General features: G+C 36.0%; 4 protein-coding genes across 4 annotated transcripts in view; 3 read left to right on the plus strand and 1 right to left on the minus strand.

The window, feature by feature from the left end:
* vamp2 (vesicle-associated membrane protein 2) overlaps positions 1 to 6,979 on the plus strand; it is a 10,945-nt gene extending 3,966 nt beyond the window's left edge. Inside the window, exon 5 of the mRNA XM_073829788.1 lies at positions 3,423 to 6,979. Within this exon, the coding sequence (XP_073685889.1) occupies positions 3,423 to 3,439 (17 nt within the window). The 3' untranslated portion in view covers positions 3,440 to 6,979. The remainder of the gene's footprint in view (positions 1 to 3,422) is intronic.
* A 6,079-nt stretch (positions 6,980 to 13,058) lies between these two features.
* Positions 13,059 to 28,026, plus strand: per1a (period circadian clock 1a). The gene is made up of 20 exons (XM_073830236.1): positions 13,059 to 13,191; positions 14,601 to 15,099; positions 16,579 to 16,802; positions 16,890 to 17,011; positions 17,332 to 17,533; positions 18,605 to 18,796; positions 19,277 to 19,355; positions 19,448 to 19,554; positions 19,647 to 19,800; positions 19,884 to 20,127; positions 21,077 to 21,185; positions 21,294 to 21,435; positions 21,972 to 22,090; positions 22,173 to 22,349; positions 22,473 to 22,790; positions 22,874 to 23,817; positions 23,898 to 24,087; positions 25,005 to 25,188; positions 25,492 to 25,642; positions 26,264 to 28,026. The coding sequence occupies exons 2-20, from the start codon at positions 14,795 to 14,797 to the stop codon at positions 26,465 to 26,467; spliced, it is 4,167 nt and encodes a 1,388-aa protein (XP_073686337.1). The 5' UTR covers positions 13,059 to 13,191; positions 14,601 to 14,794; the 3' UTR covers positions 26,468 to 28,026.
* Positions 28,027 to 42,463: 14,437 nt separating this feature from the next.
* Positions 42,464 to 60,480, plus strand: pcolcea (procollagen C-endopeptidase enhancer a). Its single transcript, XM_073829760.1, has 9 exons — positions 42,464 to 42,619; positions 53,303 to 53,411; positions 56,045 to 56,303; positions 56,422 to 56,546; positions 56,883 to 57,019; positions 57,110 to 57,459; positions 57,538 to 57,618; positions 59,755 to 59,925; positions 60,041 to 60,480. Exons 1-9 carry the CDS (start codon positions 42,507 to 42,509, stop codon positions 60,169 to 60,171), a joined length of 1,476 nt encoding a protein of 491 aa, XP_073685861.1. The 5' UTR covers positions 42,464 to 42,506; the 3' UTR covers positions 60,172 to 60,480.
* Positions 60,481 to 66,098: 5,618 nt separating this feature from the next.
* Positions 66,099 to 68,272, minus strand: part of LOC141299562 (uncharacterized) — a 3,854-nt gene continuing 1,680 nt past the window's right edge. The window contains 2 exon segments of the mRNA XM_073829929.1: positions 66,099 to 66,811; positions 66,914 to 67,009. Coding sequence (XP_073686030.1) covers positions 66,657 to 66,811; positions 66,914 to 67,009 — 251 coding nt within the window. The 3' untranslated portion in view covers positions 66,099 to 66,656.

Here is a 68,272-nt window from a genome sequence, read left to right on the forward strand (position 1 = left end):
CTTTGGCCGCTACAATGAACGAGTTAGACTTGGCTTTTCATATAAAAGAGGAACAGAAAACTACGCTTGAATCGTTCCTTTGTAAGAAGGACTTTTTTGCTGTTTTGCCGACTGGATACGGCAAGAGTTTAATCCATCAGTTAGCTCCGCTGGTAGCTTATGCTGCGTTCCAGGCAGGTTTTTATACTGGTAAATCACCACTTCAAACCACGACTTACGACTTTGTAGCGTTCCAGGCAAGTCACGCCAAATTGCCTGGGCACATTTATGAATTACTATTATTTTTATATTATTATTAATTTGATTGCAACGTTATATTGTCCTAAGCTCTGTTTTTCCACCGTGTGCCACTTGCATAAACACCGCACGCATTAGGGCTGACTTTGTAGTTTCGCGGGCTATGTTACGTCAGAACTCGTAACTGGGAGTCCATCGATCTAGTACGAGTTCACAAGTGGGAAGTCACGGGTTTGACTGCCCTTCCAGTGCACTTTCACGGGTAGAAGGTCGGAAAAACACGAGTTACGGGTTGTCTGGAACGCGTATGGGGCTTAGTGAAAACTTAGTGATTGGTCGTGCGTTATCCAATTGCGTGCAGTGAGAGTTTAAAATGCATGCTTGGTGCCGCCCCTCGAGTTAGACCCTTTTCATTGCTCGATGCCAGACCCTTAATCTTAATAGATTAGGGTCTGGATTTTTCCAGGCTAGTAGAAAGACATTTTAAGAAGAAAAAATCAGTGCAACATGACTAGAAAAAGCATAGAAAGACGGCTGCTGCATTCATTTGTGCCAAAAAGGTAGGAAACTTCAACACCCATACTGCACTGGGCTCAATTTGACTGTCTGTAGGTAGGGATATCCATCTTATTTTTCAACGCGGAAGTAAGCCATTTTCTGTGAATGTGCGAGACTTCCAGTTCATTAGCCGCTGTAGGGAAATAACAAGAAGAATAACAACATGCAGTAAACGGTAAAACTGTTTGCACTACAAATTAAGATAATACATTAAAATAAAATGGTTAGACACATCAACTAAAAATAGCTGGAAGCGAATGACACTGGAAGCCAGACATATTAAACATACAAGAGCACCTGGTCTTGCGTGAAAAATAAGGTGGAAATAAATGCATAACTCCAATCTGTAGTTTTAAAAAAGCCCTGGAGCTGTCAAAAGATTTTGCATTTTGCGTTATCCGACCGACTTTAGCTGACCAATAAACTGGGAGATCTAAGCACTGGTAACATGAAGAACATGTACACATTGTTTATTTGCATATACTACTGACAATGTAAAAATACAAAGTGGGTTGTGAATCAGCGAACTTGTCGTTTAATCACTTTGCAGTCAACTCGAGATTTGTGTTTGATTTCACAAACTGAGGTACAAAATTTTGAGCGAAATTTGTAAAATTGTCCACTATCGCCAACATTCTTATACGATCATCACATTTTGCCCCCCTAGTGGAAGTCCCTTGGAACATTCAAAAAAGCCTCAGTTATACTCATATTATTTAACACTATAAAATGAATAAATAATTCAAATATATCCACACAAAACAAATGACAGCCAATATGCTTGAAAGAAAAGTAGGTTTTTCTGGGGCTAATCAATGTAAATATACAATTATAAATTAATTTCTCACATAATTATTAATAACCGGCCATTTTACAAGTTGGAAAAATATTGGTAAATTTCACTTCTTCACCAATCTGGTGGTTGCTATGCAAGCCCGTTTCTGCCACTGAATAAAAATTGTGAGTTATAAAGACAGAATTGCAAGTTTATTTTTTTAGAATTGCGACTTTATTTCTCAGAATTGCAAATATATATTTTTTAGAATTGCAAGTTCTCGGAATTGTGAGATATAAACTCGCAATTCTGAGAAATTAAGTCAGAATTGCAAGATAAAAACTCACAATTCTACCATTTTCTCACAAATGCGAGCTTGTATCTCACAATTCTTTTTTTTTTCTCGCAATTGCAAGTTTATAGCAATTCGGACTTTTTTCTCAGAACTGTGAGATATAAACTCGTAAATGCGAGTTATAAAGTCAGAATTGTGAGATAAAAGCTCGCAATTCAGACTTTTCTCAGAAATGCTAGCTTGTATCTCACAATTCTGACTTTTTTCCTTGCAGTTGCGAGTTTATATCTCGCAATTCTGACTTTTTTTCTTAGAATTGTGAGATAAAATCCAGAATTTACATCTCAATTCTGACTAAATAACTTGCACCTGTGTGATATAAAGTCAGAATTGCAACTCTGACTTTATTTCTCAGAATTGCACGTTTATTTTTCAGAATTAAGAATTTATTTATCAGAATTACAACTTTATTTCATAGAGTTGCGAGTTTGTATTTCATAATTGCAAGTTTATTTCTCAAAATTGCGAGTTTCTATCTCGCTATTCTGACTTCATTTCTCAGAATTGCAAATTTATGTCATAATTGCAAGTTTAATTTTCAGAATTGCAAGTTTATGTCATGCTATTCTGACTTCATTTCTCAGAATTGCGAGTTTATATCACGCTGTTCTGACTTCATATCTTATAATTGCGAGTTTATGTCATAATTGCAAGTTTATTTCTCAGAATTGCGAGTTTATATCACACTATTCTGACTGCCCCACTAAACATTAGATGTCTGACGGACGTACAGAGTATGTCTATATTCAAAAACGTACAAAAGACGTTGTTTGGACGTGTCTTTGCGCAGTGGGTCATTTTTCAGAATTACAAGTTTATATGTCCTAATTGCAAGTTTATTTCTCAGAATTGCGAGTTTATATCACGCTATTCTGACTTAATTTCTCAAAATTGCGAGTTTATATGTCATAATTGCAAGTTTATTTTTCAGAATTGCGAGTTTATATGTCATAATTGCAAATTTATATCTCAGAATTGCGAGTTTATGTCATAATTGCAAGTTTATATCTCAGAATTGCGAGTTTATGTCATAATTGCAAATTTATATCTCAGAATTGCGAGTTTATGTCATAATTGCAAGTTTATTTCTCAGAATTGCTAGTTTCTATCTCGCTATTCTGACTTCATTTCTCAGAATTGCGAGTTTATGTCATAATTGCAAGTTTATTTCTCAGAATTGCGAGTTTATATTACGCTATTCTGCAATTATCTTTTTTTAACTTCATTCAGTGGCGGAAACAGGCTTCCATAGGTTACATACGGTCTAGCTGCCAAACTTCAAATATTCCACCGCTTCCCAAACCGAAAATTCAGCATACGCATATGATCGAACTCCACTCCACTAAATGAATCAAACTCAGTCTGTCGTTGGCCTTGGATAGTGAAAAGGCAGCTTAAGTAGAAAATACTTAAGAGTGACTCGTTATACAATTCTGTTTCTTATTACGTACTGTTTCCCAAGTGTTGATGATACATCTGCTCTGCTTCTCTTCACAGTGTACTTCAGCACCTAAAGCGTGATGTTCCTACCCCACTCTGAGCTCATGAACGCCCAATTCCAAGCCACAGAAAAATCCCTCCCAAAAAAGATGAGAAAAACGACTTCGATTTGCCCATAAAGAATCTAAATCCGCCCCTTCCCTTGCCCCCTTGCCCCCTGCCTCCACTGCCTCACAGCTGGGCCCCTGTCACTCCTCGTTCGTCCCGTCCGTGAGTGTGTGGCCATGTCTCCTCTGTAAATACCTCCGGCTTTTCTGAAATACTGTTCATACTCGGAAAAAAAACCTCTGATTACTTGTGACGACAACCGATAAAAAAGAAATCACAACCCTTAGAATACGATGATACCGTATATATTCCAAATGTTCTTTGTAGAGTTTTATTCTGATATAATGGGTTTTTGTAGTTTGTGTGTGAGTGTGCATTTGTATATTTTTTTAAGTTTTTGTAAGACTTGTTTTTGCTTCAGGTTTAAACTACTGCCTCTTAATCTGGGTGTTTGTATCTTGCACGCTCTATTTCACTCTTTCTCGCTCACTGAGTATTGGTGTAGTTTTGCACAAGCGATAGCCTCCCTTAACCGAAATACTAACATTTGCCCCCCTCAACCCCCTTCTTTCTTTCTTTCTTTCTTTCTTTCTTTCTTTCTTTCTTTCTTTCTTTCTTTCTCACCAACAGTACTTACTCTCTTAGTGAACTGCCAACACAGACTGGACCAATGACTGTAGATGTTTATTTTTATTTAACGTCTTTAGTGTCTTATCTCTTAAACATTCCTTAATAGCAGTGTAGAATTATGCTGTCTATCAATCAAAGCAAGTGTATTTATCTTAAACTTAAAGTACGCAGGTTCTGAAATGATCTGACAGTGCAAATCAGCACCAAAATTCATTCTGCTGGTAAAGATTTTGAAGCCCAGAGAGATTCAAGGCCTGACCGAAAAGGGGAAATAGTATCATGCACAAAAGCTTGTTTTCGATGGCGCTTTTTAACTGGTTAGACTACAGGTGCGAACCAAAAGAGAGAAGAGAACCACACGCTGTGTTACGTCCTTGCAGCAGAACTACTGCCAATCCGAAACACGAGTTCATCCGTCTGAAAGCACACAGGTTGATCGTAATACTTCAACAAGCTGTGGTTCTCTCTTTCTTAAATCTAGATACTGCCTTTAATTTAGCCTTTCTTTTGATTTTAGATATAGATGTTTATATTTTTATGTGCGAAGCAGGCAGGGAGGGACCACGTCGTTTCAGGACTCGATGCTGCTGCCATGTGCACAGCGAGCACCTTTGTGTCCCTCGCTATTATCCACCTCTCTGTGTGCCTGTTTGTTGAGTTCAGCTGTAGTTTACACACTGCCAAGCACCTGAGGGGACGTTTTTTTCATTCGTCTTTTGTTTTTTCCATCATGCATATATATATACGCCTCCATCAGCATCACCCTTCAGTCTCATCCGCCCAATCTGTCGACACGAAGCGAGCCAGGCGTGAAGTGTGCGTCTGCACGTGAACACCCCCTCCCCTTCCTCTCCACGTTTCCAAGTTAGCGCCATTAGCGTTTCTTCTTGCACACATGAGTATTTCGGCTTCATCCTGACAGATTAGGCTGCTTAGAGTTTTGCAGGTAAAGAAAGGCTGTTCCCAAGGCAACCCGCTCGCATAAACAGGGGGGGAGGGCATAGATTAGCTGATTGATTGTGACAGGAGGCGGGGCTAGAGAAATGATTCCACTGGTGTGTTTTCACACATTCACATTCTGTATTATTCTGTAATATTTAGTATTTTCATTTCATTCATTGTTTTCTTCTTTTCAAAGGAGATAGCCTTAGTTCATTTCTTTTTTTCTTTTAATCCGTGCATGCTCATTCACTCCTTTGCCCCACTCGCTTTGAGCTATTTTAATAAAAATGACCAAAGACCATATAATATCTCGCTTATACTGCCAACAGCCATCAAAAACAGGTTAAGGGACGACATTTCCCCAGATCTCTGGTATTTAAAAGCATCGTCCAGCAAAAGCAAACAAGAAATCGCCCAGGTCTATGTTTATTTTACTTGAATATTTGAAATTACATCCGACGGATGTATCCCAAGGACAATATCAGAACAATGATAGCACAACTTCTCCTTTAGGTCTGTATCTGTAATGCTGAATATAAAACATGGGACTATTTCTTTGTAGCTGTTTAATGATGAAAAAAAGACAAAAAAATCTGTATTGTTTGGTGTTGTAGTGTGGGCTTCATCTGGGGGAAGGGGGACTTTTTATTGTACATTTAAGGCATAAACAATCTGGAATTAGAGTAAGATGTAGATTAAGAACTATATATATATTATATTAGGCAAATGTAAGAATTTTCTCCCAGGGGTTGTCAACATTTTAAGCGTTGGGGTAGGACTCAAACGTGACAAATGAGTTCACAAATTGAAAGCATTCCAATAGGGGACGACTACAAATAATGTATGTGCTTTTCTGTTTTTCTTTGTGTGAGTGTACGAAGACATTTTCTTCATGTTTTGTTCAAAACCGTGTGGGTTGAGAGGGACGGTGGGAGTAGTTTTGTCAGGCCGGCCTGTTAAAGATGCTGCGTCTTCTTTATTGGGAGGGAACCAGTGAAGACGCAGAACTTTAGCGGCTCGAAGCCACTGTGATTTCTCCATTGCTCACATCACACAGTTGTTAAGTCTTCTGTTGTTTACTTTATTTTAAGCAGAATTAGTTAAGGCTTCACAGTGGTGCTCTGTGGCACAGCTTCATTGTGCTTAGTCAGGAGAGGGTGATTTTTTCTATTATTTGAGTTAAATATAAGAAGGTTGACCTATCAAAGTAATACTGGAAAATGAACCCTGCCTTATTAAAGGTTAGTGTGTCAAGAGTGTTTTTCACAAAGCTTGTACAGACTAGGATATCGATCGGTACTTCAATTGGTTTCTGTTAGTTCAGAAATGCTTTGAATGAAAAGTTACAGCGTTTTACGGTTTTTGGGACTGAATAAAGAAGCTGGAATTAAGGAAGCTGATCCCATAGAGCTTCATAGAGGTCTAAAAATGTATTGAACCAAGAGCCAAGTTGGTTTATTAATAACAGTTTGTGTTTCATTTGTTTATTTATTTGATTTACGGAGGTTCATTTAGGGAGGAAAGGTTGATTAGCATTACTTCTGTTCGTCTGGCCTCTTTGGAGGGACTAGGCTGGAGGATCATGGGTAATGCGGTCTTCGCAGTTTTATTTTATGTTGTTGTTATTTTATTTTTTTTATTTATTTGTTTCAAGTTATAGTGGACTACATATTAAACAGAACGAAGTACATTGTAACAAGGAAACTTTTGGCAAGCAGACATACATGAAATCAATTGTAAAGTAAATCTGTCAATGTCTATTATATGGATGAACATCTTGGGAAAAATATATATATATAAATATACATATATATATTGCAAAAAAATGACAGTTATGATGACCTGTGTTTATCGTTCCGAGTTAGAAATTAAAATGTGTGTGTGTGTGTTTGAAAACAATGACAACATAAAAAAATAAATATATAATAAAAATGGGTCTGTGTTGATTTTTTAAAGAAACTATTTTTTTAATTGTATGGGTTAAGATTATGTATTTAGCAACATATGTGACCCTGAGGGTGCAAAAAAAATCTAAATATTGAGAAAATCGCCTATAAAGTTGTCCAAATTAAGTTCTTAGAAATGCATATTACTAATCAAAAATTACATTTTGATATATTTACGGTTGGAAATTTACAAATATCCTTATGGAAAATGATCTTTACTTTACATCCTAATGATTTTTTAACAGAAAAATGTATCATTTTGACCAATGCAATGTATTTTGGGTATTGCTACAAATATTCCTGTGCTACTTAAGACTGGTTTGTGGTCCAGTGCAGGGGTGTAGCAGCCAATTTAAAAGTGGGGGGACAGTATGGTGATGTTCATACAGTATAATAAATTCTAAATAGAAGAACAATGGGCATTTTACAGCACCAGAGTGGCAATTTGAGGACACCCAAGAGATTTGCGCTGTGATTGGCTAAATGTTAGTTCACTCATATCTAAGTAACAAATCAGAGAACAATGGCGGAAATATTGGTGCTAGGTCAAAAAAAGTGCGGGGGACATGTCCCCCCCGGTTGCTACGCCCCTGGTCCAGTGTCACATATACAGTAAGCTGTTTTTTGTAATTTCTTATAAAACAAGGGCAGCTCCATTATTTGGAGAGGAATTTTACACTACCACAGAATGAATCACGAGGTAAACTGTTTATACTGTAAAAATAAGTAACTAAGTAACTATTCACCGCTGCATCACTATTGCAGAAACTGTTAACTCAAAAGGTTACCATTGAGTACCAAGGTACCTTGCGGATATGGAATGACTGAAATACAATGGCTGCCTGGACATGTTCTATGGAGGAAGTATATTAATTTACATGAGAAAATGCATTCCGAACAGCATTACTGTATGATATTGCTTATATAAAACAGTTAACTGAACATTAACTTACCTCTTGGATACAATATTAACATTAATTTTGTATGCCTATTAGGCAAATCATAATTATGGTACAACTTTTTCTTCTATGCAGAAGTAAGCTTATGGGTTTATTAGCTGCTATAGTAGGTTTGCACTTACGTCACGGTTTGGTCAGTTACCCAGATGAGCAGCCATATTGGATCCTCAGATATAAACAACAGCATGGATTGCACAGTTAATGTACTACTGAATATGTTGTTCTGCTAATTTATGCTGTCTAAACCATGGAGAAAAAAATGTGTGGAAGCTGCTAAATCATATAGAGAAGGACTTAGTAAGCAGAAAAGGGAGCAATATTTTGACAAACTAAAGTAAATAGGTGGTAAAGATACCTACAAGCAGTATTAATTAAGATATTAGCCTAATATTTCACCTACCTGACTGGAAATGATAAGAACAAACACAAATGTTGTCAAGATTCTTGTCCTTGAAATCCTGGTTCAGTTTGGCCAACCACAAACACCTATTGTTCCTCAGACACAAACATGAGTACAGCCCAAAACATGACAATAATTGACCATTTTCAGCAGCAATAATTAGCTAAATATGCGAGTTTTGTTTGGTTCGGTGGCGTTGTTTGCGTTCAGTGCTGCCAATATGGCCGATTGATGATGGGTTGTGAAAACACTCTATGGACGTTTGACACATTTCCAGGTTTCCCGCTCACTCAGCTGTCAAAAGAGAGAATGTCAAATTTACCGTCCCTTCCATAGACGCGGCATTAGAAACACCCTCGCATTAGCGTTAACTCGTTTTTTTTTTTGTAACTTAAAGAAAAGTTGATACAATACAAATATAGTGTTATAAATGTATATACATTTAAAAAAATCTGGACGTGGATGAGACCGGAAGCCAAACCTATAAAATGTACAAAATGGCCGCGCCCACTCTTATGTGGAAAAAAAAAGGTGGATAGGAACGAAAACTCAAAATTCTGACAAAAAATCATAATTACGACTAGGGGTGTGCGATATGACGATTTTTGATCATGGATGAGTAAATGTCACCACTATCTGCTTTTGAAAAAATATCGTAGTAGCGCTACAGCGTGCCTCCGTCTCAATATAGGCCTACTGTACAACACGACATATATTCACTCACGGGACACTGCACTTATTCACAATCACAAAAGTAAATTTTTTTTGCATGTGATTTAAAGCCTTGCCGGTAAATAATGTTATTTAGTCTGTGCGCTATTCTGGCTTGCGCTTTATAAGCACGTACACCTGAAGCGCGCACGCTAAAAGCCTGTCAAACAGCGCCTGATTACTGGACTAAGCTATCTTTCGCATCTGATTTGCTAATACTGTCCCAAAAACACTGTCATAAATACTGTAAAAAAAACACACAATGGTTACATATAAACACAGTGGGTTATGTCTAAAGTTAAAGTAAACAGTTGAGAGAAAAACGGGTGCGCGCCTGTATAAATGCGTGCAACAAGCGACAGATTGTCATTAAAGGGATAGTTCACCGAAAAAATACTCACATGTTGACCCAAATCTCTATTGTTGTTGTTTTTTTTCTTGTGCTAAACACAAAAGAATATATTTCGAAGAATGTGGATCACAGTAGCTGCTTCCCACTGACTGGAGACCATGCAGCAACTCTTTGGTTACTCTTTTTAAAAAATGAAAGTTTTATGTTCAACATGTTTTATGTTTTTTTTTTTAACTTGAGAGTGAGTAAATAATGACAGAATTGTAATTTTTGGGAAATGGTATGCAAATAAAAAACAAAACAAATTTCATACAGTTGCTTTGATAAGAGTCAATGTATAATTTATGTATAGTGTTTTATTTTTATATTTGTTAATTAAATTTCTTGAATGCTACTGCACTGTAAAAAACAACCTATAGAATCTACTCAATAAAATGAGGTAAACTGATGTAACAATTTGCACTCAGTTTGTTTGGGTAGATTCTATCCTATATATCTGAGTAAAGAATACCTGAATTTAAGAATCTACTCAATAAAATGGGGTAAACTGGTGTAACAATTTGCACTCAGTTTGTTTGGGTAGATTCTATCCTATATATCTGAGTAAAGAATACCTGAATTTAAGAATCTACTCAATAAAATGGGGTAAACTGGTGTAACAATTTGCACTCAGTTTGTTTGGGTAGATTCTATCCTATATATCTGAGTAAAGAATACCTGAATTTAAGAATCTACTCAATAAAATGGGGTAAACTGATGTAACAATTTACACAGTTTGTTTGGGTAGATTCTATCCTATATATCTGAGTAAAGAATACCTGAATTTATCAGCTAAGAAAAACAAAAAAAAAAGTAGGTAAAGTCTACACAGCAAAAAGCGCAGTATTAAATGAACTCTCCCGGGAGTTTATTTGAGTCCATACTCAGAGTGTTAAAATCAACACTGAAGCAGTGTCAAAGCTAATCAGGTAATTAAGTGATTCATTGAGTGGTGATTGAAAATGATTGAAGACTTTAATGGTGACAAAATTTTTATGTCACCATTATAGTGATCAGTGTTAGCATTAGTTGGGCTCTTGACCTATAGATTTTAAGCATTAAGTTTTGTTTAGCTGTTTAGCTAAACCAGCCAGACAAGCTAAAGAGCAAAAGTCATGCAGTGGTGATAATTCTGGTTTAAAATAAGCTTAATTTGAGCCACTGGAATCTTTTAGAGTCTAGTTTTTCAGTTCTATATTCTTTGTTTATTACAACTGCATTGGGGTTTCACAGCAGCAAAAAATAATAATAAAGCTTTTTTTTAATTGCCATTTTTACAAGCTCCTCTGATCAAAAAAATTTGAAAAGTTGCTCTTTTAGGCACACACTGACATCAGGAATCAGCATATGAATCTCAACAATGGTGACAAACAGCATATTCAGAAACAGATCAACTCTAAACATCACGGAAATCATCAGCTCATAATTTATTCATGCCGCAATGCATGATGGGAGACACGGATGAGTTTTGATTGGCTACAACATACGTTTTTGATGGTCACCATTGTTGTGATTCTCATGCTGATTGTTGATGTCTGTGTGTCTATATCTAAAATATGTGTATATTTTTGTCAAAATAAGCTTCAAAAACACCTCTCTGATTAACCCAGCGTAATTAACAAATAAAATATAACTCAGTTATTCAGGTCATTACATTATGACTTTGTCAAAGCATGTTCAACACCACATAACCTAATTTCTCCTGGTTTGTCTGACCGTTATAACTCAATTAGAGCACCCAAACAAAACCTAATGTTAAGAAGTTAATGGTAAAGAGCTAAACTACTGCTAACACTGACCTCTATAATGGTGACTTACAAAATTAGATTTTCTCCTTTTGGCGATTCTGCTTTTTAACATCAGGTCTTTAATAATGGTCAATCACCACTCAATGAGTAACTTAATTACCTCAATAACTCTAACACTGCTTCAGTGTTCATTTTAATACTCTTGAGTATGGACTCAAACTATTGGGAGAGTTCATTTAATACTGGGCTTTTTGCTGTGTAGACTTTACCTACTTTTTTTAGTTTGTCTTAGCTGATCAATTCAGGTATTCTTTACTCAGATATATAGGATAGAATCTACCCAAACAAACTGTGCAAATTGTTACATCAGTTTACCCCATTTTATTGAGTAGATTCTATAGGTTGTTTTTTACAGTGTGCTAAATACATCTGTACTTGAAAATTGTGTTTTATTTGTATATTATGTGTATTTGTAACTAGCCTATCTTTGTTCTTATTTTTTAATAACAATTAAAGATTAAAAAATGACAAAGATTTTTTATCTTGGCCTACTTTGACCTAAACATTCGTTTTATTTTATATTTTGTTCCTTTGTAAAGCTTTGAAACAGGGGAAACAGTTTGGCTGTACTGCTCAGACAACTTGCAAAATAGTAAAACTAACATGACAAAGAATCGTGGTATTTCTGAAAAAAAGTGGTATATTTTTGCCATATCCCTTACCCCTAATTACGACATAAAAAGTTGTGACAGAAGTCCTACAAAGTAAAAAAAAAAAGGTTGAAATAAGACAGAGAGTATGACAGAAGTCAAAAGTATGTTTTAATATGTTTCTTTCAATATTTATCTCTGGCGCAATTACATAACCTGCAGAACAAGAAAATCCCCGCTTTTTTGATAAGGGATATGTCATCTGTTTATTATCATAAAATACAATCTTCAAGGTTATTTAAAAAAAAAAAAAACTTATCACTCGGTCAAGGTTTATGACCAGCTGACTCTATAATCCTGATGCCAGTATAAAAGTATGGCACCGCCCTACATTTTTAAAAGTTACGCCAAAACCTAAACAAGTCTGTCTAAACACTGGCCAAAAGTGAAATTAATCATTAAAAATAATAATTTACATAACATCCTGTCCTACACTTGCTGTGTTCAAAGCACTCAACGTTAAACACATCCTCCACAAATGTGTCCAGCTGTGAGCTGTGAGCTGTGATCTACTTACACGGTGTATCTGAGTAGCAAACGAAGGGAGCAGTAGTCATGAGACAGAGATTCTGCACAGTAATATCTGCCGTGGCCCTCACACGCCCTCATGTGTCAGCGACAGGTGGACGGAGTCTCTCAGTACGCACAAACACGAGGAACAACGCATATTCGACTTCTAGAGAGTGCGCTGAAGCGGTAACCACCAAAAAGACGTGCACCTACAAAAGGTAGCATTTTAACGTTTCCTGCGTATTTGCTCACAGAATCATAACATTACCTATTTGCCTTTCACAAAAAGTCAAATAAACGATAAGAAAAAGTCAGTGAATTAGTCTTATGCGCTAAAAGCAAAAAGCGTGCACGCGCTTCTACTGGAGTTAATACGGTTTGGAGAAGGGCAAATTAGGTCTCAATGTTCTTTCACGTCCACACAGTTCAGACGAAGGCTTTGCTACAACGTGACAGAGGAGCGCCGAGCATTCAAAGCCCTGCCCATGTGTCCAATAGCAGCGGGAGTTTCTCGTTGACAGGCGGGGTTTATTCCTTGTAGGCGTGGTAGCAGAAAGTTAGGAGCCAATGAGAGAGGGTTTCGAGAGTTGCTGGTTACACGTGAAATTTGTTCCCAAAGCAAGAATGATGGTGGTGTCCGTACACGGGTTAACATCAGACAAAACCGGAGTTACAGTACTGAAGACCAGTGTTGCACATGCGTCTATACGTATACCAGCTCTGAAAAGCAGCTTAAACTTCACTTCGCAGCAGCTAAAATACTTTTATGAGGTAAGAAAGCCTACATTTTGTTATAATATTTGATCCATCGCTATCATAATATTGCATCCTATGTATGAATGGCATTTGAGTCTGTATTTGTCAAAGGAAATTTGTTAAGCCGTTGAACTTTTAGCTCTTAGTCTTTTTCGTTTAGCCTTTTTTCGTAAAAAGCACTACTGATAAAATCTCTGGTAACATATTTGACAGTAATTTTTGGGAAGTGCTGTTGGGACGACCATTGTGTATAAGTTCATTTGTATGGTCCTTTAAAGGAATTATATTCCGGAAATATATTTTTGACAATACCTTAACTGTTTGTTTCAACATGTAATATGCATGAATGTATATCAAAATACATGTCATTGTCAATAATTGTGTGACGTCAGTAATTCCACAGGTCCACAGATAGAGGGCTCGCATTCATTTAGAACTCAATATGCACTGCCATTTAAATCTATTACAGTCACTAGGGCTGGACTAGGGAGCCTAGTGAACCATTTAACACAATACAAAGGATTTATAACTTTATATATTTATATATATATATATATATATATATATATATATATATATATATATATATATATATATGTATGTATGTGTATATATATATATGTATATGTATGTATATATATGTATGTATATATATATATATATATATATATATATATATATATAAAGTTATAAATCATTTGTATTGTGTTAAATGGTTCACTGCTAAAAGATTACTGCTAAATGCATGATGCACAGAAGTGCTTGAATTGAAATTTTTTGACAGTAATGTTTACATAATACCATGGCATTGGTAAAAAAAATGTGCCCTGAGCCTGATGTGCAGGCCTCTAGAGGGCATTGTTTTTGTTGTCCCTCCCATTATTATGAGTGTGAAAACAACTATATTTCATTTTTACTTGAAACATATTAAATTAAACAGTAAGGTTTCCCTTGTTCAATGCATAAAAGTATGGCAAAGACAAAAAGATGATTATTGTAAGAATGTGCAATTAGGTAGTTCAGTGTTTTCTTTGCTCTTATTATGGAAAGATGTGCTATTTTCTTTCTGGAATCTAATATTTATCTATATGCTAAATGTAGCATAAGACATTTTAAACTTTTACATTTAGGATACACAGTGTGGTCAAGAAAATGTTTAATGTTTTTTTAAATAATTATCTTATTCCCATCAAGGCTGCATTTGCTTGATCAAAATTACAGGAAAAAACTGTAATATTGTGAAATTTCTATATAATAAAATTCACTTGAATATATTATTGACCCTCCCACTTTAAAATTTGTTAAGCACATGGTTCTGAACATCAATCATAATTATTTTATGGACAATATGTGAAAGAATATTCAAATCTTTCTGCAATTCTGCAATTGTTGCTTATCCTGTTCTTATCATTATTTTCCACCAGATGGTTTGCAACTTTAACAACTTAAAGTAAGCAGATACATCCAGGACAAGCGGACGAAGAAAGGTTCTCAGTCGCACCATATTTTAGTGCAGCCGATATTTAGGATAACCAAGGAGTTCCCATGCCCTGCTCTGTCAGAAGCTCTCTTACAGATGCACACGACAGTGATATATATATAGTTATTCTGCTTCATTATGAGTAATGACAACTTCCAAACACCAGAGACATATGACACCCGTACAGGGAGGGGAACAGCACATAAGGATGAAGGGGAAACCCACAGAAATGCTTCTCCTGGAATGACTGACAGCCAGACAGTTTGTCCCGGGCTGGACATCTCGACAGCGCCCCAGACCACGCATTCAGATGACACCGATGCCCACTCCAGTGGGAATGACTCGGCCGAGAGGGAGAGCGATGGACACATGGGACGAGAAGCATCCACCTGCAGCTCTCACAACGGAAAGGGTTCAACCACAGAGACTACAGAAAGCAAGAGGTATGTGATTTTTAAACTGAAATCTGTTTAACATGACTTTTATTTGGTAGAAAGATGGTTAAAGATACATACAGTTGAAGTCAAACGTTTACATACACCTTGCAGAATCTGCAAAATGTTAATTATTTTACTGCTGTTTCCTTCAGGTCCCACAAATTCTTTGGTTTTTCAGCATTTTTGTGTGTTTGAACCCTTTCCAACAATGACTGTATGAGTATGAGATCCATCTTTCCACACTGAGGACAACTGAGGGACTCATATGCAACTATTACAGAAGGTTCAAATGCTCTGGAAAAATTATGGATTAAGAGCCGGGGGTGGGAAAAAAAAAGGTCCCCCCCCCCCCCAGCTCTTAATGCATCGTGTTTCCTTCTGGAGCATCAGTGAGCGTTTGATCCTTCTGTAATTCTTAAAATCATACAGTCATTGTTGGAAAGGGTTCAAATACACAAAATGCTGAAAAACCAACGAATCTGTGGGACCTGAAGGACAAAAAAAAACCACAACTGTGGATCATTCAGGTAACAACACAGTATTAAGAATCAAGTGTATGTAAACTTTTGAACGGGGTCATTTTTATAAATTCAACTATTATTTCTCTTGTCTCTTGTGGACTATATTTAAACATCTTAAATGGGAAATATCTTATTCAGGTCAATACTAAATAAACAACAACATGCATTTTGTTTTAACCCTTTAGCAAAGACACATTCAATTGATTTCTTTTTAGAATAAATGCTGTTTTTAAAACTTTCTATTTATCAAAGAATCCTGAAATAATATAATGATATAATGTTTCACAGTTTCTGAATTTGATAATAATTAAAAATGCTTCTTAAGCACCAATCAGCATATTAGAATGATTTCTAAAAGATCATGTGACCCTGAAAACAAGTAATGACTCGAATAATTCAGCTTTGGATCGCAGGAATAGATTTTAATGTTAAAATAGAAAAAAGTTATTGAAGTGTGATAAAAACATTTGAAAAATCTTGCCAAACTTTTGAACAGTGGGTGTACATACAGTATATGCAGATAAAATAGCTTAAATGCCACTGCGGAGTAATTTTGGATACAAATCTTAGCCAAATGTATGGGTGTAAACCTATTTAACTTCTCTTTAAAACGCTTTAGTCAGCAAATAGATTAAAAAACAGAGTGTGACAGAGGAGTTTTGACCTATAAATAGCTTACACATTCAGTTTAATAAACCATTTGCAGTAATTTTGTTTAGCTTGGAACATTTTGTTCCCGGAAAATCTTTTCTTTGTGAACTGGTTGAGGCGTTGTCATGATGATGCTTCACTTGGTGCAGATTAAGATTGCACATAATTGTACATGCAATAATTGGCAGTAACTGGTTCTTGCTCAAGCTCATTTTGAGACTATTGGCCAACAAATGTGACAGAAGTGATCAGAACTAGTATCATAGACATTTTAAAAATGGCTAATTTCACTAATTAAAATGTCTCCCCTCAGCTCAAACGGAAACAGTCCATCTCCTCCTAGCAGCTCGGTTTCATACAGTCTTTTGAGTGGCAGCTCGGAGGATCACTCGACGTCCCAAAAACACACCAGGAGAGAGCTCCTGAAGTCCCTGCGTGAACTAAAGATCCGCATGCCGACGGATTGGCGCAGGAAGGGCCGATCAAGCACCCTAGCCTCCTTGCAGTACGCCCTTAGCTGTGTTAAACAAGTCCGTGGTGAGTAGCAAACCTCAAGTTAAATTGCATTTCCCTGTACCAGCATGTGTGTGCAAATGAAAAAAAATGTTTTGTGTTCTTTTGTAGCCAATCAAGAGTACTATCACCAGTGGAGTGTGGAAGAGAGTCATGGGTGTTGTCTGGACTTGTCGTCGTTTACCATCGAAGAGCTAGACAATGTAACATCAGAGTACACGCTTCAAAACACGGTAAAACCAGTCATAAGGGTCTTTATTTTTTATTAAACAAGCTTTCCATTGATGTATGGTTTGTTAGGATATGACAATATTTGGCTGAGAAACAAATGTTTGAAAATCTGTAATCTGAGGGTGTCTAAAAAATCAAAATACTGAGAAAATCGCCTTTAAAGTTGTCCAAATGAAGTTCTTAGGAATGCATATTACTAATAAAAACTTAGCTTTTGATATATTTATGGTAGGAAATGTACAAAATACCAATACAATGTATTTGTGGCTATTTCAGGTTATGAGACTTCAGAAGAATCTAACGCATTAATTCTTTCTTATAGGACACATTCTCTGTGGCAGTGTCGTTCCTTTCTGGTAAAGTGGTGTACATCTCATCCCAGGCAGCCTCTCTGCTCCGCTGTAAACCTGAGAGGCTACAGGGAGCAGTTTTTTCGGAGCTGCTTGCACCTCAGGACGTCAGCACATTTTATAGCGGCACTGCTCCATGTCGTCTCCCGCCATGGTCCTCCTGCGCAGGCACTAGTATGTGGAAGTTTTTTGATTGTTTTGATTGTAAAACAGTTATAGTTTTATTTGCCATAGACAGTTGTAAAGCTGCCATGCACATGTCCTGAGCTGTGTATATTGGCACACTTAAGACATTTTGATGGGTGTGTATTTTTAACTAAGACTGTTTAGTTGTGCTATCTAACAATCAATATGTAGTAAATGTAAGTTAAAGTGTTACCTATGTAACCAGTTAAAACTTGAAGTGGCGATGAGGTCTTAAAATGTATGAAAAGAGTCTTAAAAAGGTCTTAATAAGGTATTAAATTTAACGCCATGATTTCTGTATATATCCTGGAGTAACAGCTCACTATAAGTTAGAAAGGACACTGTCTGTCTAGTTGCATTTTCAATTTCAACTTACTTGCCGACCCCTGTCTTAGTGTTTTATGGGTATAGTACTGAAATTTCATTGGTTGAAAGTATATTCTACTCTCCATATAGTGAACTTACAGTTAGGGTATCTCCTCCAACTTTAACATTTTTACCTTTATTGTAAAGGGTGTTTGTTCTTTGCATATTCACTACTTCTGCAGCAATATAGGACTATTTTGAGTATGCAAGCGTATTTCAGGGATGGACAAGATGAGGTTAAAAGTATATAAATTGTGAATTTTTTTTAGAATTCGTTTCGCTAGATAAAACCTTTATTCCTCAGCTGGGATCGTTTAGAGCCCTTTGAAGCTGCATTAAAAATGCTTTTTTAACCTTCAATCCATTGAGCACCAATGAAGTCCACTATATGGAGATAAACCCCGGAATGTTTTCCTCCAAAAACTTAATTTCTTTGCGACTGAAGAAAGAAAGACATAAACATCCTGGATGACATAGGGGTAAATTATCAGGAAATATTTTTTATTTATTTATTTTAAGATCTTTTTAAGCATTAATCATTTTAAACAGCAAGTTTTGGCTGGCTGTGCTTTTAGGGACAACTGAAAAATGATTGAATCTATAAGAAAGTTACAAAATTTAGTTTTTTTTTTAAAGGGTTTCCAAATGTACGCTGGAAAATTGAGTATTTATTAATGCCTCATTTGTGTACAGCCTCACAGGTGGACTGTGCCGAGGAAAAGTCGATGTTTTGTCGAATCAGCAGAGGTAGAGACACCGATGGAGAAGTGAAATATCACCCTTTCCGTCTCACGCCATATCAGCTGACCCTGAGAGACTCTGACACGTCTCAGCCTGAGCCCTGCTGCCTCCTTATCGCTGAGAGAGTTCACTCCGGCTACGAAGGTAAAACAAGACAGTGTCCATGTCAAATTCTCCACAATTCAAAATTTAGGGGTCAGTAGGATTTGTAATGTTTTCGACTAGTTTAAACATGTATAAATGGTGTTTTCACAAAAACATTTAACAGCCATGGTGAGCAAAAGATGTCTTACGAAAGCAAAAAAATATCCTACCAATCCCAAACTTTTGAATGATAGTTTACTAATTGTGTTATATATATATATAAAACGGTCTCACTGTTATGAAAGCATAATCTGAACACTTAATATGCACGTTGACAAGAAACTGGTCCTGTTTTACTGTTTCATCTAATAAGAATAGAATATAATTGCTTTAATGTGTAATCATTGAAAGTACCTTTGTAATTACTAGTCAAACGTGCATGAAATATCACCCTTATGTAAGTGTAATATTGAGACTTAATTAAGCACACTTAGTTATTTTCTGTTTCTTCTAACATGCTTCCGTATTTTTACATAACAGCACCTCGTATCCCAGCGGACAAGAGAATTTTTACAACAAGTCACACCCCGAACTGTCTGTTCCAGGAGATTGATGAAAGGTTCGCTTTTTTGCCTAGAGCTATCCTACACATTTACCGTCCTTATGTCTATTTTGAACAGTTGCATAAACCTTTTTTTCTCTCAATTGCAGGGCAGTGCCTTTATTAGGTTACTTGCCTCAGGACTTGGTTGGGAAGCCAGTGCTTCTTTACCTGCATCCAGAAGACAGACTTCTTATGGTGGCCATCCACAAAAAAAGTGAGTCCCTCATTCTGGATGCAAGCATAATTCAGTAGGGAATATTTGTACAGGAGAATTTATTGATCTAGTTTCCATCCTCTCTTCATCAGTTTTCCAGTTTGCTGGGCAACCGTTTGACCACTCGCCCCTGCGTATGCGAGCACGGAGTGGGGAGTACTTGACTCTTGACACCAGCTGGTCATCCTTCATCAACCCCTGGAGCAGGAAGGTGGCCTTCATAGTGGGACGCCACAAAGTTCGAACGTAAGTGACTTCATATAGCAAACATACAAGCATTCAAATATCCACATCTCGGCAAACACATAACAACGGCTCTCTTTCTGTAGGAGTCCACTGAATGAGGATGTGTTCACTGCCCTGGAGGGTGGGGATGTGAAGATCATGTCTCCAGATGTGCCACAGCTGAATGAGCTCATCCACAGGTTCCTGGTGCAACCTGTTCATGCCGGCAGCTCGCAGGGGTACGGCAGTCTGGGCAGCAGTGGCTCACATGAGCACCAGCAAAGCGCTGCTTCCTCCTCTGAGAGTAACGGACATGCTTCTGAGGACCAAATCAAACCTAGAAAACCAGTAAGGAAGTTTTCTATATTTTCAGTCCAGAAACATACACAAACTTGCAATGTCAACCTTTATTTTCTCGTTTATTTCTAAACATAAATTCTTTACTTCAAAAAAAATTTAAAATTTAAATTATGGGATTAAAGTAATTTTTTTAAGAAAAAGGGAGAAATATTTTGAGAATACAGTCATAATTACGAGAATAAAGTAAAAATATTTTGAGAATAAAGTCGAAATTACTAGAATAAAGACTAAATGTTTTGAGAATAAAGTTGAAAATTATGAGAATAAAGTCTAAATGTTTTAAGAATGTTTTCAAAATGTTTCGAGAAGTCAAATTGATAAAAAAGGTCGAAATTACAAGAATAAAGTTGAAATTTCGAGATTAAAATTTAAATGTTTTGAGAATAAAGTCTAAATGTTTTAAGAATAAAGTGGAATTTCTGAGAATAAAGTTGATATTTCGAGATTAAAATTTGAATGTTTTGAGAATAAAGTCAAAATGTTTTGAGAATAAAGTCAAAATGTTTTGAGAATAAAGTCGAAATTACGAGAATAAAGTCGAAATGTTTTGAGAATAAATTTGAAATTACGAGAATAAAGTCGAAATGTTTTGAGAATAAAGTCAAAATTACGAGAATAAAGTCGAAATTACAAGAATAAAGTTTAAATGTTTTAAGAATAAAGTCGAAATTACGAGAATAAAGTTTAAATGTTTTGAGAATAAAGTCAAAATGTTTTAAGAATAAAGTCGAAATTACGAGAATAAAGTTTAAATGTTTTGAGAATAAAGTTGAAATTATGAGGATAAAGTCAAAATGTTTTGAGAATAAAGTTGAAATTACGAGAATAAAGTTGAAAAGTTTTAAGAATAAAGTCGAAATGTTCTCTATTTTCAGTCCAGAAACATACACTAACTTGCAATGTGTTAACTTTTATTTTCTCATTAACCTCTTCCTAGATGACGTTTGAGCAGATTTGTCAAGACATGCACATGGTGAAGGCCAGCGGGCAGCAGATCTTCATTGATTCCCGAAACCGGCCACCAGCTCTCAAACAGAGTAGCTTAGGTAAACATTGTTAATATGTCAATTGTAATGATCTGAGTTTATCTATTTAGCCTGTGGTCTCAGGCTTATTAGCATGTTTTAAATGACATGATTGTTGTTATGTATTAGAAGCACTGGCAAATGTAGCAGACACAGCGGAGGTCTCTGCTAGAGAACGTCTGGCAAATTTAGCGCTTTCCAGTCCACCCAGAAAGGAGCTGCCCACCACATACTCATACCAGCAGATCAACTGTCTGGATAGCATCATACGGTAAGTGTCTTGTCTATGTGTCTGCAATGTAAATTAATGTCCCAGTCACATTTTCTTGGTTGAATAAACATTACTTACACTATCAGAACATTACCAATGTAATCAATAGTCTGTTTTATGAAGTATGAATCACATCAAGTTATTATTTCTAAGCATTTTACATTCATCTCAAAATAAAAACTCAAGGCCATAACAAATGAAACAATATACTTTATTTGTGAACTTATGTTCTGCTATTCTTTGTAATAGTTAACTTTGAACTACTATTGCATTTTTCAGATCATTAGTTATCAAAGCTCAGTCAATATTGGTCACTACAACGGAATTTTAGTGCCATGTAAAAAAAAAAAAAAAAGAGATTAAAGTTGTAATATTTTGAGAATAATTTTGAAAATAAAAATGAGTGATTTATACATTTTTACACTTTTTTCTCTTACATATTTTTAGGAGGCACTGCCTCCTTTGCCTCCTCTGGGGAATTGCCCCTTGTTGTATTTAATGTATGTGTATTTAATATGTGTTCTCATATCTTTCAGATATCTGGAGAGCTTTAATGTCCCTGGCACAGTGAAGAGGAAGTGTGGCTCATCTTCCTGTACAACCTCTTCTACCTCTGATGATGATAAACAAAGGGAAGTTTCTGGAGCAACCAAAGGTCAGTAAGATGCACAGTATCAGCAGATAACTGTATGTTCTGTGTGCAAATATATAGTATTGAAGTTCACTCTTTCGTTTAGACATAGCAGAGAATCTTATGGTCACCGAGGAATCAAAGGTTGTCCCTGCAGCACCAGCGCACCCCCTAACCCCTCTGGCTCTGCACTGCAAGGCAGAAAGCGTTGTCTCTGCCACTTCCCAGTGCAGTTTCAGCAGCACCATTGTTCACGTTGGAGACAAGAAGCCACCTGAATCAGGTATGAACACTTTTTCCAGGATAATCTGGTTATTGACCTATGTACATGGTTTGTCTTATACTCCATTAAACAAGAGACTTTGTAAACTCAAAGTGAGTAATCTCCTGTTTGATCTACATCCAGACATTGTCACAATGGAGGAGGCGCCAACCACCCCAACACCTTCCACATCAGCCCCACCTACTTCCGTTGCCTTTCCCATGGCGATGAACCCCCAGCAGGCCACGTCCACCACTGCTGCTGTTCCTGAGAAAGAAAAGGAGAAGGAGAGAAGAGGTGCAGGTACTCCGGGGAAGGGCCTCACAAAAGCAGTGTTATCTGCACATACCCAGCAAGAAGAGCAAGCCTTCCTCAACCGTTTTAAAGACATCAGCCATCTGCGCATGGTCCAACCTAGTGAGCCACCACAGCGCAGACATACATCAACACCTGGGACAAAAGGTAACAGCATTGTATACATAGGTCGTTTTTGTCTGTGTGACTTCTTTTACCGTCGCCTTTAACATTTGGCTTGTGCCGTCTAGGAGTGAACAGCTCCCAGAACTATCCTTCTGTGGGTAACAGCAGCAGTCGTCGACATGGTAGAGGTGGGAAAAGACGGAAACACCAAGTCGACGTCAACACACCAGACAGTCCCTCCGCCCCTGGATCTAGCCCCTACGAAGGATCCAATCCTGCACCACTAAGACCCAACCTCCCCTCAGTCCAGCAATCTTCCACTTCTTGGCCACCATCTGTGGCATCCCAAACAAGCGGTACTCCCATGATGACTTCGATTCCCCCAGGCTATATGCCCATGTTCCCCATTTCATCACCTTTCTCGATGCCCCAGATGGGAGCAGATCCGTCCTTGCAAGCAGGAGTCCCTAGATTCCCCATGCAAGGCTTTCCTCCAGTGATGCCACCAGTCATGACCTTCATGATGCCTAACTATATGTTTCCACAACTTGGTAATCAAGGACCACAGTTGAACCCAGCCAACCTGCAGCTTGGTGGGCAACTACCTGCCCAAATGAACTTGGGCCAGTTCCCTTCCTCTATTGTTGGTTTACCGTCGTTCAATCCTACAATGGGACAGTTCAACCCATTGGGCTCCCAATTGAATCCTGCCATGCCTACAATGATTCCCCAGCAATTCTATAACCCAAATCCCATGTACACTTTCCCAAACTCTCCATCAATGCCAGCAGGAAATACCAATGCTACGCCTCATGGACAGTCTCGCTCCAGCACACCCCAGTCCACCGGGCATCAAGTTGGCGAGAGGGAAGGGGCCGGATCTCCTCTGTTTCAATCCCGATGCTCCTCCCCACTCAATCTTTTACAACTTGAAGAATTGCAAAGCAACAGAACGGACACTATGCAACAGACTCCACCCCCAGGTAGTGGAGGAACACAAGGGGGCGGGTCTGTAGTCCAGACTTCCAGCAATCGCAGCAACACCAAAGAAGGGAAACTCAATGACAATGTAAGTATAAAGAACCTTTTAAAACTCATTTATTTTCCATTACCTTGCTTCTTGGCTAACTTTGAGTTCACTTCCTTCAGTCTGAAGTCAACGAGTCCAACCAGGATGCAATGTCTACCTCCAGTGACATGCTGGACCTATTGTTGCAAGAGGACTCCCGCTCAGGAACTGGTTCTGCTGCCTCAGGCTCTGGGTCAACTGGGTCAGGGTCATTTGGATCTGGATCTGGATCTGGCTCGAATGGGTGTAGCACATCTGGAAGTGGCACTAGTGAGTAATTTCCTCATGTATGCTTTATTCTTAAAGGGATAGTGCACTCAAAAATGAAAATTTACCCATGATTCACTGAGCCTCAAGCCATCCTAGGTCATCCTGAGTTATATTAAAAATGTCCTGTGTTTTTTCTTGGCTGTTGAGATTTTGAAGTGCATCCATCCATCATATAAAAAAGTACTCAACACGGCTCCATGGTGTGAATAAAGGCGTTTGTAAAAGAAAAATATCCATATATAAAACTTTAAAAACCACAATCTCTAGCTTTCAGGACGCATATAGGACGTAAGCATAGTTTAAGCTCCGGTGAAAATATTTTCTTTTGTTTACAGCAAAGAAAAACCAGTCCTTTTGGCTTATAGCGAAATCCTCCAACATTTTTGTTTAAAAATTCTTTATTTTTCTAATTTGTTACTGTATTTTGTTTTGCACTCTTCACCGTGCTTCCGCATTCGCCTACGTCATCCGCTGGAATGTCACTTTCTAGTGTACACATGTACAACAGCTGGCAGAAGCTAGAGATTATGGTTCATAAAGTTTTAAATATGAATATTTTTACACTAATTCATCGATTCACTTCAAAAGGCCTTTACTGACCCCTAGGACTTTTATAAGGGATTGAAACACTTTATTGGACTTCAAAATCTGAACTACTATTCACTGCCATTATAAAGCTAGGAAGAGCCAAGACATATTTAATATAATTCTAATGGTATTCGTCCGAAAGAGAAAGTACTTGAGGCTTGAGGGTGAGTAAATCATAGGGCAATTTTAATTTTTGAGTAAACCGTCCCTTTAAAGTCACTCATACTCTTCCTTATATCATTATAAAACTGGAACATAAATTAAGAAATTCTATACAATTGTATTAGTTGCTTTTTTTCATGCATTTTTTCTTTTCTTTTTGATCTCAGGAAGCAGCAATACTAGCAAGTATTTTGGAAGCATCGACTCATCAGAGAATGATCACAATCATAAACCAGCATCTAAAGATCTGGGAGGGGAACAGTTCATAAAGTTTGTCCTGCAGGACCCCATCTGGCTCCTCATGGCGAACACAGATGAAAAAGTCATGATGACATACCAGATTCCCGTCAAGTAAGGCCATTTTACCAAATTGCTTTGCAGCTATTTTACATTCTTGCATTCAATTTACAAATAGCAAAAACCTTGTCCAAAGGCTTTGATTAGTTGATTTTGGTGTATTTTATTGAGGTGAAACTAATTCTGAGTTAATTAATAACTAATTATGAGTCATAAGTGAATAATTGCAATGTGATGGTGGGAATAAAACTAAATCATACATAAATTTTATGTAACTAATACAAGTACACTTAAGTGTAGCACAAACTTTGCCAGATGAGTACATTCATTAATATTTATATGTGTGTGTTTGTACAGAGACAGAGAATCAGTACTGAAAGAAGACAGAGATGCCCTAAAAGCTATGCAGAAGCATCAACCTCACTTCACTGAAGAGCAGAAGAAAGAGTTATCTCAGGTTCACCCTTGGTTTCAAACCGGCTGCCTACCAAAGGCCATCAATATCACAGTAAGTAGCTCTTAACAAAAAAGACATGTCACTGCTTTCTAGTTCTGCCAACATTCAGTTACAGACAAATTGGAAACAGTTGAAGTCAAAAGTTTACATACACCTTGCAGAATCTACAAAATGTTCATTATTTTACCAAAATAAGAGGGATCATACAAAATGCATGTTATTTTTTTGTTTAGTACTTACCTGGATAAGATATTTCACATAAAGGACATTTACATAAAGGCCACAAAGAGAAAATAATACGTTACCTTTTTTAGTGATCGTTGTTCACGAGTCCCTTGTTTGTTCTGAACAGTTAAACTGCATGCTGTTCTTCAGAAAAATCATTCAGGTTGCACAAATTCTTTGGTTTTTCAGCATTTTTGTGTATTTTAACCCTTTACAATAATGACTGTATGATTTTGAGATTTTTCTGAATAACAGCGGGAAGTTTAATTGTTCAGGACAAACAATGGACTCACGAACAACTAAACAAGTATTCACTAAACAACTGAACACTATTGATAAAGTTCAATCTACTTAAAAATGACTATTTTACTAAATTTTTTGTCGTTTAGAGTATTGCTACCTTACGTATCTTTCCTGCAAGTTCTAAGAGATTTCTTTTCTTCACAGTCTTGCACAGGATGTGAATCTCCCCCAGACTCCTCAATCCCTACTCCACTCGATTTGGACTTTCATGAGCTGGATCTCAGCATGGTTTTGAGAGAAGAGGCCAAACAACAAGAAAAACTTACCAGTCCTGAAACAGCCTTTCCTTTGAGCCCACCTTCATCTGATAATGAACAAAGAGACAATCAAGTCAGAACAAGCACGTAGAAAAGGGCCATGAAGGAGGTGGAAGTGAATCATCAGTAAAGGTGAAGTGGGACGGCAGACAGCTGGACGCCGGTTGGTTTTGTTCCTGCCTCGAACTCTTAGGACCAATTTGAATTTGGACCAAGTTGAAAGGGTGGAAGATTTATAATCAGTATCAGTGGCTTTGAAATTATGAACCATTTGTAGCTTCACAGCCAGGGCCCTGATAAAAGAAAGAAGGGAACAAAAATCTTCCTTTAATTTTCGTAGCTCAAAGGAGCATGTGTTGAATGTCAACCTATTGCACTTGGTGGATGTTGTAGTGGTTGTTGTTGCACTATGTTCTGCTTCCAGGTTATTCACGAGTCTGCGTGGCATTATCTATCCTATGACGTGCACTTTTTCATAACTATTCGTGACACCGTGTGACTTTTTCCTATTAAAGGTTTATAGAATTCCGGACAAATGGAAACGGAATTTACTTTCACATAATCCAGTCTGTGTCAGTTCTCGAACCATTCCACGTGGTTCCCGCAAATTGTGGATGGGAAAAATAGGTTCCAGTCTGACCCTTAAAGGAAATGGGAAATGTTGACGTCTTTGACAATCTCATTGAGCAACCTATTAACATTGGTTTTCAGTCGGTTGATTTTTTCGGTCTGCCACCAGAACACAAAGTATTTTGTGGACGAGGCCAAAAACATTTCCTGGACAAATTGCCAAAACATCGCAAGTCGTTGACTGATTGTTCATATCTGTGTATTTTTGTATTACTGTGCAAGTAACTAACCTCAGTACTCCTGGGGGCAAGTTACCTTCAAATGCCTGTTTTATTTTGTGGTTTTGAATTGCTGCCTTACATATGCAAAATGCAATGACATTCAAAATTAAGACTGCATGCACATTCATGTTGCACTTATGTTGAGTATGTTTCGGTTGGCATTACAAGCCCCTTTTTTTACAAGTAGTGTTGAAACATTTATTTATTTATTTGTCTATATTCAAACTAGATATGGCTTAAATAAAGAATGTTTAATATGTATTTTGATGTGCGCACTTTTGAATCACTGCGCACATTTTGAGCTTTTGATACTATTAAGTCCATGAAATGGAAAAAATTGTCTGTCAGAGAATTTTGCTCTGTGGTGACAGTTAATTTGCCCTTATTTTCAAGAGCGACACAATTATATCTTAAAAGTCTCCCAAAAGAGCTTGATGTTCCTTTTGTTTCATTGTATTTTCCATTGAAATGCAAGGATACTATTTTTTTTAGCATCTAGTGTCTTGTTTAAACTGCATTATTCACAAACCCAGTTTAGGGTTTAAAAAACAAGACAACTATTTCCCTTTCCTGTTGTCCTCAGACTTTTTTGCGAGGGTTTTTCAAAAGCTTTTCTGTGAAAGCAGACAGGCCCAATCGGTTTACATGCAGTACTATTCTGTTTTGCTTCTGTTGAATGTGCAGGAATTGTAAATTGATTTTGTATATTTGCAAGACCTTGATTCAGTCATTTTTACATAAACATGCTTGTAAAATTTATTTTTTTGCTTTGAACCTAAATAAATATGTTTTTATTAAACTGATTTGGCAATCTGAGTTTCTTAAGGGATTAGTTCACTTCCGGACACTCATCCAAGATGTTCATGTCTTTCTTTCTTCAGTTAAAAAAAATAATAATGTTTTTAAGGAAAACATTCCAGGATTTTTCTCCATAGTGGACTTTGATGGAGATTAACTGGTTGAAGGTCCAAATTGCAGTTTTAATGCAGCTTCTACACAATGCCAAGTTCAACCGAAGAATGAAGGTCTTATCTAGCCAAACGTTTGGCCATTCTCTAAAAACAAAAAGATAAGACCCTTATTCCTCGGCTGGAATCGTGTAGAGCCCTTTGAAGTCGCAATTTGGACCTTCAACCTGTTTGCCACCACATTGAAGTCCACTATAAAAGGTTTGCACGTACATCACAATTCAATCTCACAATTCAGATATTTGCTTACAATTGCGAGTTTCTCTCAGTTCTGAATTGCAAGATAAACTTACAAATCTGACTTTTTTCTCCTAATTGTGTGACATAAACTCACAATTGGAAGATACAAAGTCAAACAGGCGAGTTCTCTCAGAATTGCGAGTTTTTCTCTCGCAATTGTGACTTTTTAAAATGCAAGTTATTGAGTCAGAATTGTGAGATATGAACTCGAAATTGAGAACATAAACTTTTTTTTCCTGTCAAAATTGGACTTTATGACTCGCAATTGCAAGTTTAGGCCTATATCTCTATATAAGCTTATATTTCGCAATTCTGACTTATAAATTGTGATTGTGGGTTTATATCATGCTATAGAGGGTATGTCAGTTACTAGAATGCGCGGCCATATTGGAGATACTCGGATGTAAACAACAGCATGGACTGCACAGTTAGTGTACCGTTATGTTTAAATTTTAATGATTATGGTTTAAAGACAAAAAACCTAAATCCAGTATTTCACAAAATTATTTCATGTGACCAATAAAAAAGGATCTTAAACAGATGTTGGCCTTCTGAAAAGTGTGTTAATGCACTGTATTATGTCCTAAGTACTTTGTTGGGCCTCCTTTTGCACTAATTCCAGCATCAAGGCGGCGTGGCATGGAGGCGATCAGCCTTTAACACAGTTGAGGTGTTCTGGTAGCCCAAGAACTGAATTGATATTGGCCTTCAGCTCGTCTGCATTTCGGGGTCTCTATTCCCTCATCTTTCTTTTGAGAATACCCCATAGATTTTCAATGGGGTTTAAGTCAGGTTTTTTTTTGCTGGCCAATCAGTTATTTCATGGCTATTTAACCAGGTACTGGTAGTTTCAGCTTTGTGGGCAGGTGCCAAATACTGCTGGAAAATAAAATCATCATCTCCAAAAAACTTGTCGGCAGCAGGAAGCATGAAGTGCTCTAAAATGTCCTGGTAGACAGCTGCGTTGTCTTTTATCAAGTGGAAACTTCACACTGGACTTTAAGCAGCTTGACTTTTGTGCCTCTCCAGTCTTCCTCCACACTCTGGGACCTTGATTTCCAAATGAAATGCAAAATTTGTTTTCATCTGAAAACAGGACTTGGGACCACTGGGCAACAGACCAGTACTTTTTCTCCGTAGCCCAACACACACACTTCTGACATTGTTTTTGGATCAGGAGTGGCTTGATGTATAATCAAGCTTTTTGGAGATGATGATTTTATTTTCCAGCAGGATTTTAGCACCTGCCCACAAAGCCAAAACTACCAGTACCTGGTTTAATAGCCATGGAATAACTGTACTTGATTGGCCAGAAAACTCGCCTGACTTAAACCCCATTGAAAATCTATGGGGTATTGTCAAAAAGAAGATGAAGGCACAGAGACCCCAAAATGCAGATGAGCTGAAGGCCAATATCAAAGCAACTTGGGCTACCAGAACACCTCAACTGTGTCAAAGGCTGATCGTCTCCATGCCACGCCGCCTTGATGCTGTAATTAGTGCAAAGGGAGGCCCAACAAAGTATAATACAGTACATTAACACATTTTTCAGAAGGCCAACATGTGTTTAAGATCCTTTTTTATTGGTCACATGAAATATCGTATGAAATAGGCTACAATGTTTTTTTTTTTGTCTTTAATCCATAATCATTAAAATTGAAACAAATAAAGGCTTGAAATATTTCACTTTGTGTGTAGTGAGCTAATATAACACACAAGTTTCACTTTTTGAAACAAATTATTGAAATGTAACCCTCTCTCTCTCTCTCTCTCTGCGCGTTTACCGGCCTCTAGCACCACCGCTGCTACTCTGTGTTGTGTTGTGTATGTTCGTGGTGGTAGAGATGAGACGCAGACACAAAGGGGTTCTTTGGGATCTTGGCTTGACCGTTTATTCCACAGCACTGCATCTATAGTATTGATAACGTGAACTGCAGGGAAGATGGCGCACTACGCACGTACTATGCACGTATCAACACTACGGTGCATTAAGAAGCTCAAACAACGTTAACATATTTGTCCTAACAAAACAGTGTCATAGCGACATCTTGTGGACAACTATACTGCCTTACAGAAATAAATGGACTTTCCCTTGATATTCTAATTGTTTGGCACATACCTGTCCTGTACTACTGAATATGTTGTTCTATGCTGTCTAATTGTGCAAATCATGTCGAATTGATTGTATTTACGAGTTGAACGGCACCACATTATGAGTGTGAAACTCGAAATGAATAAAATTATTATTTTTGTAATATAAAATAAAAGAATTTTAAAGAATGTGGATAACAGTAGCTGGTCAACACTGACTTTTATAGTGGGGGAAAAATATACTAGCAACTGGGGACCAGCAACTGTTTGGTTAATCGCATTCTTTAAAATAAATTTTATGTTCAACAGGTTTTATAATTAAAAAAATCTCGAGAGTGAGTAAATGATGACAGAATTGTCATTTTAGGTCATTAGGTGATTGTAAGCTAATAAAACAAAACACAAAGAAAAATCCCTCAATGCTCTTGACTGAATAACTGATAGTTTCTTTAATTAGAGTCAAAAAATAATTTATGTATATAGTGTTTTATTTTTATATTTATAAATTCTTGTATGCTACTGCTAAATACACCTACTGTACCTGATAATTAAAGCACTGTTTGTTTTATTTGTATATTACAGTGCCTTGCGAAATTATTCACACCCCTTCATTTTTTTTCACATTTTGTTATATTGCTGCCTTATGTTAAACTACTTTAAATTACTTTTTTCCCACATCAATCTACACTCCCTACTCCATAATGGCAAAGCAGAAAATAGGTTTTTAACATTTGTGCAAATTTATCAAAAATAAAAAACTGAAAATATCCCGTTGCATAAGTATTCATACCCTTTTCTGGGACACTCGAAATTTAGCTCAGGAGCATTCATATTGCTTCTAGATGTTACTACACTTCGAGTGGAGTTAAACTGTGGCAAATTCATTTGAATGAGTATGATTTAGAAAGGCACACACCTCTCAGAAAAGGTCTAACAGCTGAAAATGCATATCAGAGCAACTATAGGGCAGATAACAGCCTGTAGAGCTTAGTGACAGACTTGCGTTAAGGCAATGATCTAGGGAAGAGTTCAGAAAAAAATCTGCTGCATTGAAGGTTCACAGAAGCATTATCCATAATGGAAAACGACTGGAACAACTAGGACTCTAGAAAATGTCTGCCAGCCCCCATCCAAGCTGACAGAGCTTGAGAGGTGAAAAGGTGAGGCAAAGAATGGCAGATAATTGCCAAATGCAGATGTGCAAAGCTTGTCACATCATACCCAAAAAGACTTGAGGCTGTAAAGGTGCTAATGCATTAATGTACTTATTTCAGTGTTTTATTTTTAATAAATTTGTCAAATTTGCAAATCTGGTTTTTGCTTTGTGTATGGAGTGTAAATTGATGAGGGGAAAAACTAATTTAAAGGAGTTTAACATAATGCTGCAACAAAACAAAATGTGAAAGAAATGAAGGGGTATGAATACTTTTGCAAGGCACTGTATGTCTATTTGTAACATGTAGCCTATCTTTTAGCCTATTCTTATTTTTTGATAACAAAGATTTTTACCTTCGCCTATTTTGGCCTAAACATCTGCCATTCTTTTTATCTTATATTTTATCACCTATTATAAAATAGGGAAATTAGTTTGGCTGTAGCCTACTGCTCAGACAACTTGCAAAATAGTAAAACCAACATGACAAAGAATCATGATATCTGAAAAAAAATCGTGACATGATTTTTTTGCCATATGGCCTACCCCTAATTTAGAGTTTTAAAAATCATATAATTTTATGTAGAAATGGTGAATCGCCATCTTGCTCCGGCCAAGTGACATGAACGCAAATGATGACAACAAAGTCCCAGAAGGAATTGAACGCAGCATAAAACACAGAAAAAAAAAAACAGTTGAAGCTGCTAAATCAGATTTAGTAAGCAGGACAAGACACAATAAAGTTAATAGGACGTGAAGAAACGTACGAGCTGTATAATGCTGCGTTCCAGACTCTCGACTTTGTAGCGTTCCAGGCAAGTCACGCCAAATTGCCTGGGCACATTTATGAATTACTATTATTTTTATATTATTATTAATTTGATTGCAACGTTATATTTTCCTAAGCTCTATTTTTCCACCGTGTGCCACTTGCGTAATACGGAGCCCCTTACGTCACCTGTAGAAGAAAAATAATTAATCCGTGGGGACGGTTTTGCAATTCGTTCCCTCAGTTTATAAACCGTACCCACGAATTCTTAAACTGTTCCCTCGGTTTAATAAATCGTGCCCACGGATTAACAAACCGTACCCACGAATTTCCAATCCGTGTGCTCAGATTTTGTAAACCGTACCCTCGGATTTTGAATCCATACCGACAAATTCATAATCCGTGCGCACGCTTTAGCAATCCGTTCCCACGGGTTTTAAACTGTACTCACGGATTTGTGGCCCCGATCAGTAGAAACAGTATAAGCTGTTTACGTCATCATAATACTTAAAATAGTAATTATTATTTTAATTTATAGCCTAAATAAATGAGTGCACAAATGTGTTTGTTCATTCTTAACATGCAGACTCATTTTGGTGATTTTATGATAATCTTTTCACTCAGAGTTAGATGCATGCTTCACTGTTAATGTAATTATTAAATATGAAATATATTAGGCTACATTACTTTTTACCTTCTCCTCTCCAAAACTCGTTTTTTTTTTTTTTAATTCAGGTAATTTTATATTTTGAAAAATATTATATAAAACAAAGCCGTTTGAACAGCGCTCTTCACTTATTATTTTATTTTGGTACCATGATCGCACTTACAAAACAGGCTTCTTTTTATCGTTTATTTTACATTAATAACCAATAGGTTAAAACACATGATGTTTTGGCAGCTAATCTATTGGTGATTAATATAAAATAAAGCTAAAAACTCTGTTTTGTCAGTGTTGCATAGTCTCATATAGCCTACTGAGAAATAAAGTTTAATAAATGCAAAACAATGCATCCAGCATATAAACAGGTGTCCTGGTTGAATTTGGGGGCGGGGCCACAAATCCGTGAGAGCAGTTTACAAACTGTGGGAACGGATTGCGAAAGCGTGCGCACGGATTATGAATTTGTGGGTACGGATTCAAAATCCGAGGGTACGGTTTACAAAATCTGAGCGCACGGTTTGTTAATCCGTGGGCACGAATTGTTAAACTGAGGGAACAGTTTAAGAATTCGTGAGAACGGTTTATAAACTGAGAGGAACGAATTGCAAAACCGTCCCCACGGATTAATTATTTTTCTTCTACAGGTGACGTAAGGGGCTCCGTAGGTGCCGGATGCATTGTATTGCATTTATTAAACTTTATTTTCTCATAGTAGGCTATATGAGACTATGCAACACTGACAAAACAGAGTTTTTAGCTTTATTATATATTAATCACCAATAGATTAGCTGCTAAAACACCACACCTGTGTTTTATCCCATTGGTTATTCATGTAAAATAAACGCTAAAAAGAAGAATGTTTTGTAAGTGCTGATCATGGTAAATTAACGAAATAAATAATGTACAGGTTATGTTGTCATTACTTTGCTCTTAAACTAAATGCAGTGTAATATATTACATATTTAATAATTACATTAACAGTGAACAAGCATCTGTGGGTGAAAAGCTTATCATAAAATCGCCAAAATTCTACATGTTAAGAATGAATAGTACACAAACACATTTGGGCACTTATTTAGCCTATAAATTAAAATAATAATAATTACTATTTTAAGTATTATGACGTAAAAAGCTTATAGCCTATACATATATATGTTTCTCAGCTATTAAAATAGTTCAGTTTTGCATGAAATGACAAAGTGACTTTATTTCGTTTCATTTTTTTAATAAGTTAATTTAGAAAAATGTTTGGAGCATTTTTTTGTTCGTTCAATATAAGTTTTTGTTTTTTAAAGTAACGACAAGGCGGCCAGCGGCAGAGAATGAGTTCATTATAGCCTGTGTTTGATCAGTTTTGCCTTCTCAAATCATCACGACTTGCTGACAATAAAATGTATAAGCCAAGCATGAAACAATGTTAATTTCAACAATAAACTTAAATAAATGTGTATATATTTACCGCCTGCATTTTATCCTATTGCCAATTAATTAATTAATTGTTTTATTATTTCATTAAGTAATAATTTAAAGCATTCTCGATATAGGCCTACATGTAATTGTCTGTGAGGTATGTATTTGCTCCTGTTGAGATAGAAAGGGTATTATGATTGTTTTCTGTTCTGATGTTATTGTGATGCACATAAATAAAAGTATAGACCTATTACAGTTCCAAATGATGTATTACTTTAATAGCTTACTTTCCACTCTCTGCACCAACAACTGCATATGTGCCTATATGTTATGTGCACATTTATATTATTTTAACGATGAAATTACATTGTTTTATACTTTAACTTTTTTGAGACTATATCTATATTTATTTTAGCCAAGTCGTGATTATCTGAGAAGGCAAAATTTATCAAACACGATCAACTCACTGTCTGCCGCTGGCCGCCTGATCGTTACTTAAAAAAAAAAAAAAAACTTATTTTTAAAGAACAAAAAATGCTCCAAACCTTTTTTCTAAATGAACTTAATAAAAAAAATGAAACGAAATATAGTCACTTTGCCATGACATACAAAACAGAACTATTTTAATAGCTGAAACAGAATGCGCTGTTTTTGGGAGAAGATGCTCTGTGACAATGCTCACCGTAAATAATACTGATAATAGTAATTATTATAATTATTATTTTAATTTGTAGACTAAATAAATGAGTGCACTTAAGACAGTAAACTGTTTACCTTTTACAGTTTTGGAAATGTCATTCTTAACATAACTCATTTTGGTGATTTGTGATAAGCTTTTCACCCAGAGTTAGATACATGCTGCACTATTAATTTTATTATTAAATAAGGTCTATTGTTACATTGCATTTAGTTTGAGAGCAAAGGAATGACAAAATAACCTGTACATTATTTGTTTTGTATTGCTTTTTACCTTCTCCTCTCCAATACTTTTTTTTTTATTATTATTCAGGCAATTTTATATTTTGAAAAATATTATTAAATAAAACAAAGCCGTTTGAACAGCGCTCTTCACTTATTATTTTATTTTGGTACCATGACCGCACTTACAAAACAGGCTTCTTTTTAGCGTTTATTTTACATTAATAACCAATAGGATAAAACACAGGTACGGAGCCCCTTATGTCACCTGTAGAAGAAAAATAATTAATCCGTGGGGACGGTTTTGCAATTCGTTACCTCAGTTTATAAACCGTACCCACGGATTAATTATTTTTCTTCTACAGGTGACGTAAGGGGCTCCGTACACAGGTGTGGTGTTGTAGCAGCTAATTTATTGGTGATTAATATAAAATAAAGCTAAAAACTCTGTTTTGTCAGTGTTGCATAGTCTCATATAGCCTACTGAGAAATAAAGTTTAATAAATGCAAAACAATGCATCCAGCATATAAACAGGTGTCCTGGTTGAATTTGGGGGCGGGGCCACAAATCCGTGAGAGCAGTTTACAAACTGTGGGAACGGATTGCGAAAGCGTGCGCACGGATTATGAATTTGTGGGTACGGATTCAAAATCCGAGGGTACGGTTTACAAAATCTGAGCGCACGGATTGGAAATTCGTGGGCACGGTTTGTTTGTTAATCCGTGGGCACGAATTGTTAAACTGAGGGAACAGTTTAAGAATTCGTGAGAACGGTTTATAAACTGAGGGAACGAATTGCAAAACCGTCCCCACGGATTAATTATTTTTCTTCTACAGGTGACGTAAGGTACGGGGCTCCGTACATAAACACTGCACGCATTAGGGCTGACTGTTGTTTCGCGAGCTATGTTACGTCAGAACTCGTAACTGGAAGTACATCGATCTAGTACGAGTTCACGAGTGGGAAGTCACGGGTTTGACTGCCGTTCCAGTGCACTTTCACTGGTAGAAGGTCGGAAAACACGGGTTACGGGTTGTCTGGAACGCGGCATTAGTCTAATATTTCACACCTGACCGGAAGTGATAAGAGCAAACACGAATGTTGACCAATTCTGGTTCAGTTTGGCCAACTGCAAACACATTTTGTTCCTCAGACAGTTATTTGCACTCTTCTACTTAATTTTGTAACTTTTGGAAGTCTATAGTACTCCAAATGTTTTTCACCGGTCAGACCGATTACTACAGCCCAAAACATGACAATAATTGACCATTTTCAGCAGCAGTTATCAGCCAAATATGCCAGTGTTGTTTGGTTCAGTGGCATTGTTTACATTCAGCGCTGCCAATATGCAGAAAAATCCTGGAATGTTTTCCTCAAAAACCTTAATTTCTTTTCGACCGAAGAAAGAAAAACATGAACATCTTGAATGACACTGGGTGAGTATTTTATGAGGAAATTTTTATTCTGCATGTGAACTAATCATTTAACTTAACTCGACTGAACTGCTCTTCGTTGCCACTAGAGGGTGTAGTAACATATCTGGCAACAACATGGCCTTCACATTGCTTTGAATTCTATTCACCCAAAACAAATATTTCCAAGATCTTGAATCCCCTTTCGTTTTCCGAAGGAAAACTGTTTACACAACCCAATTTGTTAATACGAATGTGCGTATTTGTTTGTGAGCAAAGCGTCATAAGAAGAAGCATTCCACTTTCTCTGCCGACTTTCCTAAGCTTAAATCTGTAGTTTCCCTCGATCAGCTCAAGAATGCAGTTAAGACTGTCTCCTGACTCTCGTCTCCATATCTCAAACTCTGCAGAGAAGCAAAACCGTCAGGTTTCTGTAAACTCTTCTAGATAATATCTGCGAATATTTACACAGACCTCTTTGAAATCCTGAGATATAGAAAAGAAAAGCGAGGAGCTGCTTGTTGTTGACGTTGTAATAAGAGGGTTTCTTATTCAAACCATAATGAGACAGGAGATGACTGTAGTGGCATGTTTCATCCCAACAAGCTGTTTGTATAATGAGTGATAGCAGTTCTGCATTGCAGTTCTGTTTCATTCATATCAGCAGCCTTTTAAACTCTTTGCAAGTTTTGATTTTTATTGAATTTGATTTTTATAGATGAAAAAGAGTTATTAATTCCTTTAAAAAAATCGTTCACCCATTAAATGTAATTTTTTCCTTAGCCTTTTGTCACTTGTTTTTTTTTTTCCATTAAACATAAAAGGAGATATTTCGTAGAATTAGAATGCTTCTGATGTTATGGTGCTTTGCGGTCCATTTTGAAGCTCAACTGCATCCATCTCCATTCATTTTTATCAGTGGTGTATAAAGTACCTGAAAGCAATAAGTAAAAGTACAGATGTCTTACCAGAAAATGACTTTGGTAGAAGTTGAAGTCACCTTTTAGAATATTACTTGAGTAAAAGCCTTAAAGTATGTGATATTTGTTACAGTATTTAAGTACAAAAGGATTTTTTTAATCTTAAATGTACTTAAGTATTAAAAGTAAAGTATAAGTAAATGCATTTTTTAAAATCAATTTCTGAGAAAAAAAAGTCAGAATTATGAGTTTATGTTGACTTTATTTCTCACAATTGTGAGAAAAAATCGGATTGGTGAGATACAAACTCAAACAGTATCGAAAGTTGCATTTGTGAGAAATTATTTCACGCATTTGCGAGTTTATATCATCAATTTCTGAGAAAAAAAAGTTTCAGTCTTGCAATTCTGACTTTATTTCTCCCAACTGCAAGTTTATATCACCCGGTTCAGAGAAAAAAGCCAGAATTGAGTTTGTGTCGTGCAATTCTGGGAAAAAAATCTGAAAAATAAAAAAAAAAGTCAGAATTATGAGTTTATAAACTGTGTTAGCTTGTGATGGAAATAAAGAGGTGAAAGAAAGAAAACTAAATTTGAATGCAAATCGCACTTTTTTTGAGGGAAAGGCAATATTTTTGTGAGCCAACACTTTCTAGATATAACGCAACACATTTGATAAATAGATATATGTTTGATAAAAAGATGTTTTTTGCTAAATTAAGATAAAAAACATTTTTCTCACAGTTGCGAGTTTACATCTCGCAATTCTGACTGCGATCCTGACTTCTGTCTGTTTTGTAGTAAGTAACGAATATGCTACGGGGAAATGTATCGGAGTAAAGGTATACATTTTAATTAGGAAATGTAAAAGTAGGATGAAAAATAAAAACTCAAGTAAAGTACAGACACTCCCAAAAAATACTTAAGTACTGTAATGTTTTTTAAAATGTTCTGTAAATTATTTTTATTGTATGAAAAGGAGCAGCATGAACGTTCTTCAAATCTATATGTATTTTCCGTCTTCTTTTATATTTCACAGAAGACATACAGGTTGGAAATAACATTAAGGGTGGATATACAGTGACAGACATTCAATTCTTTAACAAGTCTTGTAGTAGCCTTGTTTAACACGTCAGACCATAATACTTCACCACTCCTACATTTTTCATCTCTTCTTTATCTCTAAAGTCATGTTCGACTGCCAAAAGTAATTATTAAATATCTCAGTTCCAGAACAGCCCACCAAAAAAACTTGCATCTCTGTAAATTCCTGTATTTTTTTTTCACTTCAAGACCTCTGTGGATAAAGGATACATCCCCCACAAAGATTCCTCACCCAGTCTCTAATTCTGTGCTGTCCCTTTGCCAAGAGTACATTTTGATGGATTGTTTTTGCAGTGATACTCAATCCCTTGACCTTCTTCCAGGTCTTCAAGCCATTGTTGGCTCAACACCATTCCTGTCCTCCATCCCCCTTCACCCGTGAGCCAAACTTCACGCTCCCTCCACCCCCCAGCAAAGTCCCACGTCACCACATTCTTGTGCCTGTCATCACATCTCCGATCTCATCCCAGAGCGCACAAGAGCAACCAGATGCCAAGCACAACACACAGTTAGCAGCATCTTGATACAGTTCAAATGTGTTTTCATTACTGTGTATGTTCGGCTTTGTACTTTGCTAATGATGCTTAGCTTAGCGTTCATTAATTAAACTGTGGCGACTAGATGTCCTCATGCTGCTCTCCTTTGAGAACTGATCTGCTGTGATCTTTTATAAGATTTATATTTCTACTGAAGGTTTTATTTGGATGTTTCCCCCATACAGGCCCCTGTGATGTTGATCGAAAGGCTAGAGCTACAACAGAACACCATAAAGGGTAAGTTCTTCAAACACCATGACTCATTCCCTTTACTCTGACCAGACACAGATAGATAGCAACTGACTGACTGCGTATCCCAATTACAACCAGAAGTGCCTTTTAATCTTAAAGGAATGTTCTGGGTTCAATACAAGTCAAGCTCTTTGGACAGCAACTGTAGGATGTTGTTAATTTACCACAGGCAATGATTTAGCTCATATTTCATGACTCAAAGAACATGAAATCAGTGTTGTTGTTAAAATGAAAACGATTAACAATGATTTTAATTCCTTAAACTAAATCTGCAATAAATATTAAAACTTAATTTACTGTTTAATTTACTTAAAATTGAACAAAAATGTTGACTTTGCCACCAACTAAAATAAGTTGAAGTACTAAAACTGAAATAAAAATAAATAAAAGCTGAATAGAAATAAAAAATAATTTAATAAAACACATACAAATCAAAAACCTTAACTGAAAATAGAAAAAAAATCTTGAAAATGAATGGAAAGTCATTACATTTAGATATGTTGCACCATATTTCTTTTTAGGCGTTTTTCAGTGTTGCGCATTATAACTAATCACACATGATTCTGTTGAGCTTAGGAATGCAATGGCCAATCAGAAGTGTTAAGATGAGTCTTGAGTGTTGAGCGCGCTCGAGAATTCTCTCATATTTTATTAGCCTACATGACACCCATAGCTGGTACTTATGGAAACACATTTCCACCACTGAGTAAAAAAAAGAAGATAATTATGACTTTTTAATCTCACAATTCTGACCTTTTTCTCACAATTGCAATTCTGACTTTTTTTCTCAGAATTGTAAAGAGAATTTTGAAAAAAGGCAGAATTGCGTGATATAAACTCACAATTGCGAGTTATTAGAAAAGATGCAAACAATGCAATTCTGACTTTAAAGCACAATTGCGAGTTAAGTCATAAACTCACAATTTTGAGAACATCAGTCTTTCTTTCAGAATTGGACTTTATAACTCGCAGTTGCGAGTTTATACCTCACAATTGTGAGGAAAAAAATGTGAGCTTGAAAAAACTCTGAATTGCGAGATATAAACTCACAGTTGTTGTAAAAAAAAATCAGAATTGCGAGATACAAACTCACATTTGCGAGAGAATTGCAAAGTAATACTTCACAATTCTGAGACAAATGGTCATGATTGCGTGAAAAAAGTCTTAATTGCACGATACAAACTTGCATTTGTGAGAAAAAAAGTCAGAATTGCAAGTTTATATCTCAAAATTCTGAGAAAAAAGTCAGAATAGCATGAAAAACTGGCAATTCTGATAAAAAAGTCAGAATTGCGAGATATAAACATGCATTTGCGAGAGAAAAAAGTCAGAATTGGAAGTTTCTATCTCGCAATTAAAAAAAAAGTCTAAATTGCTTGGGAAAAAAGTCTGCACTTGTGATAAAAAAGTAAAAATTTCAAGATAAAAATGTGCATTTGCAAGAAAAAAGTCAGAATTGCAAGTTTATATCTCACAATTCTGAGAAAAAAGTCAGAATTGTGTGAAAAAAGTGAATTGTGAAATATAAACTCACAATTGCAATAAAAATGTCAGAATTGCGAGATACAAACTTGCATTTGCAAGAAAAAATTCAGTATGGCAAGTTTATATCGCATATTACTGAGAAAAAAGTTGAATTGCGTAAAAAAAAGTCTGAATTTCAAGATACACACTAGCATTTGCGAGGAAAAAAGACAGAATTGCACATTTATATCACATATTTCTGAGAAAAAAGTCAGAATTGCGTAAAAAAATCTGAATTGCAAGATATAGGCTCGCAACTGCAATAAAATGTCAGAATTGCAAGTTTATATCTCGCAATTCTGACTTAATTTCTCGCACTTGTGAATTTATATCAAGCAGTTCTGAGAAAAAAAAGTCAGAATGGTAAGTTTATATCTCTGACTGCGAGTTTAGGCCTATATCTCGCATTTCTGACGTTATAACTCGCATTTGCGAGTTTATGTCTTACAATTCTAAAGTCAGAATTGTGAGATAAAAAGTTGCAATAACCTTTTTTTTAATTCAGTGGCGGAAACGGGCTTCCATAGGTGTTTGCCTGAAAAAATTGGGTTTATGGTGTTTGTTGTTAGGCTGCTTATAATATATTCTTTAAGTTCTAATAAATTCAGAAATTTCCCATTTTCATTTTCTCAATGCACATTGCTGGTCTTAGTGTGCACAATAATAAAAAAGAAAAGTTAAAATCAGAATTTTAAAAATAATTTGCCAGTGGAAACAGACTTGCACTTTGTTATCTAGAATAAGAATACCAGATACTCCCACTAATAACCCTTACAGCTGACTAGCAACATTTTAACTGTGACTGTCTTTAGTATTTTACCACCTGAGATAACAAAATATATTAATATCCTAAGGAGAGGTAATTGGAGTACAATTAAACACAACCTCTTGATCTCTGCAAAAGTGAGGGGTTTTGACACCTCAGGCGCTTCCTGATAGCAAATGGACCAGCCTACAGATCACACCTGAAGCCTGACAACCTGAGCAGCATGGAGAGCTTCTCTTGAAAGACTGACTGAATTCAACCTTGAGTTTAAGTTAATACAACGACTTCCATTTTCAACGGCTCCCGCACACAGTGTTTGCATTGCATTTGTTTTTTTCCTTTCCCGCTTTTGTTGATGCAGCATTTTCCCTTTGGCCAGAGTTAGTGAGGCTGTTATTCAATCCAAGGTGAACATCTGGCTCTAATTAAAGCCTTTCTTTGCTAGTCCCCCCCATAGCGTCACTTTCCCACTCCCTCTACGTTTTCCTCAGCATCCCTCCCTCCAAACCTCGTCCTCCTCTCCGTGTCATGTGTCCTGTGGCTACGTCTGCATGTGGATCTCAGTGCTGAGGAATATGGAGCGTCCGACTGCTGTGTGGAGTTTGGGGATTCTTCTGTCTCTGAGTTTTGGAGGGGTCTTGAGTCAAACCACCAACTACACCAGGTGTGCGGTAGGGCTGTGGTTGAGGATGAGCGATGCATGCGTGTCGAAACAGCTCTTTGCAGCTATAAATAACCTTTTTTGAAAACCTTCGCAAGTTTCTACTGCAGCAGCTGTTTAAACTTGCTAGCTTGCACCTTTACATCTTTTAAAGTGTTTATGTCTGGTAGAAAGTGTGTGTTTTAAACACATGCTGTATGTATTCTCAGGAATATTGATTATAGATTTATAAAGGTTTGCAGATGGAATTACTTTGGGTTAGTGTGTTTTCAGAGGGAATCAGGTTGCTTTACCCTGCATCAGGTCCAGCTTTCCTTTGCAGGGAGTGTCAATGCTTTTACTGAAGAAAACAGATGGATCATTTATTAAATAATGACTAGACCAAACTATCTGGCTGACATTCTTGTGGGCAGAAATTCTGGAAATTTTTATGCTATTTAGGCAGTTGCAGAAATAGTTGAGTCAAAATGAAATTTCTGTTCATATTATTTTGTCTTAGTTGGAGAAATTTGGTAGAATGTTTGTGCTGCTCTGTTCCTTTCCAGTGAAAGTACCCAGTAGCTAAAAAAAGAAACACTGGCATCTCATAATCATGTCGTGAAACATGACTGAATTTTCTGTGCCTGATCATGATACAGCAGTTTTAAATGTGTAGAAGCCCGTTTCTGCTAGTGAATAAAAAAATGGAAAAGGTAATTGTGACTTTTTGTCTCACAATTCGGACTTTTTTTTCCTCACAATTGCAAGTTTACATTTTGCAATTTTGATTCTCAGAATTGAAATAAACACAATTGTGAGTTATAAAGTCAGAATTGTGTGAAATAAACTCACAATTGTGAGTTATAAAGTCAGTGCGAGATATAAACTCACAATTCTGACTTTTTCCTCAGAATTGTGTAAAATAAACTCAAAATTGCGAGTTATAAAATCAGTGCGAGATATAAACTCACAATTCTGACTTTTTTTTTCTCGGAATTGTGTGAAATAAACTCACAATTGTGAGTTATAAAGTCAGAGTTGTGAGATATAAACTCACAAATCTGACTTTTTTTTTATAATTGTGTGAAATAAACTCACAATTGTGAGTTATAAAGTCAGTGCGAGATATAAACTCACAATTCTGACTTTTTTTTCTCAGAATTGTGTGAAATAAACTCACAATTGAGAGTTATAAAGTCAGTGTGAGATATAAACTCACAAATCTGACTTTTTTTATAATTGTGTGAAATAAACTCACAATTGTGAGTTATAAAGTCAGTGCGAGATATAAACTCACAATTCTGACTTTTTTTTTCTCGGAATTGTGTGAAATAAACTCACAATTGAGAGTTATAAAGTCAAAGTTGCGAGATATAAACTCACAATTCTGACTTTTTTTTCTTAGAATTGTGTGAAATAAACTCACAATTGAGAGTTATAAAGTCAAAGTTGCGAGATATAAACTCACAATTCTGACTTTTTTTTCTTAGAATTGTGTGAAATAAACTCACAATTGAGAGTTATAAAGTCAAAGTTGCGAGATATAAACTCACAAATCTGACTTTTTTTATAATTGTGTGAAATAAACTCACAATTGTGAGTTATAAAGTCAGTGCGAGATATAAACTCACAATTCTGACTTTTTTTTTCTCGGAATTGTGTGAAATAAACTCACAATTGAGAGTTATAAAGTCAAAGTTGCGAGATATAAACTCACAATTCTGACTTTTTTTTCTTAGAATTGTGTGAAATAAACTCACAATTGAGAGTTATAAAGTCAGTGTGAGATATAAACTCACAATTCTGACTGTTTTCTCAGAATTGTGTGAAATAAACTCACAATTGAGAGTTATAAAGTCAGAGTTGTGAGATATAAACTCACAAATCTGACTTTTTTTATAATTGTGTGATTCTTACTAGGACTAGTTGTTAAAGATCCCTAACTTTCAGCACAACAATTGAATGGAGATGTCATCCTGGATGGGGTGAAATTCGGCACAGATTGCGTGGTACCACCAGTGTGACACATCTTCAGTTGTGTGCCCCGACCTCATTGGGTGTTTCGGCCACTTATCACAAGACACCCTCTGCCGGGGTTGGCCCACCACGGGTTGATCAGACCCGGGTGTGTGTCGCACGGTGGTGGCACCATGTGATCATTTGGCAGCCCATGTTGCGTCCCTACGTTTCAGCCACAGCCAGTGACTGCTCCGTTCCGCTGCAGTGGCAAGATCTTTGATTGCCCTCCGTTGGGACTGCCCTCTGATCCCTACTTCCTTCAAGAGCCTTGTGGTAGAACTGGCTACAAATCCTCTGCATCCCACCTCCACTGGCCACACCTTCACGTTCCAGCCCCGCCCCTCTGCTTCAGCTGCTAAGTTGGCATACCGCAGCCTCTTCCGTTCGAATGCCTCATCGATGGCATCCTCCCATGGGACAGTCATTTCAACAATGAAGACCCGCCGGCAGGACTTGGACCAGAGGACAAGGTCTGGGCGCAGATTGGTTGCTGCAATTTCGGGTGGGAAGGTGAGCCTCTGGCTGAGGTCTACCCGCATTTCCCAATCCCGGGCTGCGTTCAGTGGGCTAAAGTCTGGAAGTGATGGCTTGGTCCGCTGTTTCTCCCCTTCCCGCATGAAGGTTGTTCTCCGTGGGATGGTAGTCTGGGCATTAGGAGGCATGGCGTTGGTGGTTACCCTCTTGTTCTCAAGTTCGGCAGCCAAGCACTTCAGCACTTGGTTGTGGCGCCAGGTGTACCTACCTTGAGTTAGGCTGGTCTTGCAACCCACCAGGATGTGTTTGAGGGTTGCTGGGACTGCACACAGGGGACAGGCTGGGTCCTCTCCATGCCAGAGATGTAGGTTGGTTGGGGAGGGCAGGACATCGTATGTGGCTCTAATGATGAAACTTAGCCTATTAGCCTCCATGCCCCACATCTCAATCCATGTGATTTTTCTCCTCTCCACGCCATCCCACTTCATCCAGCGGCCTTGCTGGGCTTGGGAGACAGCCTTAGCACACCTGGCTGCTTCCTCCTGGTGGCGCACCTCCTCCACCACCATGTGCCGCCGTTCGGTTGGAGTAGCCTTTTGCCATGTGGGTGTTGCTGCTTCCAATCCAAGGCCCCCTCTGCCATGTTGGACATGCCCCACTATATCCCGGTGTCTGAGGGCAGCCTTTGCCACCGCAACTGCTGCCGATGGCTTCCATTTCCTCCCTGTTGCTAGGGTTGGAGCAGCACCTCTGACGACTGGATCCCGGGATTCTTTGAGAGTCATTTCCAGCCTTGATTTCGCACATTTGTACTCCTCCACCAGGCTTGAGATTGGCAGGGAGAGGGCTCCGTTGCCATAGAGGCCAATGCTGGTAAGGCATCTCGGCAGTCCAAGCCACTTCCTCACTTGTGCATTCACTAATCTCTCCAGTCGATTGGCATGGGATAGCGTGACCTCATAGATAGAAATTGGCCACATGAGACGGGGCAGCAGCCCAAACTGAAAACACCACAGCTTCAGCTTCCCGGGGAGAGCAGTGTTGTTGATCTTCTTGAGGCCGCTGATTGTATCCTGCCTGAGTTGCTCCACCTGCTTCGAGTCTTTGAGTTCTGCGCTGTACCAGCGGCCGAGGCTTTTGATAGGCTTCTCCAGAACTGTTGGTATTGGCTCGTTGTTGACCTGGAATCTCTCGTTGGTAAGCTGGCCCTTAACAATGGAGATACTGCGGGATTTGCTGGGTTTAATCTCCATTCGTGCCCATTTGATGTTTCCCTGGAGTTTATCCAGCAGGCGTTTGGTGCATGCATTTGTTGTTGTTATTGTCGTCATGTCATCCATGTATGCCCTGATTGGAGGAAGATGCAGCCCACTCTTCAACCGCTCCCCTCCAACCACCCATCGCGATGCTCGAATAATGAGCTCCATCGCCATGGTAAACGCCAGTGGAGAGATAGTGCAGCCTGCCATTATGCCTATCTCGAGGTGCTGCCAGGCAGTTGTACTGGCCTGTGCTGTCACACAGAATTGAAGGTCCTGGAAATAGGCTTTGACCAGCCTTGTGATACCCTCTGGGACTTGAAAGAAATTGAACGCCGTCCACAAAATTTCATGCGGCACTGACCCAAAGGCATTGGCAAGATCTAAGAAAACCACATGCAGGTCTTTCTTCTCCTTCTTAGCTGTCTGTATCTGGTGCCAGATGACATTTGTGTGTTCCAGGCATCCTGAGAATCCACTTATCCCTGCCTTTTGCACTGAGGTGTCAACAAAGTTGTTCTTCTGCAAGAACACAGAAAGCCTATGGGCCACAACACTGAAAAATATCTTTCCTTCCACATTCAGGAGGCTGATCTGGCGGAACTGATCGATGGTTGAGGAATTCTTCTCTTTGGGAATCAGGATCCCTCCTGCCCGTCGCCATGCCTTTGGTATAATTCCTTTTTCCCATGCCACTTTCATGAGCTTCCAGAGGTACTTCAAGACGCCTGGTGTGTTCTTATAGAGCCTATATGGAACGCCATTGGGCCCAGGGGCTGAGGCTGTTCTTGCCCGCTTTACCGTGCTCTCCACTTCGCTCCAAGTAAGGGGTCTTGTTTCCAGCTGGTGCTCGGGTGGTTGAATTGGAGGCATATCATCCGGAATGCTGGCTGGCACATGCCTCTGGTTGTCGGAGTAGGTCTTCCTCATGTGCTCCTCTAGTTCCCTTATGGGTGCTTTGAGGGTCCCAGTTTTCTCCTTGACAAAGAGGTCTTTGACAAACTTGTAGGGATCTCTGTAGAAGGCAGTCCTCGTTCGTTCCTTCTTCTTATGTTGCTTTCTAAGGCATTCTGCTCTTCGCAGTGTTGCAATACGCTGCTTGATGTCACCCTGTAGTGCCTCAAGTCCTTTCCTTTCCACTTCTGTGGCCTTCCTCCATTGTTTTCTCAGGTTCCTTCTTTCTTTCACCAGTCGCTCAATCTCTTGTTGTCTCCTGGACTTGAGGTTGACTGATGGGTCCTTCTGCATCCAAAGGTTTGTTCTTTTCACCCCGAATCTCTCTGCTCCATAGCTGTAAATAATCTCTCCGATCTTGTCCAGCTTTCTTTCCACACACCCTTTCAGGCCTTCTAGAAGATGGACAAGGTCTGTGTCTGTGGTTTCCCACTCCTTTTTCTGGCAGGATTTAGGCCACAAGATTTGAGGCTTCCGTCCATTCATCTTCCTCTCTACTGCTGTCTGTGGCTGGATGGGCTCTGGACTCATGTCCGTTGGTGGCTCTGTGCTTGGTTGAGCTTCGTCTGGGGTTCTGATACCCTGTGGACTGTGGTGAATATCCTGCCACTGGGCTTCACTCGACTGATTTGCCATACCTCTAAGCAGGGCCGGAGTGGGACTCCTTTTCAGCCCTGGAGTTTCAAGCCTTAGACCGGCCCACTTTAGTTCACGACTGACTATATTAAAATGACGTCATTTCCAATTCAGTGCAAATACAGTAGCCTAAGTGTTGCTTCACAGTGAAGATTTATTTGAACAGTTAACACAATATAATGTTTAACAGTATCAGTATGTATTTTCTGTTAGAATTAGTGCTCATAAATATCCAAACCTTGAAATGAAAAAATATCAAATAAATACAAATGTATATTAAGCTATATGTATAAAATAAAGATTAAAATAAAATGTATTAAACTTTCTAATGACACTATCATGTCTTTTTCAAGTAAACAGCTGCTTTATAAGTTCAAATATTTTTCATAAATGAGAACATTAAAGGGTAAATGTCTAACACTACTCTTTTAAACATCACAATGTCCTTTTCTGCAATATCTGAATATATATTCTGTGCAAAATTGTTGAGTCCTTAAACACAAATAAAGAATAGAACAAGTATTGCACTGTCCTACCTGCCCATTCTAGTGTGTTGGGCTCATGACTGGTGCTTGGTAATGTTACGGGGCCTGGCTTTTCACTCTTAGCAGCAAACTGGACTAGAGGCTGCTGCTGCTGAAGAGCAACAGTACAAGAAAAGGTTTGATACATAAACATGAACGGTGATTTGCAGACATCGTTGTTTTGCACTGCTCCTAACTAGCTTGACGTTAACCAGGGGCGGACTGAGACAAAATTTCAGGCCGGGAAATCTCACACTTATCCAGGCCATCCCACACCAAAATTTGAAACCCTGGACAACAATATTTTTCATCATCACATAAAGAAAAGTTGAAATCAACTGGGTAAAATAATTAAATGTTATCTCTTGAACTTCCAATTTGCCTTTTAATCTCTTTTAATCTCTCTGTCTCTCATGTGTTTACTTTTTAAACAAATTTTCTTGTATCTGTCACTTTTTTCATAAACACATCTCGACCTTTACAACCACCTATACAGTACAGATCTAAGGTTGGTCTTTTTTAAAGAAGACAATCAGCAGATTATTGCAGAAATACTGAGACCTTTTTAAAGACATGTTTTTGTCAAGATTGTAAAAAGTTGTGATTTTGTAAAATGACACTTGACATTGCTGCTAAGGGGGAGGAGACAGCCACCAGGATGGTTCTTGAGCTTCTAAGCTTTCAAAATTATATATAATTTATGATTAGTACTAAAACATTTGATAGAAAAAAAGGGCAACAGAAAAAAGAGGGCCACTACATTAGGACCATGTGTTATTGTCGTAATGTTAAAATTAAAACAACAAAAATTAGCTACATCTTGAATATATATTTATTAAAAAATCTTAAAACTAAACATGTTTTGCATTATCATGGGTCATGTTTGGCCCTAAGGAAAATTAACCATGATATTATTGAGCCTATGGTAAACATAGTAACCATGTTTTTTTGGGGTTTTTTTTAGGATTGATTCCCATTAGTATAATCATAATTTTATACCATGGTGAAAGTATAGTGTAGCAAAACCATTGTATATTGTATAATTATTGTATAACTATAGTAAACATGTTTTGTAAAACCACCGTTAATTTTTATAAGGGTAGCTCCCTAAACCTGTTTTAAAACGATATTTTTTATAGATTAACATTTGTTAGCAGTTCAATACTTAAGTAAACAAAGACAAAACTACAATAGTCTGTTTACAGATGTAACAGACCTGCGCTTTAGGTCCTAAACAGGACAGATTTGTCTCTCTGCTCCACCTGGGCACTTCAGTCTCGCGTCGTTTTGGCGGACGGCGGACGCGCGGATGCGCGGAGCGCGCGCGAGACGAAACGCGTGCCAGTCAAGACTAACCGATTTATGATTTATTAGAGTTTTATTATTGAATGGCTAATTCTGAAATAACCACTTTAGTACATTAGGCCGGCAACAAAAACAACAACAACAATATTAAAATAATAATAATAAAAATTGGAGGGTAGCGGGCCAAAAATTCTCCCGATGGACAGTCCGCCCCTGGCGACTGCTGTGAGTGCAGGCAGCTAGGGACACCAGCCCTCGCGGCCAAAAAAACGGACCGGCCCACCGGGAATTCTCCCGGTCCTCCCGATTAGCCAATCCGGGCCTGCCTCTAAGGAAGTAGTGGTCAATGCGAGGCCCCTTGCTAGGCTCTCTCAGGCACTTTTTCCTGCCCTGGTGGATCTTGAGACCCTTCTCTGATGTTATCTTTTTCCAGCCACAGCTGCAGCTTTGAAGCTTGTGTCCTGCCTGTGCTGTTACTCCATCAACTCCCATGCTGAACATTTGATTCATTGTCGTTTCCGTTCCAGGGTCTGTTACCGTGTGGTCCACCGACGAGTCATCTTCCGCCCCCGCTCTCGCAGACTCAAGGGGTGTTTTTCCTTTTGAAATTTTCGTAGCCATAGTTGGGTGGATCCAAGTCACTGTGTAGTGCAAGGATCCTGCTAGCACGGGTAGCTAACCCATGCCAGCCCCGTTGGGGTCTGTTCCCTCCTGCCAGCAGTCTCTTCAGGCCGTCACCAGGTCTTTCCCAGGTTGTCAGCTGCCCTTTCGCAGCGGTCACTGGTTTTAACACCAGATATCAAGATTCTTACTAGGACTAGTTGTTAAAGATCCCTAACTTTCAGCACAACAATTGAATGGAGATGTCATCCTGGATGGGGTGAAATTCGGCACAGATTGCGTGGTACCACCAGTGTGACACAATTGTGAAATAAACTCACAATTGTGAGTTATAAAGTCAGTGTGAAATAAACTCACAATTGTGAGTTATAAAGTCAGTGCGAGATATAAACTCACAATTCTGACTTTTTTTTTCTCGGAATTGTGTGAAATAAACTCACAATTGAGAGTTATAAAGTCAAAGTTGCGAGATATAAACTCACAATTCTGAGTTTTTTTTCTTAGAATTGTGTGAAATAAACTCACAATTGAGAGTTATAAAGTCAAAGTTGCGAGATATAAACTCACAATTCTGACTTTTTTTTCTTAGAATTGTGTGAAATAAACTCACAATTTAGAGTTATAAAGTCAAAGTTGCGAGATATAAACTCACAATTCTGACTTTTTTTTCTTAGAATTGTGTGAAATAAACTCACAATTGAGAGTTATAAAGTCAAAGTTGCGAGATATAAACTCACAATTCTGACTTTTTTTTCTTAGAATTGTGTGAAATAAACTCACAATTGAGAGTTATAAAGTCAAAGTTGCGAGATATAAACTCACAAATCTGACTTTTTTTATAATTGTGTGAAATAAACTCACAATTGTGAGTTATAAAGTCAGTGCGAGATATAAACTCACAATTCTGACTTTTTTTTTCTCGGAATTGTGTGAAATAAACTCACAATTGAGAGTTATAAAGTCAAAGTTGCGAGATATAAACTCACAATTCTGACTTTTTTTTCTTAGAATTGTGTGAATTTAAACTCACAATTGAGAGTTATAAAGTCAGTGTGAGATATAAACTCACAATTCTGACTGTTTTCTCAGAATTGTGTGAAATAAACTCACAATTAAGAGTTATAAAGTCAGAGTTGCGAGATATAAACTCACAATTCTGACTTTTTCCTCAGAATTGCGTGAAATAAACTCACAATTGAGAGTTATAAAGTCAGAGTTGCAAGATATAAACGTGCAATTCTGACTTTATAACTCTCAACTGTGAGATTATATCTCACAATTCTAAAGAAAAAAAGTCATAATTGCGTCATAAACTCGCATTTTCAAGTTTTTAACTCACAATTTTGACTTTTTTGCTTTATTTTGAGTTTATATGACGCAATTCTGAAAAAAAAAATCAGAATTGTGACATTATATCTTACAATTCTGACCATAACTCGAAATTGCAGAAAAAAATCAGAAATGAAAAAACAATATATACTGCTCAAAAAAATAAAGGGAATACTTAAACAACACAATGTAACTTTTTTTGAGCGCTATATATGTGTGTGTGTGTGTGTGTGTGTGTGTGTGTGTGTGTGTGTGTGTGTGTGTGTGTGTGTGTGTAAAATTGTTTTTTTAGTATGGAAACCTAATTTTAAATAAAACTTTTACACTAAATTATTAAAAAAAATTATTATTGTTCAATTTGATTTTATTTGATTTTATTATTGTTTAACTGTTTTTATCAAACTTTTATTTTGAAAGCGATTAATCGCGATTACTTGTAATCGATTTGACAGAATTAGTTGTGACATTTGCAAGTAGCCCTAATTTTCTATGCATGTCAGATCAGTTTTATTTACTTCCTCATTTTAAGTAACAGTAAATATTTGAAAAGGTCACTGAAATTATACCATGCAGTAAACATCCTTATTGCCGAGTGAAGAGAATCTCAGACGGGGTTTGTGGGAGTGACTGCATAATGACCAGACTACTGGTCTGAGTTTTTTGGCCCCACACCATTACATCACAACAGAGCTCTGTTTTATTTTGCAGTGTCGTAGGGTTTAAGTCTATAAACATATGTTGCTGTAGACGTCAGCGAATATTATCAGAACAATAAAACCCTTCAGGACATTCAAAAGGGATTTTGAGCTGTCAGTGATCTTAGAAATACTGCCTGTGATGTTATAAACACTGAATAAAAGTGTCTACTTCTGTGAAACAGCTTTGAAAATGCAGCCTTCCAACTTCCACTGTCTGCATTTTTCTGGCACAAAAAAGTTTATCTTAATTTGGGTGACTACATTAAACTTGTAAATTAACACTAAATTATAAAAAATCTAATAAAAGAATATATTCAAATTCATCTACAAATGAATATTTAGCTTTAAAAATGCAGTAATGCGCAAAAAAATCAGTGTTTAATTATGCTGAGCTGAAATTAAATGTCTGTCTTAATTATAGCAATATATGTATGTTTAGCTAAATCAAATTATCACGTCCAATTTAAAAGCCTCCCAACTTTGTTCTCCTAATGGAATTTTGAATGCACTTTCTTATTGATTTTGTAAATGTTTCTGTCATTTATCTAGTTTACTGTATTTCGTCTGACTGAAATGCTTCACATTACATAAAAATTAAAGTTGTAAACATTGACATTTAATGTACTGAATAATTACAATATTGTAAAATTTGTATCTTTAATAGCTTCTGGTTGGAAAATATTCTCAGCCTGGATGCCTCCCATAATACAGTTTTTGAGTTTTGTGAGTCTATCTGTGTGCATCTGTTTGTACTTTGTGAAATTATGTCTCCTGCAAACTATGTCTTGGTCAAGCTTTTGACTCTCCTCAAAAGCTGTGTTTATTGTGCAATATAAACATTCAGTATTTACTTCACAGTGACTAGAAATTCTTCCCTCACTCTCCCAGGCCTGTGTTTAACTGTGGCGGTGATCTGGTTGGAGACTCAGGCTTTGTGGGCAGTGAAGGATTCCCATCGTTCTACAAACCCAACAGCAAATGTACCTGGTACATCACAGTGAGTTCACTTCAAGGTCACACTCCACACTCGGGGTGTGGTATCCTGGAATAAAAGCCTTTAAAAGGATGGTTCACCCAAAAATGAAAATTACCCAATGATTTACTCACCCTCAAGACATCCTATAGGTGTATATGACTTTCTTCTTTCAGAACATGTTCTGGCTATTCCAAGATTTATAATGGTAGTGAATGGCTGTTGAGATTTTGAAGTCCAATGAAGTTCATCCATCCATCATAAAACGTACACATGGCTAGAGAATGTGGTTTATAACGTTTTAAATAAGGATGTTTTTCTTACACCAATGCATCGATTCACTTCAGAAGGCCTTTATTAACCCCTCAGGGCCATGTGAAGTACTTTTTATAATAGATGGATGCACTTTATTGGACTACTAAATCTCAACAGCCATTATAAAGCTTGGAAGTGCCAGGACACTTTTTAATGTAACTCCAATTGTATTCGTCCGAAAGAAAAAAGTCATATACACCTAGGATGGCTTGAGGGTGAGTAAACCATGGGGCAATTTTTATTTTTGGGTGAACTACTCCTTTAAGTACAGTTGAGGTCAAAAGTTTACATCCCCTTGATTCTTAATACTGTGTTAATAGTGTGTCAGCATTTTTGGGTATTTGAAACCTTTCTAACAATGACTGTATGATTTTGAGATTCATTCATTCATTCATTCATTCAACTTTATTTATAAAGCACTTTACAACCACCCAACGGCAGACCAAAGTGCTGAACAATAAAACAAGATAAAACACACACAGTACATAATATACATTAAGACAGCACTAGGATTACCCATGTACACAATACATTTAAAACTATCCAGCAATATCAATTCAGGTATCGAAGGCCAAGGAAAAAAGGTAGGTTTTAAGATGAGACTTGAACAAGGACAGCGAAGGGGCCTGCTTGATGTAGAGAGGTAAAACATTCCATCCATCTTTTCACACTGAGGACAACTGAAGGACTCTAATAGGAAACTATTACAGAAGGTTCAAACGCTCACTGACGCTTCAGAAGGAAACATGAGGCATTAAAGCGATGGTTCGGAGTAGATTTGACTACATTGCTATGCACTCCGAAGCCCATCTTAATGCCCCATCCGAAGTTTTTACCTTAGTCGAACATTGACGGAGATATTCGAGCTTGTCGAATGGCTTGCTACAGCCGTACATGGTACATGTGATGTATCTCGTAAATTGCACCACTAAACGTGCAAGTAATCTTACCAAACTTTTACAGTAGTGTGAATAGGGTATGTACTCACAAAACGCTGCATTGGAAAATTTGTAAGTCCACCATGAGTGTATTAAAAACACATAAAAGTCCACCTACTACGTCTGTGTGCATGTCAACGTAGTAGGTGGACTTTTACGTGCTTTTCCCAAACCAGGGAAGTGACGTTGACGTGTCGCCATTTGTAGTTTTTGAGACTAGTAGGGATCGGGTAACAGTTGTTTTTAATACACTCATGGTGGACTTACAAATTTTCCAATGCAGCGTTTTGTGAGTACATACCCTATTTACACTACTGTAGAAGTTTGGTAAGATTACTTGCACGTTTAGTGGTGCAATTTACGAGATACATCACATGTACCATGTACGGCTGTAGCAAGCCATTCGACAAGCTCGAATATCTCCGTCAATGTTCGACTAAGGTAAAAAAAACTTTGGATGGGGCATTTAGATGGGCTTCGGAGTGCATAGCAATGTAGTCAAATCTACTCCGAACCATCGCTTTAAGAGCCGTGGGGTGAAAACTTTTGAACAGAATGGACGTGTATCCTACATTTTTCATTTTTTCATTTAGTGCTGCCCTTCAGAAGCTACAGAAGATACTTATATGTTTCCCAGAAGACAAAATAAGTTAAATGTACCCTGATCTTCAAATTCAAAAAATGTTCTCTCTTTCTCTTCGCTCTTAATGCATCGTGTTTCCTTCTGAAGCATCAATGAGCATATAAACCTTTTGTAATAGTTGCATATGAGTCCCTCAAATGTCCTCAGTGTGAACAGATGGATTTCAAAATCATACAGTCATTGTTGGAAAGGGTTCAAATACACAAAAATGCTTAAAGACCAAAGAATTTGTGGGACCTGAAGAATTTTTCTGAAGAACAGCAGGCAATTTAACTGTTCAGGACAAACAAGGAACTCATAAACAACTATCACAAAACAAAAAACAAAAAAAACAGCGCTGGATCATTCAGGTAACAACACAGTATTAAGAATCAAGTGTATGTAAACTTTTGAACATGGTCATTTTTATAAATGTAGCTATTATTTTCTCTTGTGGACTATATCCCTGCTGAAAAAAACAGCTGGGTTTAGCTGGTCAGCAGGCTGGTTTACAGGGGTTTTGGCCACTTTCCCACCTTGGCCAGGCTGGGAGACCAGCTAAAACCAGTTACCTCCATCTTAAACCAGCTAAGACCAGCCAGTCCCTCAGCCTAGGCTGGTATTAACTATTTTTTTCAGCAGGAATGTAAACATATTTTATGTGAAATAACAATAACATGCACTTTGTATCGTCCCTCTTATTTTGGTAAAATAATTAACGTTTTGCAGATTCTGAAGGGGGGATGTAAACTTTTGACCTCAATCTGTCTGTTTTGTACCAGGTTCCAGAGGGAAATGTTGTCATGCTGTCCTTCAGGATTTTTGACCTCGAGGCTGACCCTCTTTGTCGCTACGACTATGTAGATGTGTATAACGGACATTCTAACATGGTACAGAAGCTCGGGCGTTTCTGTGGAACATTCCGGCCCGGGGCTCTCATTTCAACATCCAACACCATGATGGTAGAGATGGTTTCGGATTCAGGAACGGGTGGAAGAGGGTTCCTGGCCTACTTCAATGGAGGAAAGCCACATGTGGATGGTGAAAACAAATATATTGATTGACTCTAGTTCTCGAAAACTAGAATATTAGAAAAAGTAAATATTTGTAGCCTCAATGGCCTTTCTTTTCTCTAAAATTATTTTTTTCTTTTTTTCAGAGCACCAGTTTTGTGGTGGGAAGCTGACAAAGTCTCAGGGAACAATCAAAACTCCTAATTGGCCAGAGAAAAATTATCCACCAGGCATCAGCTGTTCCTGGCTTATAACAGTGGAGCCGGAAATGGTCAGGAAAAATACATAACCCTGGAGTTCTGATCGTTTTCAGTTAATATTTCAACGCTGAATAGGTGGCGGCACGCCAGACATTTTTTTGCAGCCTGTTCATTAAATGATAAGAAACAAGCCTGTTGGGAAACATGGCTTTCTGTGCTTGAATCTGGGATGTTTTCCAATGTATTATATTATGTTATATAACAACTTTTTCCCAGAATACAATTATTTATTTTTGATGTTTAACTTTGTGTCAATACTAAGTTTTAATGTTGATTTTACCCCAAACTCTTGTGTCTTTGTACTAAATACATTTCAGATTTCTGAACTTCGTGGTTTTGTCTTTTAGGTGATTGAGGTGAAGTTTGATAAGTTTGATTTGGAGTCTGACACATACTGCCGCTTCGACTATGTGGCGTTTTTTAACGGAGGGGAGAAAGATGATTCAAGGCGCATTGGAAAATACTGCGGAGACACTGCGCCTCAGTCAGTAATCATATCAATATCATATGTTTGAAACAAAACCAAAAATGTTTACAGTTGCATTCATCCCTATTTATTGCATCCCATCTGCAGGAACATTATTACCAATAGCAATGTGCTGTTGGTGCAGTTTGTATCTGACCTTAGCGTGACTTCAGATGGATTCATGGCATCGTACACTAGCATCCCACGTGGCGCCCATACTCCAACTGCAGGTGGCGATGTTGCTTCAGGACCTCGAGTGTCATCCACTGCCACAAAACCTCGTCTCACTCCTGTCAAACCGGTGAAACCTGTGGTGTTGACAACAGAAGCAACAACTACAACCACTACAACTACGACCACTACTACTGAACAGCCAAAGCCACGACCCAAACCTGTTAGACCTCTTAAACCTGTGAGACGTCCAGTCAGTAAACCAGAGCCAGATGAATCCAGGCCAGGTAAGGCAGAGATAACAGTGAAAAATAATGTTTATGGTTGATTATGACTTGTTTGACATTGCTGAATGTCTTTTTCAGCGACAGAAGCAAACCCACTGTGTGGAAAGGCATGTAAAAGAGATGGAACCATCAAGACTAGTTTCTGTGCTAGTGAATTTGGTAAGTCGTTACCTACAACCTACAAACATTTGGTGCAAAAACCGTTTTCACTTAAAAATAGTCAATTTTATATTTAAATTTTATAGTTAATTACAAAAAACCAGCAAGTAACACATTGAATTAAACAAGAAATATTTAAGCTTAAAAGTTAAAATAGTATTTTACTGTAACTACCAGTCAAAAGTTTTTGAACAGTACGATTTTTTTAAAGACGTCTCTTCTGCTCACCAAGCCAGCATTTATTTGACCCAAATTACAGCAAAAACAGTGCAATTTTGAAATATTTTTACTAGTTGAATTAACTGTTTTCTATTTGAATATATTTTAAAATGCAATTTATTCCTGTGATTTCAAAGCTGAGTTTTTTGCATCATTACTTCAGTCACATGATCCTTCAGAAAGCATTTTAATATTCTGATGTGCTGCTCAAAAACATCTATTATTATTCGTGTTATTATTATTATTATTATTATGTTAATAACAGCTGAGTACAATCTTTTTGCAGGTTTCTTTGATGAATAGAATAATAGTTCAGAAGGACAGCAGTTATCTGAAATGGAAATCTTTCGTAACAATTTAAATGCCTTTATCGTCACTTTTGATCCATTTTAAGCATCCTTGCTAAATAAAAGTATTATTATCTTTTAAAAAACAAATAAATACTGACTTCAAGCTTTTGAATGGTTTATAGTTTATAATGTTACAAAAGTTTTTTTTTTATTTCAGATAAATGCTAATCGTTGGATCTTTCTATTCATCAAAGAATCCTGAATAAAATTTACTCAACTGTTTTAAATATTGATAATAATAATAATAATAAATGTTTCTTAAACAGCATTTTTTTTACAATGTACAGTTAATATTAAAAATCTTAAAGCACATGGAGAAACTTTTACTCTGCCATTTTTTTGTTTTTGAGTCTCTTATGCCACCAAGGCTGCATTTATTTGATCAAGAATACAGTAATATTGTGAAATATTATTACAATTTTAAATAACTATTTTCTGTTTAAATATATTTAAAAATAAATATATATATTTATATATATATATTATTAAATACTAATAATATCAAAAACAGTCATACTGCTTAATATTTTTCTAGAAACCTTGATTCACTTTTTTCAGGATCCTTTGATAAATATTAAGTTTAAAAGATCAGAATTTATTTGAAATACAGATGTGGTGTAGTATTATAATTGATAAGTATTTAATGTCACATTTGATCAATCTAATGCACCTTTGCTGAATATGTATATACACTACCAGTCAAAAGTTTTTGAACAGTAAGATGTTTAATGTTTTTTAAGAAGTCTCTTTTGCTCACCAAGCCTAAATTTATTTGATACAAAGTACAGCAACAACAGTAAAATATTTTTACTTTTAAAAATAACTGTTTTCTGTTTGAATGTATTTTAAAAATGTAATTTATTCTTGTGATTTCAAAGCTGAATTTTTAGCATCATTACTTAAGTCACACGATCCTTCAGAAATCATTCAAATATTCTCATTTGCTGCTCAAAAAACATGTCTTTATCATCACTTTTGACCCATTTAGAGCATCCCTGCTACATAAAAGTATTAATTTCTATAATACTTAAACATGGTATAGTGTATAATGTTACAAAAGCTTTTTTTCTAAAGATCAGCATTTATCTGACATAAAATGTACTCAACTGTCTTAAATATTATTATTAATAATAAATGTTTCTTGAACAGCAAATCAGCATATTCGAATAATTTCTGAAGAATCATGTGACACTGAAGTCTGGAGTAATGATGCTAAAAATGTACCTTTGATAACAGAAATAAATTGCATTTAAAATGTATTCAAATAGAAAGCAGTTATTTTAAATAGTTTTTGCTGTACTTTGGATCAAATAAATGCAGGCTGGGTGAGCAGAAGAAACTTCTTTAAAAAAATTAAAAATCTTACTGACTTTTATCTGGTAACTTTTGAATGGTAGTGTATATAGAAAAAATATATATTTTTTAAATCTTAATTACCTTAAATTTCTGACACATAATAATGAGGACTCATAAATAACAACAGAAGTTGACATTTTTAAAAGGGTGAACTATAACAGCGATTCTTTATTTCAGGTTATTTCAATGTCTCTCTCTTTCTTATTCTCAGTTATCACTGGTAAACTGACAGCACTGAGTCCTGGACCTAGTGGAAGTATGCAGGGCACAGTATCCTTAATTAAGGCTTTTAAGACTGGTAGTCTTACAATCACCCAAGCTGGAGAAACCATGTCTGTCAAAATTGTGATGCCCTGCAGAAAATGTCCATTGCTGCGAAGAGGTACAGTATATGGCTTCATCTGCACATAAATACACATCTGTGTCTAATTCCTGGGTCTTTATTCCTAATTAATTTCCTATAAAAGCCGATTATTTATGTGTTTCCTCTTCACTAGGTCACAACTTCATCCTGATGGGTGATGTGGATGAGGAAGGCCGTGGTGTTCTCGCTCCTGGTAGTTTCACAGCCCTATACAAAGCCCCACACAACAAGATACTGACTAATATTAACAACCAGCCATGCTGATCTGATCACTCAGATTCATGTTAGCACGATCAACCTTCAGAGCAATGCCTAAGGACTAGTCTGGATGCCCAAACTAGTCTGGATATTTTTTGGGATTGTAATATAATGCTCAGGAAGTTACACACACAATTTCCAGTAATTTGATTAGCTATGGTGCATTTCAAACCTGTGAGCTCACAACTGAATTTTAGAGTTGTAAAGTAAAAATATTTTTCATATCAACATATACAAATAGAGATGTCACAAAATATATTTGTAATTTATGATGTCTTCTAATACAGGATTTATATAACACATTATTGCATTGAACTTTAGTCTGTGTTGTTTTATTGGGATGGGCCTTTTCCTTTCACTCAAAGCTGGTTTGAAAAACTTGAAACATGAGCGCATACTAAACTAATGATGTGGTAATAATAACACTTCTTTCTTTCTATCTTTTCCTTCCTGCTTCTCTCTTCCTGTGTAAAGAATAGCTTATACGATTGCTTCAAGTAATTGTTAGCTAACTATTAAGAACAGTTTTCTACAACTGAAATAGAGCTGAAATGAAATGAATGATATAAACGAAGAAATGAGATGATATAAATATTTAAATAGCTCTTACATTTATAAATACATAAATGAATAAATATATTCACCAAGAAATATTGTTTTAGAAATATAAAATTGAATGCTAATATTAAAATAAATATTAAATAAACTGAAATAAATAGATGTAAGATGTAATTGACCTTTTTCAGTGTGACAAATTAAATACCGTTAACTATGATTATTATAAAAAAAGAAGAAAAAAATATATAAATTTTTTTACTTAATTAATAGAAAATGTAATGTTTATAATAAAATAAAAATTAACTTTAATAAACATGAATTTAAATATTTAATAAAAATATTTATTTAAATATTATAAATAACAGCTAATTTAAAAATATTTATAAATACTACAATATAATACTACATAAAGTAGTATTATATTCATATACTATATAATATTACAATAAAACGAATGTTCTTATGAGGAATGCTGTATCCCACATTGCAATGCACTCGGCTTTTCCAATGTGTCAAATGAAATACTATCAGCTATGATTATTATTTGTAAAAAAATAAATAAATAATTTAATTTAATAATACATGTTAATTCAAGAATATTAAATTTAATGTTAATATTAAATTAAATATTAAATAAAACCAACTGAAATAAACAGATTTAAGTACTAATTACTAAAACCTAACTAAAATAATTAAATTAATTAAATCAAATTTAATTTAATAATATATATTATTAATTCATAAATACTAAATTTAATGGTAATATTAAAATAAATATTAAATAAAGGTTACAGAAAAAAATTTAAGTCCTAAAATTATTAAAATTTAGCTACAATTATCAAATAAATAATTAAATAAAATATAATTTAATACATATTAATTCATAAATTTCATTCATTTAAGTACTAAAATTACTGAAACTTAACTAACATAATAAAATAAAATAATTAAGAAACAATTAACATGTAATTTAATAATACATATTATTAACTCATAAATACTAAATTTCATGTTAATATTATACTAAATATTGCATCAAACTAACTGAAATAAATAGATTTGAGTGCTAAAATTACTAAAACTAACTAAAATAATAAAATATATTTTTTATATAATTTCATTTAATATATATTAATAATTCATAAATACTAAGTTTAATGTTAATAATAAAATTAATATAAAATAAAGGTTATGGAAATAAATAGATTTAAGTACTTAAGTAAAATAATTAAATAAATTAATAAAATGTTATTTAATAATATATATTATTAACTAGTAATTACTAAATTTCATGTTAATATTAAAATAAATATTAAATACCAATAACTGAAATAAATAGATTTAAGTACTAAAATTATTAAAACTTAACTAAAATAATACAGTAAAATAAATAAATACAATTTCATTTAATAACACACATTAATTCATAAATACTAAATTTAATGTTAATATTAAAATACATATTAAATAAAACTAACTGAAATAGATTTAAGTACTAACATTACTAAAACTTAACTAAAAATAAATAAATAAATAAATAAATAACATTTAATTTAATAATACATAATACTAATTCAAAAATATGAAGTTTAATGTTAATATTAAAATAAATATGAAATAAAATGAACTGAAATTAATAGACCCAAGTACTAAAATAAAAATAAATAAGTCAAAATTGACATGAAAACTGAAAATGTAAAAATAAAAGCTATAATTAAATAAATAATTAAATAAATAAATACAATTGAATAATAAATATTATCAATTCATAAATACTAAATTTAATGTTAATATTAAAATAAATATTAAATGAAACTAACTTGAATAAATAGATTTAAGTACTAAAATTAATAAAACTTAACTAAAATAAAAATAAACAAGTCAAAATTGAAATGAAAAATGAAAATGTAAAAATAAAAGCTAATTCAAAACATTAATAAATACTACAATATAATACAAATAATATTACAATTACACTTACGTGCTTATAAGGAATACTGTATCGCACTTTCTTTTTTTTTTCATTTCCGAGAAATGCCCACACTGAATTTAACATGAAACATTTAAGCATACTGCGGTTTGAAACTTTCATATTACTTCATGTTTTGCAAATTTCTAAGCAGTATATAGTGTGTACTGGGTGGAAAACAGTTTTCTAATATTCTATAGTCTTGCTGTTTCTCTCTGAAACTAAAATCATGGCTTTATAGTGTCATCTAGTGGCTGACATTTTTCCAGAACCTTGGGGCTCAAAAAAGGAGTAATTTGTTACAGCAGCTCTCCATTAAAATACCTCTGTAACATGTCAGTTTCATAAATGCATCATATAAACATCCAATTATAAGCAACGTAGCTCTTATAGGCCTCTATCATCACAACATTAGATGCTTTACAGACATCTATAGACGTCACTTAGGCCTACTTAAAGGGGATAATGACTTGCAAAGGCACAATGAAGCTAATTCTCGACCTGTGTCTGGTAACCAGGGAATTTATATCCTGTCTGTCCTCTCTGTGTCCTCCCTGACAACAATGGGCCACCCTGCCATCTCTTATCTGAAGTCTGCGTAATGGGTTTGTGTTTACACTGTGAAATTAAAGTGCACAATGCTGGATGACAGTAATTCCACCCAGCCAGGCAAGCTTAATATTTATCCCAACATTATGAATAGAACATTTTAGAGTGGTAAAGTGGCAAAACATCCCCAGCATCTGTAGTTAGAGTCTATATATTGCAAATGAGGACGAGAGCAGCAGTGAATATTGCTGGTCAGGTTCATACAGTGCTTCTCTCTCTCTCTCTCTCTGCATTAGTCTAATATCAATGGCTCGATCAGGCCTCCATTGCTAGGTCAAAAATTATATTTTAGAAATAGCAACAAAGGTGTTGGATGATACACACATTCTCACAAGAGCGTTTTAAAGACAAAAAGTAAATGAATGTCTTAGGTTTTAACATCTTTGCCAATTTATTAAAAATAAAAAACTTAAATGATTCCATTGCATAAGTTTTCATACCCTTTTCTGGGACAGTGTGTGAATTACCTGAGCCGTTATTTGTGAAAAATGTCATGTAGCTTTTAAGTTGCAAAATTATTTTACTGATAAAATCGTCAGAGTAGCAGTGACAACACGTTTCTGTCCATGTGTGCAAATGTGTCTGTACGGTGTGCGTTTGTAAGGGTGAGAGAGAGGGAGAAATAGAGTAGCCTATGCTGAACGTAAGTTTGTGACAAAAACATTTAAATAATTTGGCGTCTTCATCCTATTGTTTACTATATTTTGTATACTAATATCCTGCTGTTACCAATATTTTTTTTGCTTGGTCAGTTTCGTTGTGGGTATTGGTTATTTAGCTGTTTTAGGCTGTAAGGACCTTTGAAATCATTTGGCGAAGTGATTTAGACACGTAATGTGGTCAAGAGCTGCCTGGAACTACTTTTGCCGTGAGTTTCCCTGAAAATAATTGCACACCTCAGAACGTTCATCAGCCAATCAGATTCAAGCTTTTAACAGCTGCGTAGTATCTACTTTTTCCTGTAAGAGCGGGATTTGTAAATTTTATGAGTCTGGTTTAAGATTGCGTCCAGCTATTTTTAGCTGTACAAAACAGCTTGTTTTTGCTGCTTGATGTTGCAGATTGGTGTGTCTTACCATGTTGTTTTAATGTATTATCTTAATCATGAACACACTGGTTTATAGTGCAAACAGTTTAACCATTTACTGCACGTTGTTATTCTTCTCGTTATTTCCCAATAGCGGCTAAGGAACCATAAGTCTTGCCCATATAAGCTTACTTCTGCGTTGAAGAATATGGTGGACAATAAAAAAATAAACTTAAAAATTATTATTATTATTATTTTAATTAGCCTATGTGATCTGTTGTTGTTGTTGTCTGAGGGCAGAGAGGTTAAACACATACTCACCAGTCTGACAGATTTAACATGCTTAAGTCATATTTTAAACATAATATTTTATACATCTTTATACATTTAACATTACTCTTACAGTGGGTAGAAAAAGATATGTTATACAAAGTTATACATTTTTATACATTTTTCAAAATATAATGTAACGATTTCTTTGAATTTTAATATGCTGATTTGCTGTTCAAGAAACATTATTATCATTATCATCAATATTTTAAAAAGTTAAGTTTTTTTTTTTTTCAGGATTCTTTGATGAATAGGAAGATCCAAGGATCAGCATTCATCTGAAATAAAAAGCTTTTGTAACATGATACACTATATCATTCAAAAGCTTGGAGTCAGTATAATTTTAATTTTTATTTTATTTTTCATTTAGCAAGGATGCTTTAAATTGATCAAAAGTGATGATAAAGACATTTATAATGTTACAAAGATTTCTATTTCTGATAAATGCTGTTCTTGTGAATTTTCTATTCATCAAAACCTGAAAAAGTCTACTTAGCTGTTATTAACATAATAATATGTGACCCTGGACCACAAAACCAGTCTTAAGTCGCTGGGGTATATTTGTAGCAATAGCCAAAAATACATTGCATGGGTCAAAATTATAGATTTTTCTTTTATGTCAAAAATCATTAGGAAATTAATGTAAAGATCATGTTCCATGAAGATTTTTGATAAAATTCCTACTGTAAATATATCAAAATGTAATTTTTGATTAGTAATATGCATTGTTAAGAACTTAATTTGGACAACTTTAAAGGTGATTTTCTCAGTATTTTGATTTTTTTTGCACCCTCAGATTCCAGATATTCAAATAGATCTATCTCTGCTAAATATTGGCCTATCATAACAAACCATACATCAATAGAACGCTTATTTATTGAGCTTTCATATGATGTATACTTCTCAGTTTTGTAAAATTTAACCTTATGACTGGTTTTGTGGTCCAGGGTCACATATTTGTAAAAATAACAATAAATGTTTTTTTGGAGCAGCAAATCAGAATATTAGACTGATTTCCGAAGGATCACGTGACTGGAGTAATGATGCCAAAAATGTAGGTTTAAATCACAGGAATAAATGACATTTTAAAATATAAGAAAACAGTTATTTTAAAAAAGGACAAATATTTGAAACTTTTACTGTTTTTGCCGTACTTTGGATCAAATAAATGCAGGCTTGGTGAGCAGAAGAAACATTAAAAATCATACTGTTCAAAAACTTTTGACTGCAGACGGGTAGAATTGCTGCTGTTTAAGTTTGACTTAATCTTTAAGTTAAAATACAGTTGTATGGTTGATTTAGTCCTTTGCATATCTATGCATGTAGCAAAACACCTTCAGAAACTCAATAACAAGTCCAAATCATATTTAACCCCCAAACCAAAATAAACAGGAAATTATCATTTGCACAAAGAAAATGAGGCTTTTTATACAATCAGGAAATTGTTAAGCACATATCACTTTATTTGAATATAAGATTAGCGATAGAAATATATTTATATATTTAAACAATTTAATGTAATACTTAAACAAAATATATCATCATAATTACTAAACACATAAATCTTATATTATAATTCCATTAATTAGTACAAAATTGTATCTTCTGCCTGAATGCATTCATGAACCTCTGAAAAACCAACTATGGTTTATCATCTAAAAAAAACAACAGGCAATCATACATCCAGGATCCGATTTGCACAATTGATAAAATCCAGCTCACTTCCTGCTTTTCCTTTACTTTTCGTTGCCTGCATCACTCTGTCTCCCTTGAAACATTATATTATATTTCAACACAGTAAGTACAAGACAGGTGAATGCCAGGTCTGGCAAGAGGGTGGAGGAACCAGAGGAAACACTGTGACATCTTTACTAAATACAAAAGGTTTAGTTTAATTAGACACAACGGAACAGTCTAGCAGGCTCCTACGACGCTCCTCTACACCGGACGTCTACAGCCAGGTACAAGGCAAGGGATTCTGGGAAAGGAGCCCAGAGGTCAGCAGGTGGCGTCGATGATATTGCCATCCATCTGGTGGCGATAAACTACTCGAGCTTTATGGGAAAAATAGACGGGACGTGCTGCACTTTCTTCTCCGTCGCATCCCCAGGAGACTTTCGGAGAGAAGCCAGGTTGCACCTCAACAGATGGCACTGTGAAGGCAAAGAGAGAGAGGAAATTAACGAAAGACGGTTTGATTTATTACTTCATCAGGAAGATATGAGGACAAAATTAGGTAAACAAACGCGGCTTACCAGGTGGAGGAGGGCACATCCTGCTTTTACCCTGGTTTTTACAGCGTTTGTACCAAGGAAAACACTGTAAGACTTTTTTACCCATGGTTAAGAGGTCTGGAAAGAGAACATAGCGTGTAAGATCTACTGACTGATGGACATGGACTTGCAGTGCCATTGTGTTTGTTTCTTTAAGCTTATCTCACTTCTCCAAGTGGAACGTTAGCTGAGAGGTGAAAGCGGGAGATTGCTAATAATGGCTCAAAGAAACAAAGAGCTCATTCATCCTGAGAGGATTAATCCTCAGTCGTGTCTGAAGCTTGTACGCTGCTATATCAGTTGAGCGGGGCACATAGTCGTGTTCCCTGACCCACTTCGGAGGGCCGGGACAGCCGATCGAGAGCTAGATCTGTCTCCACAATCAGTCATGAAGTCAGTGTGCATAAATCTTAACTACAGGAAGGGAAGTGCTTTTTAACAACAGAACCCTTTTGTTGAGTATAATGAACAGCACCACCCGTGTATTTAGCAGAATGGGACTGTGATTTATTCTTGTCATGTATTTATTATTAAAATGTTCTATGTGAGACATATGTATTGTATTCACAAAGAAATATCGTTTTTTTTTTGTGTGTGCTAAATTTAGCAACAAGAGATTTATTACACAAGAGATAATTAAATAAAATGAATGAATTAACAAATTAATATTCTTTAAACATTTGAGAAGTTTACAATATTCTGATTATATTTATGTTTATATTTATTTAGCAGACACTGTTCTAAGCAAACAAATACAGATTATAATTTTGGGCAAGAAAATTGTATAAAAATTTAGAGCAAGAGTGAAATTTAGACACAAATTTAGATTTTAAAATATTTAATTTAATTTATTTTAATCTGCCACGACTTCTTTACTTGTTTGCTTGCACAACATTAAACAGTTTGATCTGGCTAACAGCACAGTTAAAATTTGAATGAATGAATAAATAAATAAATAATGTATTTATATAAGAAAATGTATTTATATAAAAAAAATCTATTTATATAAGATAATAATTTATTATTATAAATTTTATAAATATTATATATATATATATATATATATATATATATATATATATATATATACATATATACAAAATTAGCATAGACAGTATAAAAGATATTTTCTAAATTCTAAATTATATATAAAAATGTAAATAAATAAAATGGGTAAATAAAAAATTAATTAATGAATTTTTATGTATGTATTCATTTATTCAAATTGAATTAATTAAATATAATTTGGAAGTGGAAATTTTTGAATGAATGAATGAATTTATAAATATTTTTTGTATTTTTCCTTTTAATTTATTTAAATTCTTTATTTTCATTTTTTAT

Source organism: Garra rufa, chromosome 23, assembly GCF_049309525.1.
Source record: "Garra rufa chromosome 23, GarRuf1.0, whole genome shotgun sequence".
NCBI classification, from domain to species: domain Eukaryota; kingdom Metazoa; phylum Chordata; class Actinopteri; order Cypriniformes; family Cyprinidae; genus Garra; species Garra rufa.

What these genes read in the sequence shown, in the direction of transcription:
- per1a (XM_073830236.1), top strand. Translation starts at nt 14,795, where the DNA reads ATGAGTAATGACAACTTCCAAACACCAGAGACATATGACACCCGTACA. An exon ending in GTCCTCCTGCGCAGGCACTA is followed by an intron (nt 17,534 to 18,604) that starts GTATGTGGAAGT and finishes ATTTGTGTACAG; the next exon opens with CCTCACAGGTGGACTGTGCC. An exon ending in TTCCAGGAGATTGATGAAAG is followed by an intron (nt 19,356 to 19,447) that starts GTTCGCTTTTTT and finishes TCTCAATTGCAG; the next exon opens with GGCAGTGCCTTTATTAGGTT.
- pcolcea (XM_073829760.1), top strand. Translation starts at nt 42,507, where the DNA reads ATGTGGATCTCAGTGCTGAGGAATATGGAGCGTCCGACTGCTGTGTGG. An exon ending in CAAACCACCAACTACACCAG is followed by an intron (nt 42,620 to 53,302) that starts GTGTGCGGTAGG and finishes TCACTCTCCCAG; the next exon opens with GCCTGTGTTTAACTGTGGCG. An exon ending in ATGTCCATTGCTGCGAAGAG is followed by an intron (nt 59,926 to 60,040) that starts GTACAGTATATG and finishes CCTCTTCACTAG; the next exon opens with GTCACAACTTCATCCTGATG.